Source organism: Magnolia sinica, chromosome 12 (genome assembly GCF_029962835.1).
Source record: "Magnolia sinica isolate HGM2019 chromosome 12, MsV1, whole genome shotgun sequence".
Taxonomy (NCBI): domain Eukaryota; kingdom Viridiplantae; phylum Streptophyta; class Magnoliopsida; order Magnoliales; family Magnoliaceae; genus Magnolia; species Magnolia sinica.
In genome coordinates, this window is record NC_080584.1 from 22347667 (window position 1) to 22419755 (window position 72089).

A 72089-nucleotide genomic window follows, 5' to 3' on the forward strand; every position below is an offset into this window, starting at 1 on the left:
CTACAAGTCTTCTTGGTGTCCTATTTGTGCTTCCTGATTCCTATGTTGATGCTGAGAAGGACTATGGAGGTAAGCATTTCAACATCATGAGAGATTCTGTTAGACAGGCCACATGCCTTGTATAGCTAATTTCCATAGATAGATGATTCTGTCTTTATCATTTACCTTGTATAAATGGTTGTAGATCTTTATATATTCAATCCCTTTGGGTTATCTCAAATACAAGAAAACCAAAGGAGAATCGTTTCTCTTTGCTTACATGGTATCAGAGCTTTACCGATCTCAGCTGATCTGATCCGGCACCACCATCTTCAGCTGTATATCCTGATCCAGCACCTCCTTCAACACCTGCACCACCTCTTAATAGATCCGCCTTTCCTGCGCTACCAAACCTCTGCGGCACCACCTCTAGAAAGATCCAGCACCCTGCTGCATCACCCAGCCTCGTCCGACCACCCTTATTGCATCACCCAGGCCCATCCGACCACCCCTACTACGTCACCCACTCCATCCGACCACCCCTGCTACGTCACCCATCCCATCCGACCAACCCCAGCCCGTCCGCACATCCGGCCGACCACCCCTAGCCCATCAGCACACCCGTCCGACCAACCCCAGCCCATCCGACCACCCCCAGCCCGTCCGATCACCCCATCTCCGTCCGCACACAAAATCTCAAAGTCCCTTTCTCCCTTGCTATTGTCGTTGCTGTTGCTGCAAGGTACCTCATTCCTTTGTGTGATTTACATCCATTCAGATTTATGGGCAAATACACTCGTACAGAGGCCCCACAATGTAGTTTCGATGGTACCAACTATAATTTACGGGCCATCCACTTTCAGAATTTCCTCAAGGGCTGTGGTTTGTGGGTCATTTCCACAGATGCCGACAAAATGGCTAAATGGGAAATAAAAAATGGATGTATTATTACATGAATTCTCAATTCGATTGATCGGTCAATTGCTGTTGGTCCCACGCCATATTGCACTGCTAAGGCAATGTGGGAGCATATCTAGACAATTTATAAACAGAGTAATGCGGCTCGGTTATACCGCCTGGATTAAGATCTGGTTCACCTTACTCAGGGTGACAAAAGTATTCAAACATTTTATTCTACCATTGTTATAATTTAGACAAAATGGCTATGATAGATCCAGCATTTCCTCATGACTTTAAGATCTTCCAAACAATACACGATAGTGTGCAAGTTCGACAGTTTCTTATGAAGCTACATTCGGAATTTGAGTATTGTAAGGCTGCTCTCCTGAACCGTAGCTCAACTCCTTCATTAAATTCGGTTATTAATGATTTATTGGCTGAGGAACAACAACTGAAAGTTCTCTCTCCCACGTCCCAACTCAAGGATCATCTAATCTGGTACTCGCTGCATCCACTTCCGCACCAAACCGTAGTTCCACTCATTTAACTTGTCGTGGTTGCAACAAAGTAGGACATGTCGTCACTCAGTGTAAAGATTGGTGCGCTTATTGTCGACGGACTGGTCATGGTATTCAGGACTTCTATTCACGTGCCTATGTATCCTCTTTCGGCCGTGGACGTGGTGGTCGAGGTCGTGGCTGTGGTCGTACTCTTTCTACTACTTATGCGATTATTTCTGCTACTTCTGTTAGCGATATTGCATCTATTATTTCTGCTGAAGGACTTTCCTCATCTTTGACTCTTGCGATGCTCCAACAATTCGTGCAGGCCCTTTCTGTAACGCCCCGATTTCTAAAACCCGAGTATGAGACTCGTTTTCAAAAATCCGGGAGTTCTTAAATTAGAGAACCAGCGGAATGTAAACTCAAAGTGCGATAGCAAAAGGAGCATATATAATCACGTGAACCCAAATATTTGACCCGCCTAGCTGGGGGTCGTAGTTACAAAAATTCCATAAGTCCAAAATACCAATCCACCGAAATTAAAGTATCAAACTACTGATTAATTCCAAAATATGCCGCTACTTCTTGATGTGGCTCATTCTCGTAGTACTCCTCCTCAGGCTCCACGACGGCATCATCAAGGCCGGCATTGACACCCTCTACATTTGTCCCTACATGTTCTGTACGGTTAGATAGTTGATGGATGAGTGGCCAGCTCAGTGTGAGTTCCCTTCAAGATTACACATCGCTGCCTTAGCAAACATAGTTAAAAGGAAAACAAGCAATAATCCAAAATAGGCAATATGCAGTCTTATTAGATGTATGGATGCATGAATGCACATCGGCCTGGGGATGCACATCCAGCCGGACTTGGGCTCGTCACCCATGCAATCATCGACCTGAGAATGATCATCCAGTCGGACAGGGGTCGATAGTCGATGGTCTGGGAGCTAGCGAAACGACACCCTAACAACTCTAGGGCACGTGCAATGGCATCTAAAATAGCCATCCATCATCGCCAATATGCTATGAATACATGATTAGCTAGCCGTTATTAATCCAGTTATAATCAGCCAATTTAAGTAACTCAATGGTCACTAGGGGGGCTCGTCACACAGCGTAGGACGACAGCTCGAGCATAGCGTCTCATTACCACTATCCCCGGCTCATGAGGTCCTCCACCTTGGGATATTTTAATAGGATACCTTAATCAAAATGACACCAGTCAAGGTCCCTATTTCCCACACATTTGTCTAATTACATCCCAAGCGTGGCTTGCATACAATCATGGAATCTTCCACGTGTAGCATTATAAGATTATGTACAGAGGCAATCAAAATAACATGTGATAACATATAACTTTGAATAAAAACATGAAAGGAGGCATCAGAATTTTAAATAATGATTTTCGACAATGTATCAATAAGACAGGCGAATAGTAATCATTTTTCGTGGGTTAGCTAACATGTGAGCCTATCGTGTGGAGGAAACAAGAATCACAACAGTGGTAATCTAGTCTAAACTATGTTTAACTAATTTAGAAATGGAAAGCCCAAGGGGAAAGTCATCACCTGTATGGTAGTGTTCACGAACTTAGTTTGAGTCTCCTTGTGGCCCGGGGTCACTCAAAGAATATCTTAAAAATTACGGTTTACGCTTGTCAGGTATTTCTACGGCTTTGAACAAAAGTTCAAAGGAATGTAACAACAAGGCCCTATAGGCTCTGGGTTAGGCCCATCTTATTCACCCAAGTAGGGTAGCTCACTAGGCTCATCACTATAGGCCGAACTGGGCCCAATTTGGCCCTAGGTGTTGGGTCCAAATTTGACCTAAGTGGGACTGGCCTATGCATCATGTCAGGTGGACAGTGTACATATTCTATAAGCCAGTGGGTTCACCCTGACATCTATTGCATTTCGTCTTTAGAGGCTGTCTGGAGCATTCTTCAAGGGGACAGATCAAGTTGAAGGACCACCTGGACAGTATTACAAATAACAGTGGCAGTAATGCTCTCTACTGTTGAACCCCACAGGGCCCATCATGATGTTTTATTTTCCATCCAAGCTGCTCATAGGTTCACAAGGATCTGAACCATGGAAAATAATTAATTATCATATTGAACCCAAAACTTCTGTGACCTGAAAGGTTTTAATGCTGGACATTTAATCTCTACTATTTCCTGCACTGTGGTCCCCCTGATGAATCTGTCTTATTTTTTGTCTCAAACCTTAGGGTAAGCTCACCAAATGGATGGATGGTTCGGATGAAACACATACATCAGGTTGGGGCCCACAGAGTGCCGAGGTGTAGCCAATCTCTTTCTCTGTTAGCCACCCCTACTAGGGATCGGTACCAAGACCTCCAGCGTTGAAATGAGGTATCTCCACTCAGTCTGTCAGTTGAGGTATGGATGGTGCTTACATCGTCCACTGATGGATGGTTTTGGAGATGTCCATTAATGGACGGCCACGGATCCACGGTCCTCGGGGTGGTCTGGATTCATCATACGTATCAGATGGGTCCCACATGGGTCCCACCTCATATGTATAGCACTTTACATGTGCATTGCCTCAAAACGTCACCTGCCAATATTATATTTTTATTTAACATTTCTTCTTTTTTTTTTTTTGGTTAACGTGTACAGTGACCCGTCCAGCACTGGACGTCCCTTCATGAACGACCCACCGTGGCCTGATGGTGCGGCCCACCAGAAGTACATGTGCATATATATATATATATATATATGAATAAAATACCATTATATTATGTAAGGTGCACGTCCGGGGAGCCTGCTGTCCGTTTGGGACGGCCCAAAACGTGCAGCCCACATGGTGTTTGAGTGAGGCCCACCTTCGTTTTTCAGGGCCACGTTGGCAGGGAGTCGCCCACTTAGATTTATATAGGAGATGGCCCACCTGGTCAGAGAGAGGGAACCAGATGCAGCTCCTGGGCTGTTGCAGGGTGCGGCCCACCTGCAATTTGGTGAGGCCCATGTTGCCATGTACAAGTCCACCTCTTTTGTTGTTTGAGGCTGTTTTCTCTCAGCCACATCTCAGGTCAGGGAGACGTTCCTTGGCATGGCCTGCCTGAGAGGCTGATTTCAGCCCCAAACAGCGCTTGACGGGAGCGTTCCCTGCCCCACTTTCCTTCCCAGAAACGGCCAGGTTTTTGGGCTGTTTTTCTGATCCACTTTCAGGAACGTGAACGGCCATGACTGAGACTGTTTCCTGGCCTACTCTGGCTGATTTCTTTAGTAGCTAACTGTGGCTGTTTGTAGGCTCGTTCGGCCTCAAAACGAGGTACGTCCATAGGCCATGTTCGGCCTGTTTTAGAGTCCAAACGGAGTTCCGTTTTTTGGCCCTTTGCGAGTCCCGCTGGTGGGGCGTTTTCAGCCACAAACAGAGCTCTGTTTAGCGGGCTGTTTGTGGTGTGGGTAGGGTGTGATAGATCTTAGTTTTTGAGCTTATTTAGAGTCTCAACAGAGTGGAGGGAAGGGTCTCTACCTGCTACAGTCGAATCCGACCCGAGCTTGGGCTGCCACGCACCCACACACGCACCACCTTTTTCTTCTTCTTTCCTTTTCTTTCTCTCTCTCTCTCTCTCTCTCTCTCTCTCTCTCTCTCTCTCTCTCTCTCTCTTTTTTTCTCTCAATGGTTTTGCTGTGGTCCCACACTGACTCGGCTCGGTTCGGTTTTCTCAGACTGAGTTGGGGCAGTGTGCTCCAAGCTCACCAAAACGGCCCTCTCTCTCTCTCTCTCTCTCTCTCTCTCTCTCTGTGTGTTTTCTCTCTTTCTTCTCTCTCCGATTCTTTCCTTCCTCAACTCTCTTCTGTGTGGAGTTCGTGAGAGCTGGGCTCCCCATTTATAGGCAGGGAGGGGGAAGATCCAGTGGCTTAGATTTGCTCTGCAAATCTCCAGGCAATGGCCGTCGATGGCCGCCTCTGCTTCTTTCTCAAAACGGCAAAACGCGGCTGTAATTCCTCTCGGTCTATGTCGTTTTTGGTTAGAGGGAGAGAGCTGGCGTCTGCACGTCGGCAATCCTCTGGGTAAACTGACGCCGCTCACCCCAAAACACCAGCGATCCGATTGCCTCTTGTTTAACCATGATAAAACGGACGGTCAGGGATCGATTCCCTTCGTTTGTTTTTGGGAGGCCATATCCTTATAAGATTTTGTTGGGGTGGACCCCAACGACAAAATGGAGGGTTCGGATCACCCGGAAAGTGGCCAGAGTGGCTCACTTAAGGGTTTAAAACCCACCAGTTTCAAATGTTGAAAGCGGCGGGAGCGCATCTTCCTCTTATTTGCGAAAATGGTCGGTCAACGCCTATTTGACCGCACCACCTTGTTCAGTGCACATCGTGCGCAAGTGTCTGGGGTGCACGTGCACCAAGTTTTGGAGGTCCATTATGATTCTGGTGTTTGATCTATTCCACTCGATTGTCTTTGGGACTAGACATAAGAGTCCTAGTCCGGTTTGGGGCGGAGGCGAGCCCCAGGTGGGTTGTATCGTGCCTTTCAAGGCAGAATTTGGCTCAAATGACGTGATCTGATGGTCAGAAGAGTTTGATACTAGTTTTCAACGGTTAAATACGTGTCTACAATGCGTATATACCCTGTTGTTTATCTACTAACTTTCGTGGATTGAGTTTTTGGAATAGTGCCAACATAAGTTGTTTTAGAAATTGATCTAGCTTAAGTCATTCAATCATGTTTACCTCTTTGATTGGTATGTAATGTAAGCCGAGTCCTCAAAGTCGTGGCAGATTTTCTTAATGCTACTTGAAAAATTCTGTCCTGGGTGTATCAAGTTAAGTCATCAGATTAACGGGTCTCAAGTTTTAATACTCGTGGGTTTAAAAGGTAACACCTGAGTATCCAAGATACGAGGTGTTACACTTTCTATGGCCGGTATGTCAGGTATATCCTCATCTTCTACATGGTTCTTCGATTCGGATGCTTCCAAATCATATGACTGGTGCCATATCCCATCTTCGTGACATTCGTCCCTACATCGGAATTCAGGCTATTTCTACTACAGATGACACTAGACTATCCATTCAGTCCATTGGATCATTGACTTTCTTTCCTTCTGCCCATCGCCAGTTCACCCTTCGTGATATGTTTCTTGTCCCTAACCTCTCCTCAAATTTAATTTCTGTTGGTCAAGTTACATCCAATAACTGCTTAGTTATATTTCTTCTAAATTATTGTTTTGTGTAGGATCTGGCAACGAGGAAGGTACTTGGGAAAGGTAGGAGGCATGGTTGTCTGTATGTGCTGGACTTTGACCCATCTGTCACTCCAACTCGTTGTTTCTTTTCTTCATCTTCATCAGATATTTGTTCGGCAAATAAATTGTGGAAACTCTGGTACTTTCGTCTGGGTTATCCAAATTCAGATTGGTTAATTCAGTTATTTTCTTCTGGCATGTTAGGGAATATTTCTCTTAATAAAAGTGATTTGGATTATTCTTGTTCTTCCTATTATCTTTCAAAAAGTAAGTGTATTCCCTTTCCTCTAAGTACTACAAAATCTTCATGTATGTTTGAACTAGTGCATGCAAATGTCTGGGGTCCTTCACCAATTATGTATCTCTCTGGGTTACGATACTATGTTATATTCATTGATGATTTCACACGTTATACCTGGATTTACTTTCTACACTCTAAGTCATAGGTTTTTGAAAAATTCTAGTTATTTCACTCTATGGTGAATACTCAATTTCGGGTAAAAGTTCAAACTCTCTGCTCTGACTCAAGGGGAGAATATCTCTCAATAAATTTTCGTACATATCATCAGGGTCATGAGATTATTCATCAGACCACCTATTTTGATACTCCACAATATAACGGGATGGCTGAACGAAAAAATCGCCATATTATTGAAACTGCCAACACCCTGATGACAACTATGAGTGTTCCTTGTTCTTTCTGGGCGGAAGCAATGTTACATTCAGTCTATTTGATTAACCAGATGCTAACTAAAGTTCTGAACAGTAAATCTCCCTATTTTGTTCTCACCGGCTTACCTCCTACATATTTCACATTTCATGTTTTTGGTTGTGTAAATGCTATATTTTAGATCTAGCACTCAGAGTAGTCAAATTTTGTTGTGCCAAATCATTTAGAATCTGTATCATGTTTTGATGAGATGAATTGATCAACTTTGTGCACTTTAAAGTTGTCCAAATCTTCATCAAACTTCTCTATGTATTCAAGTTGAAAAAGCATTGTTGAAGTTCAAGATTTCAAGCTCAAGTACAAGTATAAGTTCAAGGCTCAAGTTCGAGTATATTCTTCAAGATCAGTACATTAAAATATCTCAAGAACTCAAGTCTTTACTCAAGCTCAAGTTCAAGATTCGAAGACATGCTTCAAGTATTTCAAGTGTATGAGTCAGTAGAGCAAACGATGTTTCAATTTTTCAAACTCGCAAACAAGGTATGGATGACCCTAAATTGACCATAGGTTAGGTCATGTTCATTGCATATGCTATATGGGTCATATCATAAGTTTTAGGTCATTTCCTCGACTAGTCCTAGTCTTTGTTTGACTAGTCCAAGCTCTAGCTCGACTAGTCCAAGGTTTGTTATGAATTTTCAGAATTTTCTGTTGGATCCTCGATCAGTACTCGTGGAGACTGTTCGACGAGTCGAGTGAACAGTGCTCGACCAGTTGTGCCTGCTTGACTCAAAGTCCAGCAAGGTTTTATAGTCTCACTTGACCAGTCGAGTGCATTGCTCGACCAGTTCAGCAAGCCACTCGATAACGACCTTATCTTATCGCACCAGAAATTTTGAAATTTGGTTGGTCCTTCGACCAATCGAATAGACCCTTAGACCAGTCGAGTGAACAATATTTTCACCTATAAATAGAAGACGAATCTCAGAGTTTTTCATTCATTCTAAGCTATATTAAGTCATCGCTCTAAGAGATAAGTTTCTGCACTTCTTAAGCTATATTGTGTTCATTTTAAATTCTCTTAAATAGCTTTTTGCATTTGATTTTGTGATCTCCATTCAACTCAATTTCATTAAAGAAGGGAATTGTAATTTTACACTTTTTGAGATCAAAATCAAATCAAGCTAGCCCAGGCTGAATTAATCTAAAAATCATTTAGACCTAAAACCTTTCATTTGTGAGACTGGACATTGAACATCTTCGTATACATCGGATTGGTTCTACTAGGCTTCATCAGAAGGAGAATTTTCAGATAAGTATCATTTAATCTTTGTGTATCTTTTGTGGTTTGTGAGGTTGTGCCAAGAAAATCTCATTTTTTATTTTGTTTGAGGTGATCCAGAAAATCTAAGAGTATGCGGTTTTTGTAATTGTGTAAGCCCATTTAAAGACACAATTGTGAAGGTTTTAAGGTGAACCTTGGAAAATCTTTTTCATAGTGAAAATCAATATCTTGTGGGTGTGGATATTGGGAGTGGAGTAGTTGTGTGGCTGTTTTTTAAACAGTTGGTGTACACACCTAGGAACCACTATAATTCTTGGACTTGTGGTGGATGATTGAATTTTCTTATTGCGTGAATATTGTAATTTACTTTATACACTTATGGTGAATGGTGTAATTTATTTTATGCACTTGTGGTGAATGTTGTAATAACTTAGTTTATTTTCTTAGCTTATTGGTTTGGGTTTTTAATACTTAAAAACGCTTTAATAAGGTTGTCCTACCATAAGCCTTTGGTTTTTTGTATTAGGTTGTCCTTAGAACTAAGTTTGTATCGACCTCTCAAGACTAACACATTTGAGGTTGCTATTTACTTGTGTTGTTTTATTATTTGATTGTGCTATCTATCTTTGTATTCCGCATTTAATTTTTATTTTGCCCCCCCTCCTCTAAGACTTTAAGCTCGGCCTTTTCAAGTGGTATCAGAGCCTAATAGCTCCATTTTATTATTTGGATTCATTTCTTGAGCTAACCGATCTGAGCTTATAAGATGTCAAATTTTGATAGCCTCTCAATTACTAAGCCTCCACTTTTTGATGGCTCCAATTACGCCTATTGAAAAGCCAAAATGAGAATTTTTTTAAGGTCTATAGATAAGAGCGTATGGCAAGCCATAGTGATTAGATGGAACCCACCCACAACTGAAGTTTTAGGCACTGATGGAACTAAATCTGTTAAAGTTACACCTTATTTTTCATGGACCACACTTTAGAAAAATGAGAGTAGCGCCAATGTAAAGGCTTTAAATGCAATCACTTGCGCACTATCACCAGATGAATTCAAAATAATTATATCTTGTGATACTGCAAAGCAAGCCAGGTACATTCTAGAAATGACATACGAGGGTACGACTATAGTCAAGAAATCTAAACTTCCAATCCTCACCACTCGGTTTGAGGAGATACGTATGGAAGAAAGTGAAACTTTCATTGACTTTTATACTAAGTTAAATGACATAGTCAACTCTATGAGGAGTCTTGGTGACAGCATCCCAAAAACTAACGTTTATACAAAGATATTTCGCTCATTGCCTGATAGGTTCAATTCTATGGTCACTGCCACTCAGGAACATCATGATACGGATAATATGAGGGTTGAAGAGCTTGTTGGTTCTCTATAAACCTACAAGTTAAATTTTAAGGCTCCTAAAGGTAAGTCCATAGCCCTTAATTCTTCTAAAATTATTTCTCAAAATAATACTAGTAATTCTGATTGTGAAAATTCTGAAGATGATATGACACTATTAGCCAAGAAGTTTTATAAAATTTTCAAAAGTAAAAAGATGGTAGATTTTCAAAAGTCTTCTGAAAAGAAAATGACTAGATCTAAAAATTGAAAATCTATTAAAGACAGTTAATGCTTTAACTGCCATGAATATAGGCATCTGGCAAACAAATGTCCAAAGAGGGACAAACTTAAGAAGAAAGGTATGTTAGCCACATGGGATGAGTCATCTTCCTCTGAAGCTTCTTCTGAATCAGATGATTCTGAACCCAAGTCTACTAATAAGGTCAAGGCCTTAATGACTCTAGCTAGAGTCACTTCTTCAGACAGTTGTAATTCAACTTATAATAAAAATCTGAGAAGCGACCTTGAAAATGATGATGATTTACAAGATGCCTATAATGCCCTATACAAGGAAAGTTATAAGATAGCTGTAAAACTAAAACTTCAAAAAGAAAAGTTTTTAAAGTTAAAACAAGATTTTAATAACTTAGTTTTAGAAAAATCACATTTTTCCGATTGTTTTGAAAAATCTAAGTGTGATTTAGATTTCAAAATAACTCAAGTTGAAAACATTAAATCAGAAAATGAAAAACCAAAACTAGAAGTCTCTTCTCTCTTGAGTTTGAAGGATACTTGGAGGTATGCCTAGGGTGATCCTAAACTAGAAAGATTGTTGATCGGATCAAGGAAATGTGGCGATAATCTGGTCTGGGCTATGACAAGAATACACCTCCTAAAAGTAAGTACACTCCACCTAAGTTTATTAAAGGAGAGTCCTCTAACTCAAAAGGGAAAAGTCTGAATCAAAATAGTTTCAAAAATCCTAAAACTTTTCAGGCTATGAAACTTAAAAGCAACCATATCAATTATAGAAATCAGAATCATAACCCCTTAGCAGAGAAAATTGTAGATTTACTTAAGGAGCTTCTAAAATCTAACTCAAATGGTAGATTGTATAACAATTATAAGCATAGAAAAACCAACTATGCTCCAAAACCCAAAACAGTAATGAAATGGGTCCCTAAAGTTACTTGTCTGGTTGCCCACACTGCTTTCAAGGCTTCGAGTCAATCAAAGTGATACCTAGACAGTGGTTGTTCTAGACACATGACAGGTGACAAAGATTTGTTCACCAATCTCAAAGATATGACTGATGGTTCAGTCACATTCGGTGATGGTAGCAACTGCAGAATTGTTGGCCAAGGTACGATTCAACTCTTTGATCTTCCTCCATTTGAGAATTTTTTGTTCGTAGAGGGCCTTAGGCATAATCTCTTAAGCATTTCTCAAATTTGTGATAATAAACATAGCGTCAAATTTACCAACCAAGGGTGTGAGATTTCTAATGAGAATGGTTCTGTGATATTAACTGGTAGCAGAACATCTGAAAACTGTTATATAGTCAGTGATTCAAGCTCGTCTAAGTTATCGTGTTACATGGTCTAAACCAATGAGACCGATCTATGGCATAAACGCCTAGGACATGTACACTACCGTAATCTTTATAGACTGAGAAAATGTGAAGTAATAAGAGGTCTACCCAAGTTAAGAAAATTTGATAAAATTTGTGATGAATGTCAGATTGGAAAACAAACTAGGAGTGCTCACAAGAACGTGAACTCCAGTGCCACATCCAAACCCCTTGAACTCCTTCACGTGGATCTCGTTGGACTTACTAGAATGGAGAGTCGAGGCAGTAAGAAATATATTCTGGTAATAATAGATGATTTTACTAGGTATACATAGGTAGTTTTCATGAGAGAGAAATATGAAACTCTCGATGAAGTGAAAAGGGTACTCAAGCGTATCCAAACTGAGAAGGAATCACATGTCTCTAAAATCCGTAGTGATCATGGTTCTGAATTTGACAATAACAGTTTTGAGAAGTTCTGTAGCGATCATGGTATATCGCATGAATTTTCTACTCTTAAGACACCTCAACAAAATGGGGTTGTTGAAAGAAAAAATCGTGTGCTTCAAGAAATGACTAATGTAATGTTAAACAGCATGAAACTTCCTAAAAATCTTTAGACTGAAGCTGTGAACACGGCTTGTTATATTATCAACCGTGTTTATAGTAGAAAGTCAAATAATAAGACTTCATATGAACTATGGTTCAATAAGAAGCTAACAGTCAAATATTTTCGAGTTTTTGGAGCAAATGTTATATTCTACGTGATCGAGAAAATCTGGGAAAATTCGACACTAAAAGTGACGAGAGTATTTTCCTAGGATATGTGCTAAATAGTCAAGCCTATCATGTTCTCAATAAGAGGACCGGTGTAATTCAATGTGGTTATAGATGATCACCTGAATACACCTATCTCAAGTTCAGAAGATGATGAAGTCTCTTTGCTTGATAAACCAGACTCTTCATCCAGTCAAAATGACACTGAACTGTGGTCCGTTAAAGACCATCCAACTGATCAAATTCTTGGAAACCCTCTCACTGGTGTGCGCACTCGTAGACAATTAAAAAACATTTGTAATTATGTGTGCTTCACATCTCATATTGAATTGGCCAATGTAAAAGAAGCACTTGTTAATGAAAACTGGATAGTGATTATGCAAGATGAACTTAATCAATTCGTAAGGAATGATGTATGGTACTTAGTTCCTAGACCTAATAAAAATATATTATTGGAACTAAATGAATTTTTAAAAATAGGCATTCGGTTCTGGGTCTAGATTCTTCAGCCTAGTTGGAGACAGTGAAGAAGCAGTATAAAAGAAAATCTCTTATGGTCCACCCCGACAAGAACAAGTCCGAAGCGGCAGATGGGGCCTTCAAGCTCATTTCGGAGGCATGGAAGGTGTTATCAGATGTGGCACCAACAAGAATGGATTCTACCCGTCGATCATCATCGTCAGGTCCAAGTTTCTCAAGTTCGTGCATGAAGGCATGCCCCAGGTGCAATAAAGCATGCGGCTATGATACGGTTAAGCGATCCTCAATCACATGTGTAGATTGTGGATGTAGATTCGTCTTCATCAAGCGTCACTGCCACTGATATTTGCTTCATCGGTTTTTTGTTTGATTTGTTTATGGTCATTTGTTTTTTGTTGATCAAAACTCTATGTAATTGTATATGACATTCTTATTTCATCAATACAATCACAAGTTTCAAAGTTCCTAATCCTATGTACTGTGGTGGATGCTCTATAAATTACAGGAATTCAAAGTTCCTAATGCTTTCACTTTGGACTTTTCTTTGGAGACTGATTTAATGCATGCTTCTTGATCATATAATTTAGACCACATATTGTTGGTCATTTTTGGTTTTTAGACATGAGCAATCATTTCTTATTTTTAAACAAACAAACTTCTTAAACTTTAATCAGCTTCTTACATGTAATGGACAGTCTAATGTGAGATCCAAACTGTCCATCAGATGATCCTATAAAAATTAGGCCATTTCACACATGAAGTGGGGCACAACATATTGAAACAAATGATTTTTCAGGCTTTTCTGTGATTTGCTTATAGTCTTTTTTATTGATCACAAGACAATTTGTGATCCATCAAAAGGCTATAAAAATTGTTGTTTGGCATTGGGGAGGAAGAAAGTGCTAATGAACAATTGACAACCTGAGAAACAGGGCTATGGTATTGCCAAACAGGGCTACTTGTGTGTATGCAGGATGAGGAGACTGTGGGTCACCTCTTCGATCATTGCTCCTTCTTAGGCCAGTTTGGGCTAATGTGATGGCATGCTTTCAAATATGCTTTATCATAATTATTGAAAACCAATTTCAAACAAGATATACCATTCAACACATTGTTTATGGACATGCAAGGCATTGGAACGGATTGCTTAAACTGCTTGATATGACTCAATTATTGTCCTGTTGGAATAATGCAACATCGGTACAGAAGCTTGGAAGACGAAACAGAGAATGAACAGTGAGATTGAGCCACATATCGTATGTAGATCAAATGTCATGTGATTTTTTTTCAGTCAGTAAATAAACAAATGCAAGTTATAAACACATTGTACACAACAACCATGTCATTAATAATCACTTCTGTCACCTATTATGTGTTTCCATGTTAAGAGGCAATGAATCACTACATTTGTATGACTTGAGTTTTATTCTTCTTTTTTGCCCCTCTGTTTTGCATTTTGATAACTCAAAAAAATAAAAATGGCAAGCACTGGATTGGGTCATTGCAGAAGTGCGGGGATATGGCATCAGGTTAATTTTTAGCATAGTCAACAACCTGCAACCATTTGGTGGGAAGACTTGGTATGTCATGTGGGCATTGGATGATGGCATTGGTTTGAGTTATTCTAACGACTCGTTCTCCTTCGATCTGTCCATTCGCTAGTATTTCAAAACTTACCTGAAGTTAGAGTTCTACTTCCAATCTGCATTCAATTTGTTCTAAATAGAAAGTTTCTTAGCAGTCGTATACTCATTATTGGGAGTAGTTTCATTATGAAAATATAGGACATTTTAATTATATTCCTTAGGCTACATTTGGATGCACTATTTGATCATATCTAAATCTCATGTTGAGAGTAAACAACTTCTTTTCCTTTGTTTCACCTCTTACCAAACATGCTCCAAGTGTGAATGGGGTCAAAATTCCAAAGGGTTTGGTTAGAATCTTCCAAATATGGACCCATTGTTTGATGACTTAGATAGAGGTACATGTATGCCAGTGCACAGAGTATGTTCATGTGAATTATCTGCTTTATCTCCTTGATTCTGCCTTCTTGACTCTGCTATGGATCATGTAAACTCTTTTCTTTCAGCATGAATAGAAAAGTGAAGACAGAAAAAGAAAAAGTGCAACAATCCATCAAAGTTCTAAAAGCATTATGATCTTCCAATGTGGAAGGTTCCTTGGCTTGACTCTGGTGCCCACCAGATCAACGGCATGGATCACTGAATGATGGGCCTTGTACATAATTCAGGACCTAAGGCTTCCTCTTCATATTTTTGAATAATGAAATTGATTGTATATTTTCTTTTGTGTTTAATTATACTTGAGTAAGCCATATGAAGACTTGATTGAGTCTTCGAGCTAACCCAACTCAGCTGAACTGTCGTGTTGAGTTGCATTGTCGAGTTTCAGAACTATGCATAAACCTGAAAGCCTGAAAATCATTCTTGTTCCCTGCCCTTGAATCTGAATTTACTTCATAGTTGACAATAGTCTGGTAACTAATAGAAGGCCCCAAACATGAAAGAATTTACTTCATTAGAGGATTATGCCTGGATCCTTGTCTAGTAGTTGCAGTTGTGAAAAAACTTGAACTATCAATAAATAAAAATTCAGATCATACAAGCTTTCTAAAGTCAATGACCTTTGATGTGCATTAGATCTGCCATCACTATACATATTGTGTTAAGCTGTCAATTGTGCCCTTTCTTTTTCATCTTTCTATTCTATGTTATTCAATTCACTGATTCAATTGTGCCCTTTCTTTTATTCCACCTGGTTCAAATAGTCGAGCCCACCTGAGTTCTAAACTTGCTTGATTTTTGGTCCTTGTCCAAACACAGGGTACTGCACCTAATAGATCTTAAAATTCAGTCCAATCCAACACTTAGGATGGCATGTCAGATGGCTGGATTGGATGGTATATGCACCGCACAAGAGACCCCACACACAATTTGGATGATTGTGTGTGTGCGTAAAGATTACTTAGGAAAGGTGGGTTTGGTTGGTATTTGGTGTTGGTTACCTGCTTTAGTTTTGGAATGGACTGATCATTTGGGTTTCCTATGGTGGATTCCATCTTATGAATGGACTGGATGGTATATATATATAAAAAAATGAGGTGGGCCCCAGATACGATATAGAAGGTTTTAATGGTGGATGTCACATCTCAACTATTTCCCGTGGGGTGACCCACCTATGTTTTGGATCAAGATAATTTTGAGGATATGTGGATATTGAAGCAGCTGTGTTTTGGATCAAGATCATTTTGGGGATATGATTGAAGTAGCTTGGCATTTGTATATATACCCATCAACTTTGAGGGTGACAATTCCTCTTCTTCAATTGCCAAGCTGAGCATTTTTCTATAGTGTTACTGTGTATGGACATTATGCATTTATAATTGTTCAACTTTTCTGTTATTTTTTCAGGGCAGGAAGGGAATCTGTATCTATTACTACTGAGATTGTGAAGCAAGGTACTTTTGAGTTGATCCAACATACATAGAATTGCTTGTGTAGGCTTTGGATAATTTGTCATTGAAACGCAATTGAAATGAAATTTAGTTTTTAAAGATGTAAAAATATTTGTCCTATCACTGATAGATTTAAGTCTTGTTCTTGGGCAATTACCTTGGGAAAATCTATTCTTCTTTCAGCTTATCATCTTACTCTTACTCCCAGCAGTAATCTTATAATCTAGGATGACACAAACTTTAGGTAACATGTATCAGGCACTTTCATGATGCTTGTTTTGCTTGAGTGTTCCTTTGTGCTTGTCATATCACTAAGAGAATGAGATCCCTTTTTTGATCCATTACCTTGGAAAGTCACTAATTCATGCCCTTGGTAAGGCCACGTTATTTTTCTTGAGCATTCATCTAAGATTTGGTTTCCTAAAACTACTGGTTTTTCAAGTTTCTTTAGTTGCAAGGGACATAACAGAAGATTTCCATGGAGCATCCAAATGCTAGACCTCTCAAGTTCCGTGCTTTTAAGAAGAGAGTTCCATGCACCCAAACAACTCCTTGCAAAGCAACAAATCATATTTTTCTCCACCTATTCACATTATGGTTATTTGTTGTTTCAAATTTATCTGTATCCAAATTTCAGTCTCTCCAAAAGTAACTCATCTTAAGATAATTGGAGACCTGAGGGAAGGGAATAAGGTCATTGTAGATGCTACGGTCACTGGGGGAACTGAAGGATCTAGCCGAGTTTAGTGGTTTAAAACAAGTTCTTCATAATTGGAAGCTGAGAATGATCTTGAAGCTGTAAGCACATCCAAATTTGTGAAGGTGAGAAAAATATGACATCATCTTTATCATTGTTTTTAATAGGTGATCCTATTCTATGGATTCAGTTCTTGCAATTTTTTCTGTTGTCTATTTTCTCTTTGATAGATGCAAATAGCTACACTCACACTATCAATTCAGATTTTGTTATAGCTCATTTTTAAGACTGTTGGACATTCATTTTCTGTCATATCCTTTATTTATGGAAGAGATCTTGATGTCAACAGGGATCTTACAAATCAAGGCTTGAAAGGTTATATAAGCGATCAGATAAGTCTTCTAACGAACTTGGTATGGCTGTAAGTATCTACTTACTTTATGTCATACACCTTTTTGTGGTTACCGTTTATTTTCTCTACTTTAGGATTTTATTACAATAATGTTTTTGTCAAAGGTATTCTGTTTTGCCATTTATATCTAAATGTGAATTCTTTTCTTGCTTTCTTTGTCATTTTGTCATTTTTTTCAGTTATGGCGGATCTAATGGTATATAGCTTAGAACATCTAATGGTATACTCAGATCATGTCACATTTTGACACATCATGCTGTATACGGCTCGAGGCCATGTGATGAATTAGCAAACCTTGGCAGATATGACTTTCTTGTAATCACTAGGCCCTGTGGGCCGAAGGTATGTGATGCCCACCATGATATTTATTGTCATGTCATCCATCAGCAAGTCCAGGTCATTTTATTAGCACAAAATCCCGTAAATGAGACAAATCCAAAACTAAAATGGGGCCATGCCAGCAGCAACAGTTGGAATTGAACACCTACCCACCGTTGAAACCTTCGGTGGGGTTCACAGAAGTTTAGCATAGGCCAATATTAATACTTTCGCGTTAATAATCATATAAATGGTTTGGATAGCATATAAACATTACAAGGAGCTCAAGAAAGTTTTAATGGCTGACGTTTACATCCCTGATGTTGAAATTCATGTATGGAGTAAATGTCACACCGGTACATGGTGGGCCCCACAAATCTTCTTGCACGCAGGGGTTATTAGAGGAAAGTCGGGTCCACAAACAAGGAAAATTTTGATGGGATGAATCGGTTAGATATATAACGAAAGTTCAACCCACGTGGTAGTAGATACGCACCCAGTGTATCTATCAACATGGCCTCTGCTGGAAACCGATTGGCTGCTAACCCTTCCACTATCCAATGGCTAGTGGTCGGTGCTTTGTGGGCCCAACCATGATGTATGTGTTTCATCCATGCCGTCCACCTATTCTTCCAGATCATTTTATGGTATTAGCACAAAAATTAGGTTGATCCAAATCTCAAGTGGGCCACACAATGTTGATTGAACGCCCACCATTAAAACTGCTGGGGGCCACAAAATTTTTGGATCAAGCTCACATATATATATATATTTTTTACCTTCATCCAAGTCTGTATGACCTAATCAACAGGTTAGATGTCAAATAACCACTACAGTGGGGCTTAGGAATTTTTAATGGTGGAAATTCAATCGCTACTGTTTTCCTATGGTGTGGTACACCTAAGATTTAGATGTACCTCATTTTTCGGGCCATAACCTAAAATTATTTTTAAAAATGGATGGACGGAATGGATAAAACATATACATCATGGTGGGGTCCACATAGTACTGACCACTAGCCACCTGGCTGATGGCAGCGTCACTACCCAAACCGCGTCGGACGCGGATTTCCTGCTAAACCCTTTGCAGGAAGTTCCTGCACAAGGATGCTAGGTGGGTCCCAAATAGATATTTATAAAAAATCCATTCCGTCCATCCGTTTTAAGAACTCATTTTAGGATATTTAACCAAAATTCAGTTGTATCCAACACTTAAATGGACCACACAAGATGAAACAGTAGTAATTCAGTGAGAACCGTTGAAGTATTCTCATGGCCATAAAAGTTTTTTTCAACTATATTTTTGGTTTTTTGACTTCATCCTATTGGGAATGACATTATAAACGGATTGGATAGCATACAAACATCAAGGTGGAGCATATGAAGGTTTCAACGGTAAGAATTTCTTTCCCCAATTTTCCCTCTCGTGTGACCCACTTAGAGTTTTTTATCCACCTAATTTTTGTTCTAACGTCATAAAATGAGATCTAAAAACGAATGGACAGAATGGATTTCTCACATACATTGAAGTGGGCCCACCCAGCACCCTTGCAACACGAACTTCCTGCGAAAGGCTGTCGCAGGAGATCCGCGTCCAACCGGGAAACGGATTGGCTACTCCCTGCCACCAGCCAATGGCTGGTGATCGGTACTATGTGGGCCCCACCATGATGTATGGATGGCATCTAAACATTACTGCTGAACCCCAACGGTAGGAATTTCCCTGACCACATTTTCCTTTAGTACGGCTCACTTGAGCTTTCGATAAGGTTTCTTTTTGGCAACGTGGCCTAAAATGAACTCAAAAAAGGAATGGACGGGGAGGATTTTTCACAAACATCACAGTGGCCCCACCTGGGTTCCCAGACGCGGATTTCCTGCGGGAGCCTTTGGCAGGAATTCCTGCGAAAGGATGCTGGGTAGTACTAGTACCCCGCCCCTGCTCGTCCCGAAGCTTCATACGTGCATTCCCATCAACGACTTCGCATATTCCCTTATACTATCTTTCTTTCCATATATTGCTTCTCCTCGTACTTTCTAAATACGTTCTCTTTCTTTCCATCAATCGCTTTCTTTTCGTCAATTGCTTGTTTTCACATTGGAAATGGAGAACGACAATGGCAGCAGCAAGAAGAGATGTTCTGCTGTTTGGGCTAAGGAGACCGCGGAGAAGAAGTTCAAGTCCAATGACTTGAACGGTGCAATCGAGTGTGCCAACGTCGCTAAAGCTCTCTTTCCAGGCCTCGACGGCATTGATAAAATCTTAGCCGCCTATGAAATTCACGTGGCTGCAACCACGAAGAAAATCAACGGCCAGATTGATTGGCATTCGGTTCTAGGTCTAGATTCTTCAGCCCAGTTGGAGACAGTGAAGAAGCAATATAAGAGAAAATCTCTTATGGTCCACCCCGACAAGAACAAGTCTGTAGCAGCAGATGGAGCCTTTAAGCTCATTTCGGAGGCATGGAAGGTGTTATCAGATGTGGCACCAACAAGGACCCGTCGATCATCATCATCGGGTCCAAGTTTTTCAAGTTCGTGCATGAAGGCATGCCCCAGGTGCAATAAAGCATGCAGCTATGATACGGTTAAGCGATCCTCAATCACATGTGTAGATTGTGGACGTAGATTCGTCTTCATCAAGCGTCGCTGCCACTGATATTTGCTTCATCAGTTTTTGGTTTGATTTGTTTATGGTCATTTGATGATCAAAACTCTATGTAATTGTATATGACATTCTTATTTCATCAATACAATCACAAGTTTCAAAGTTCCTATACCTATGTACTGTGGTGGATGCTGTGTAATCATGTATGACATTATTTTTAATTTCATCAATACAATCTGCATTTCAGTTCATCCTGCAAGGATGACCCTCTGAATGGTCTGGATGGCATATAACATCATGATTAAAAGGTTTCAATGGTAGGTTTTCATGGTCCATAGCTGACGTGGTGGGGTCCACCTGAAATTGGATCTGCTCCATTTTGGTATCCTACTCTATTGTGGCCTGTCAAAATAGATGGACAGTGTGGTTTTTGATGAAAAAAGTGACTAACCTGAACAGATAAAACAGAAGGTTTCTCATTATGGAGCAAGCTTGACAACTTCTCTTTTGAGATTTTTTAACTATGAAAATAGCTTTACCATGTGAGATCCTTAATACAGTGAAAATATTGCATCTACCCATTTTATGGTATCCATTACAGAAGCACAATCATTGAGGGAGAGCTGAATGGATGCTAGCTTCACCAACTCATTTCCAATGATGATGTGGTTGGCATTGTATAATTTTTCTAGGATCTATGAACTCAACAAAAAATATAAAAATATAAAAATATAAAAAATAAAAAATAAAAAATGAAAATTAACTCAGAGTTTCTTCAACAGATTTACAGAGCACCAAGGAGTTCAAGAGAACTACCAAAATAAGGGAAACTAAGAAATGAGCAAAGTTCAAGGAAAACAACTCTATTTGCCTTTGGAATTGAGTGTTTCCATACATACAATTCATTGGAAAACATAATTATCTATACAGTAACCGGCACAGGTACTGAAATGCTTGAGGTCCTTGTTTTGTTTCAGTCATTTTATCTTATTTTTAAAACAGAAATTTATAGGTTTTTTATTTTTATTTTATTCCCAATCATTTTGGTAAGCATTTCTATTTCACTCAGTGGCCAATTAGGGATTCCCAATTCTCTATTAAGATCGATCCTCACCATTTCACTTTTACTGATCAAATGCCTCTCCCCAAAGCAGTAAAAAATGCAGGTAAAGCACTTTGTACTATTTACAAAACACACATAGCCAATTGTTGCACAGTCGCTTTATTCAAGTAGTCCTAAACATGAGTTTAAGCAACAATAAAGAATCATGCACCAGTTGTAAATTCAGAGTACCACTATAAAAACTACAGATTTTCTTTTCAACACTAAATAGCATCCCAAACTTCTGCTCTTGCTGCTAGAGCTGGGATAAAATATATGAATGCAATCCCCATCAAAATCTGCACCAAGGGGAGCACAAATAATGAGGAGGTTGATCTTAACGATATGGTCATCATACACAGACAAAAAATGCTTGTAAATTGTAATGAATGTTTATGAGTATTCGTTGGCCTATTAATGAAAGCAGTGTCTAAGCCAATTGTGCATTCAAATATGCTTTATCATAATTATTGAAAACCAATTTCAAACAAGATACCATTCAACACATTGCTTGTGGACATGCAAGGCATTGAAGTGGATTGCTTAATCTGCTTGATATGACTCAATTATTGTCCTGTTGGAATAATGCAACATCGGTACAGAAGCCTGGAAGACCAAACAGAGATTGAACAGTGAGATTGAGTCAAATATCGTATATAGATCAAATGTCATGTAATTTTTTTTTAGGTTAGTAAATAAACAAATGCAAGTTATGAACACATTGTACACAACAAGCATGTTATTAATAATCACTTCTAAATAACCTCATTTGCAAAAGATTCAGTTTAATACAGATTCATAATCAAAGACGCCAATGCACATTTTGTGGAATTATCAAGATATGAATCCACTAGTGTGAGGACCAATACACATTTTTATGGTGTGGCCCACCTAATGGTTGGATTGGCCTGATTTTCAGTTTGCATGATCACATAATGACTTCCTGTTAACAGTAATTATATATTAGAGTTCAAAATCTCTAATACATTATTAGTGTTAATAAAATGAGATCAAATCATTTTTAGGTGTCTGCCAAACATGATATGAAGAGTTCTTTGCTATTTCTATTCCAGTCCAAATGAATTTCACCGAGAACAATTTCATCCTCCACATGGATCAAGACATTTCAGGGAATCAAAGATTAATTTGCAAGTATTACATAGAGACCAGTCAAGATTAGTATTTCAAACTAATCTAGTTTACAAGCGAAGGTGGAGATGCAGATTCCAAAAGATCTTAAGTCACTAACAAAGGAAAATACATGGGAGAAAAGAAAGGAAAGCATTCCTCATGTCCTCCACTCATCTTGGACCATAATATCTTCAAGCCTAACATCTTATAATTATTTGGCATACAAACTGTAATGGACAGTCCAATGTGAGATCCAAACTGTCCATCAGACGATCGTATAAAATTTAGGCCATTTCACACATCAAGTGGGGCACAACATATTGAAACAAATGAATGGATAGGAAAAATCTTTAAAAGTCAAATTACTTTGTGGCCCAACCAAAAGAGAGATGAAGGCAGACATACCAACCTTATAGAAAGGTAAGGTCCAATACACGTATTTTATACGTGCATGTGCGCTCGAGAATGGATGTTGTAATTAGCAAACTTCTGTTTTTGAAGCTTGTGATGAAAGTATGGGATGTCTTGCTTTTTCAGGCTTTCTGTGATCTGTTTAGAGTCTTTTGATTGATCACAAGACAGTTTGTGATCAATCAAAAGACTATAAAAATTGCAGTTTGGCATTGCAATGTTCCTCTAAAAATTGCGGCTTTTGGGTGGTTGGTGGGGAGGAAGATATTGCTAACAATTGACAACCTGAGAAACAGGGCTACGGTATTGCCAAATATTTGCCTTACATGTATGCATGATAAGGAGACTGGGTCACCTCTTCGCACATTGCTCTGTTCTTAGGCCAGTTTGGGCTGATGCGATGGCCCACTTTCAAGTGATGTGGGTTGACCCAAACTCTGTGGATCACATTTTCTCATCATGGAGCAGGTTGGGTTTAGGGAAACTTAATACCAGGCTTGGGAGAATGGCTTTTTTATCTATTTGGTGGGCAATTTGTGAAGAAAGGAATGCAAGGTGTTTCAACAATATGAGTAAGCCAGTAAGAAGCATATCTTATAGAGTCAGAAATTTGCTCATTGAATGGGCTTCTTCTTCCCCTATTTTTAAAGATTGTAATTTAAACTTTCTTGGCTAGAGTAAGGTTGGGGCCTCGGTGTCCGTCTTTGCATTATTTCTTTTTTCTTTTGTGCTTTAATAAATTTTAATCATCTTTCAAAAATAGAAGTTCCTTTCATAACATTTGGGCAACCCAAAGTTGCATGCTTGGACAAAGATGATTGTGGCATAAGAATTGAATTTTTTATTGATCATCATCATCATTGGTGATATCATATCTTATTCTCATTAGTCTATCTGACATTCATTTTCTAACTGCATGGCCTAAGAATGGACTGCTGCTTTTTTCCTACTTTTGATTCCCACTCCAGTACATGGTTATGGCATATCTCGAGAGGCATCAGTGAGGATGAAGTTGAGGTTCGTCTTCTTCCCAAGTGCCATGGTTATGGGAAGACATTTCCAAGCCCAAAAGAATAGAAAACAATTGCTTCTGTGAGAATTTTTTATTTTTTTTTCTAAAAACCTACATTATTAATATTTCAAGGAGCTCTTAACCATCACATGACTTATGCCACCGCATGTCTAGAGCACTTATTAGTGACAAAGAATCATCATCAAATCATTGAATTTTACATTTCATCTCAAAACATAAGCCTTGGGCAGTACTGACTGGGCATTTGTTTTTACAGGTTACAACTGGCTTGAGAGAAGTAGGGCTAGAATCATCAAACCTTATACTAGGAATAGATTTCACTAAAAGCAATGAGTGGACAGGTTTGTGAAAATTCTCACATTTCTTGTTTAACAGGAGTTGGGATCTTGCTGTCAATTTAGTTAGCTTAATTTGAAACCCTTGCATTATTTTCCTCGTTGAAGGCAAACGTTCATTCAGAAACCAGAGCCTTCACGCAATCAGTGCTGCACCCAATCCATATGAAGAACACATAACTATTATTGGAAAGGCATTGGGTCCCTTTGATGATGACAATTTAATTCCTTGTTTTGGGTTTGGTGATGGTTAGTCGTCTTCTCTCATTCTTTGGAAGAATTCTGAGAAAGTTCACATACCATGTTGCTTTCATTTGTTTCTTCTCCTTTCTCTTTCTTAATCAATGATCAAACTGTATTAAAGAGGAGAAGGATTACAAGAAAGCAGGAGATTTATGCTTTGTAGCTTGTTATTAGGTGGATAGCTTCTTCTTAATTCTTTTGTACATATCAGCAACCACGCATGATCAAGCGGTGTTCAGCTTCCACAGTGATCATACAGCTTGCCATGGCTTTGAAGAAGTTTTGGCCTGCTATTGGCAGATTGTTTGGAACTCATGATTGTCAAGTTGGTTTTTTCTTCTTTTACTCCATTGTTTTTTCCCCCCTCTTCAAAATCATTTCTAAAGCAGAAAAGGTAGTTTCTACTTTTATTGAGTTAAAACCTTGCATTTGGATATGGTTTTTCTGCTAAATAGAGTTGCCATTGTATCATCGCAGAATGTCGTAAGTCCTAAAGAATTCCTAGACTATTATTGCCACTTCGCAGTGGAAGTGTTACACTTGGTAATTCTAGACCATCCATCTGATAGGCCCTACCACTTATGACCCATGAAACCTGGACGGGATAGGAAATCCCGTCTGTTGATTTGTTGGGCTTTAGATGGAAAACGAAGGTGTAATGGTCTGTATTAGAAAGGGGGAAGTTTTTTAACTACTTGCTATTATTTTTTCAGTTAGATTGGCTTTTATACCATGGGCCATCCATACTAATGCCAACCATTTGGACAGTCAGGATTCACTGACTGTATAGCAACATTTACTGTTGAGTTGGCAATGGACCATGAGTTTTGTTCATTGCCCAACCGGAAAGCTCCTATGGATATACACGTTGAATGATGAAATACTTCCCTCTTATGAAACTTAATGCTATTTTATTAGGTATGGATTTGCATGTGAGATGATGTTCTTGGACAGAGTTTTCAACTAAATTCTTAATATGCTGACCCCTTTTTTTTTTCCCTTTCGTTTGGCTTTAATAAATTATCAGCATTCGATAATATATGAAATTAATTCATTTGTTTGGGATTTATTTTTTCACATTTCAACCAAGTCAGCACCTACAACTGTCCATATCTTCCAATAGACATGTATATATAGTTTTCCCCTGATGAAGGGAATTGCTTGAAATTTTCTAATTAATGTAATACAAATTGGATGATGTTGATTGTTTCCTCTACACATGATTCTATCCTTAAAATAATTGTCACCCAATCTCTTATACTTCTGGAAACTTCTGGAAGGATTCACTTATTTTGGACCAATAATTGAGGCTGCAATCGACATGGTTGAGAAACAAGGTGGGAAATATCATGTGTTGGTTATTATTGCAGATAGGCAGGTCATTGTCAAAAGACTAATCTCTATTTCTATTTCCTCTTATCATTTTACAGCAATTTGATGCATACTTTTTGAATTATAAAGGTCACCAAAAGCATTGATACAGAGGATAGAGAACTCAGCCCACAGGAGAAGAGCATGATTGATGCGATAGTTGCTGCAAGGTATATCCCTATACTTGTTGGACACTTCCAATACTCTCTATCTTTCTAATGGATTGTATCAGACAGAAGAAGAAGAAGGAGAAGCAGAGAAAGAAGAAGATAATATTCTCATTAAGTAGAAAAAGTCACTTATCTACTGCAGTAAGTAGAAAAAATAGCTTATTTGGTGGTATCCAAATGGGCCCTTATTGACACCTGAGAACAAATGGGGATTGCATCAAGTGGTTACTGAGTTAACAGAACTTGAAGAAGAAGAAGATGACCTTAGAAAGCTTTGCCAGAACAACTCTTGAGATGTCAAAACAAATATCAAGTCTATTGGCATCTTTTTATATGTTTTCTCTTTGGAATTCTTGTATCACAATCTCTTCTATCGTAAGAGATTACAATTTGATTAGGTGGGTTGTGTTGTATACCAAAAATCAAGATGGTCCAATCAGAGGGATCAAACCTATATGATGTAGTGGATGATTCATGAAATCACACTCTTCTATGTGTGCCTTTGAGATTCAGTCTGTTCGTCAGGTGGGTGCATTGTTTATGTATTTTGGACCAAATCAGACTGGTTAAATGGTCAGGTTTACTGAATGCATATGGCAAATGTTGATAGTTTGTAAAAAATTTAGCCTTTCATTTCTTTCATAGACATGATCCTCATATCTGGGCCACAACTCTAGATGGTATGGTCCATCAGTGGAATGAATGGGGTGGATAGGAAATGAAATCCTACCCTTGCAAGTAGTCAACATGAATGGGAATGTCATGCACGGTGAGATAGGAATACAACAAATGGGTTTGCATGCACGCCTTACTAGCCAACCACTGCATAAGATGTCAGGCAATGCCTCAAAAGCTGGTTGTACTCTCATTTTCTTGAATCAAATCAGATATAAGGTACTTTCCATTTTTATTTTTTTCTCTTTCTTTTTTCCTGCTATGATTCGTTTTCTTTTGAAAACCAGTAATTTGTTACTCCATTGGATTGGGTAAGATTGGTGTATATTATGGGAATCCTAATAGACATGCTTGAATGATTGGATGGATTGGATATCAAACATATGAGTTTCCTTCTTTCTTTCTTCTTCTTTTAAAAATAAAAAATAAAATTTATTGATTGTTAATCAGGTTAAGATGGGTTGAATATCAGACAATCTTATTCAAACCTTCTACAATTGTATGAATTATCAATTCTTGTCATCGAGATTCATGGGTAGTGTCATGGCCTGTGTTTTGCTTGTAAGTAAATATTTGTGAAATATTGTATGGCAAGACAAAATGTGCCATGGTAAGAACATTTATTGCTAACACTACACCAAAACTTCGGATCAGGAATGGCTACAGTTTTTGTTTAGAAACGGCCTAGGACCGTACCTAATTAAAAAGGTTTGAAACCGCTCCTAAATGGTACTAAAACTCGCTGCAAGCCCTATTCTCTCTCTCATTTCGTCATTGCCAATTTCTTCTCTCTCTCTCTCTCTCTCTCTCTCTCTCTCTCTCTCTCTCTCTCTCTCTCTCTCTCTCTCTCTCTCGTCTTTCTTCCCATTTGGTCATGGCCGATTTCCTCTCTCTCGTTTTTCTTCTCACTTATTCCAGTTGATTTCTTCTCCTCCGTTGGTCACCATCTCTAATAGATCTCATTTCTTCCGGTCGCTTGCCCAATCACATGATTTGTCTCACCATAACCCGCGTCTAACTCTACTGGAGATTTCCCTCTCTTCATCTCTAATCGCCAGACTCTCTCTCTCTCTATTTCTTTTCTCTTTCTCATTCCCTTCTCTTTCAATGTCTTTGGTAGTCGACGAATCTGCTCTTGTATGCTAGGGTTTCCAGAGAAGCTTCAGAGCGAGAGAGGGAGGAGGGATTTCTTGGAGGAGATTTCTAGGGTTGAGAAGTTCTTTAAGGATCCATCGTCGGTTAGGGCTGGAGGGAGGAGCACCATGCAGGTCGATGTACTTAGGATCATGGTTCCTGCGGTGGGGCCAGTTGGAGTGGATGGATTTGGAGCTGGAGATGGTGTGGATGGGGATGAGATTCTCTCAGCGCAGACGAAACGGGCTGCGATGCAGAGGAGGGCGGTCGCGGAGTCACTGGCGGCCGAGGATTATGCACGGAGGTTCGAGAATGGTAGTTTGGTGGTAAGTCTTTTGCTTCTTTTTATTTATTTATTTATTTTTTAAAAAAAATTGGTGGAATTTGGGTTTGTAGGATGCTGATTGTGCGGATGAGATGAATGGTTGGAGTTTTGTCTGGCTCTGTTGAATTATGCTTTTGATTCTTTTTTTCAAGCTGGATGATCCCGAATGAGCATGTTGGGTACCCAATTGATTTTTTCCAGGGTAGCTGGTGGGATTCTTTTTATCTCTATTAGCTGGATGATCTCTTGTTATCCTCTTTTTTCTTTTCTTTTAATGAAATTTCTCATTACCCTCTCCCCAAAAAAAAAAAAAGTGATCATCAACATTGAAGACGATAACTGAAGGAGCTTCAAACCCTTTTGGTTTTGCAAATTGGTGCTGATTAATCCTCATACCCAAAGAAGAGGTGACGCATGGCCTTGCTCCCAGGCAATCAAGGGTCAGGATCTTCCAAATGGGAGATTCTTGCTGCAACCACCATCCATGGTGGGGCCCATCAGATCAACAATCTGGATTATTGAACAAAGGGCCCCCAGTTGTAACGACTTCGCATAATGGACACCATTTGTGTTTGTCATTGGGAAGATGATTCCTCCTATTGTGGCATTGCCTGTAAATACTGCATACTCTTCAAATGTTTCTGAAAAAAAGATGCTCTCTGTTTCCTTATGGTTTAAAGATTTCTTTGTTGCTTTTTGTATAAGAAAGTAAGGATTCAAGATTTCTTAGTAGTTATTACTGCCTCTTTGCTCTCTCCCCTTTTCATGCATTTTTAGATTGTTTGATAATTTGTAGTGATCATTCCTTTGTGTCATTTAAGCAAAATTCATTCCATCAAACCCCACTTCATTTTTATTTTTTCTGGGGATGACTGTTCAACACAAATGACAATATTGCCTGTTTGGATGACTTAACAGTTAGGACATGTTCGGATGTGCAGTACAGGACTGAATTGCTACTATTGCCGAATGAGAAATGCTATTATGCAGCTTGTGCCATTGATGTCCTATGTGGTTCCCTCATGGTACATGTGACAATCATGCATGGTGATCAAGGCTGTTAATCTGGTGGGCCAATGCATGGATGGTTAGCATAGGCTTCAAAGGTGCTTGGACAACTTTGCCCATCTACTTGTGACATTTAATAGTTGAATGTGGCATTTGTGGATTGTTGCCTTTTAACCAACTGATCGGATGGCTACCAGTCTCACCCCCTTGATTTTTGGCACATGGCCTATCCATGTGGTGGCCCATCAGATTAATAAACTGATCGCCACTGCATGTTTACCATGCACTATTTTTTTTGGACTGAGTTGTTGGAATGATATCTTGATGGAGTGTCATTTTCTAACATATTTACAGAATGGTTATGACCTACTAAATAAAGGTTTCTGTTGATGGCCCTTGATAGCAAAATTCAAAAACTTTAACTTGACTGCTACGGTTTGTATTTGATCAATTGTGGATGACTGATGCATTTAATGGGCTGCATATCAGTCATCAATTATGCAGATTAAGATATTCAAAAGTTGGAAATATTTTAACACACTTTCTTCAAACAAGACCCATTTGAATTAGTAATGTTCCAGTTTCTGTTCTGCATTGAAATGCCCATGTTTGTTGCAGGAGAAACAAGAAGTTGTCATCGAAAAGGTTGTTCGAAATAAATGCAAATGTGTCACAATTGTGAAAGGCCTTGAACTCTTTGGTGAGCAATGTCCGTTGTCCACTGCAATTCTTTTTTCATTTTTAGTTCAAAAGTTCGATGGAATCCCTTTGCTTGCTAGAAGTTTCATTTGGTTCTTATAAAGGGATATTAGATGATGGCTTTGCAGAAGCTAAGTCTGATTTTTCTCGCTGCCTTTTAATTTCAGGTGCCGGAAAGTGCAATTGTTGTTCTGTCCTGTGTTCTCTCTCTTTATCGGTGTTTTGTGTTTTTATTTTTTCTCTCTGAGTTTCTTTCCTTTTATTTGTGGACAAGAAAGAAATCAGGGCTGATGTAGCCGTTAATGAATACATTATAAGCAACAGCACACTTAAAATACCTCATGTGGATGAACTTTTTTTCTTTTTTCTAATTTGACAAACATATGAAACTAACATCATGTGCAGTCTTTCCTCTTTTTACTCAGAGGTGTGTTCCTCATGAGAAACAGTTGTGCTTTGGTTGTAACGAACTGCATGATTCTGGAAAGTCTGTGCCACAGCAAGTCCCAGAACCAAGGAAAAGAAGGGAAAATAAATGCACCAAGGTATCTGAGATGGGCCCCATTATACTTCGTTCTCATAGGGTGTTATTGACAACTAATCCTGGTGACAAGACTTCAACCAAGGGAAAAGATCACCCCATTAAGGCAGATGCGCCTGTTGAAATGAAGCCAAATTATGTTAAGAAGGATTTATCTTCAAGTATGAATTCTAGCTCAGTATGCAAGGTTGAACAGATTGAAGGGAATACAGGTTCTCGAGGAGTAGACATGGATGGTGCAAAGATATCAATATCTGGAGGTGTGGATTCATCTATTCAAAGAAAATGCAGTTCTGTATGCCTAGACACCATTGTCTTGAAGATGCATCCTTCAGGAAACAATGATTCAACTGTGGAATCGAAGTCTACTTTATTGTCCAGTGATGTGCTTCGCAAAAGATTCAGTACCCATTGATTACTTTCAGTCAAAGAACCAAAAAGAAAGAGCAAGTGGATGAGGCAGATATTCCAAAGAAGTCAGTTGAGGGGATGAAATTTTCACTGGTCAAATGGAACAACTGCACATTAGGTGTAAGTGGCTCACCGGAAGGATCCCCTCAAAGATGTAACTCAGTAGATCAGTCGACTGCTCCCGTTATATTTAGAGAGGATCCAAACATGAGCCCTTTGCTTTTTCAGAGACAAGATGAGGTATATCTTTTTACCTTTTTAAGTAGGCTTTTTGGTAGGGCTGTCAATGAGCTCAGCCTTGGCCCAGGCCAAGCAAACTCAAAATCTTTAATTGGCCTAACTAGACAGGCCCAGCCTGACCAGTTTAAAAACCATGCATAAATAAACCCAAGACCAGCTCATTGACCCTTTGAGGCATTGTAGTCAATAGGCATCACACGAGTGTTCTTTCCCCGTTTTGATTTTTTAAGGGATTGTGTGAAGTTCCTTTTTTTTTTTTTTTTTTGAAAGATGAGAAATTTATTGAAAGAATGATGAGAGCTAGGATTGTGTGAAGGGTGAATTATTACCGTTTGCTGTATTATGTCCATCCTAGATTTGGATCTTAAAATCTGTTTTCAATATACATGGATGGCATGGATGTAGTCACATACGTCAAGGTGGGCCCCATAGTCAGTTGTCCCACGCACCCCTCCCAATGATACTACGGTACGTCCACAGTACACATTGCATGCACCTAGGCCAATCTAAGACGCTCAGGTTGTGGGTCCCACTGCAGATGGAGCATATATAGCTCGCACATCAGAGTCGAATTTCAGGAGAAACGTCATCTAACTTGGTGACCAACAAATGGGAAATTAGAAACTGTCGAGGCCCAGATCCGACAATTTTATTTTATTTTTTTTGAATTTTTTAAATTAATTAATTTTTTTTTAACACACGCACACACACCTCCACACACTCACGCTAGTGGAATTTCACCACCTATGGATACTCGAACCCTTGACCAGGTGTTGAAACTCCTGAAGGTCTACCACCCGTGCAAGAGTAAGGATCTGACAATTAAAGACCATCTGATATGTGCAATCCCCATTCAGCCTGCTTTGTGGGCCCACCTTGGTGTGTTGTATATCCCACCACCCATCCATGTGGAGTCCTTAGGGGATTGATCATCCTCTCCTTTTTTATTCAATTGGGGCCCATTGGGTGGATTTTTGGGTCAGACACCCCGGGCCCATAGGGCTGCCTACACATGGGACATCTCTGCGTTAGGCTACTGTTGGGCCTGCATTCCAACGGCTTGGCCCATTTGATATATGTGTTGCATATCCTCTCTCATCTAGTGGGTCCCACAGTGATGTGTGTGGGCCATCAGGAATTAATTATACTAAGAAATACTTCTATTGTTGAACTCCAAACAACCCAGAAATTTGGGTGGGCTGGAATTTGGCATTGAGCCCAATAATTGTTGCCTATAGATTTTCTTTGGGGCAATATGGCCCACTAGAATTGAGGAGGATTTAAGTCAGTATCTTACCATCTTAATTTCATATTTTTTTGGGCTTAATTAGTGCATGATTAGAGGCCCATTCCAATTGGATTCTTCTTGGGCTAGTCTTCCAGTTAATTAATGGGCCTTATAGCCCTGGTTGGGCTGAAACTTTTGATAGGCCCATTGAACCCTTGGGTTCTATGTTTACCATGTCATTGTGATGAGCCTTATGGGCCAAATACTCAAGTAGTCGGGCTGTTGTTTGCCTACTATAATAAATCCATACTTGGGCCGAGATGTGAGGCCCAACTCACTTGTGTTAAAAATATAAGGATTTTCCATATGTTGGGATAATGGGCTGCCCATTATGCCCACCACAATGAGTGAACCCATGACCCTTATGGTTGGGCCCTAACCTTGCTTAAGGGCCCACCAGGCTGCATTTGTTTTGGGCTTAGTGTATGGCCCACTAGGCCATAGATTGATTGTGCCTTAACCCTTTTTTTTATATACGTAGCAGGCTACCTTTTGGGACCCAGTTGAGGTTAGATGTCCTCCTTGGTGGCCCTAAGGTAGGCCCGTAGAGGCCCTTATAGGTGGTTGAAGGCATACCTTGGGCATGGCTAGGACCGTTCCTCCTTAGGATTTTGACTCTCTTAGTTTGTGGGTCATCCCAAAATACTGGGCTCCCACTAGAGGACTTCTCTTCTTCTTAGAATACCTGTCTATGTGTCTAGATCTTAACCCTCCTTAGGATAGGATTCCATATTCCACAAGTAGCACACTTACATTGTTGCGACCCATATGCATCATTTGTGTGAATTGATTGCATTGTATGGTGGTCATTGAGGAATAAAGTTTCTCCCCTTATGCACATTGAGTGCCTGAAAATTATACATGATCTGTGTGTGCGACTCATGCATTGGTATCGCATTTCATGATGATACTGCCCTTGCTTCATCAAGGCCTTGCCTCCTCAGGGACATTTGTGGATGGCCGTATGTGTGGACACCGAAAATATTACTTGAGTATACCGGGTGCTTAGGATGCCCTTGGGTGAAATTCTCAAAACTTTTATGGTACCAAGAATTTGCTCCAACGCCGTGACCGAGTGAAAACTATGAGCACACGAGGGCCTTATACCGTTAGGTCGCGACTCCCACTATCGTGTAGTTGGTTGGATAGGGGTGTGGCCTTACCTGCCTGGTGTGAGGAGGCATTGCTAGGCTGAGTTTGACCAGCTCGTAAATGGGTCCGCTACCTTCAGGCTTTGTTGGTGATTGACTGTCCACGGGCGAGTAGTGAGGTCTCTTACGCTCATTTGATTATGCGGGGTCAGTAGAGCGGTAGTCATTCGGCAGTGTAATGGACCCCGGTGATTTCCTTTTGATTGGAAATGTACTTGACATATGGTTTGGATATGAGCACTGACATTACTTGCATCACACTGTGTAAGCCCCTTCATGCATTGCCTTGGTATGACGTCCAGTACTCATTGCATCACATTCATGATAAGCCTTGGTAAGGCTGGTGATATTCTCATTGAGCATGTTTCCCTTCTTGCATCTCCTATTCTTCTGTGCACCATTGACACACACTTACACTACCTTCTAAGCTTCTATAAGCTTATACACGATTGATGCGTGCAGGAGACTTTAGGCAGACGTCTTAGCAGCAAAGCGTGGAGTAGAATTAAGCAGTGAGGACTCTAGTGTTGCTGATTTCTTTTTCTTTCCTTATTACTTTATGTATGTTCTATTAGACCTTATGTAAACTTGTAAAAGTTCAAATTCTTAGTAGATTTTGTGATGTGTGCCATTTGTTATTCTCAGATGTACTTGTTGTGATCTTGGGTATGCTCGTATTGAAATGATTATACTGTTATAGAAATCCTCCTTGTAGGATTTCAGGATCGAAACCTGTCTCAAGAGCCGAGAATGGGGTACTGCAGAGGTTGTTGCGGTCAGAACCGGCCAACGGGTTTTTTGTGAGTCTAGTTGCCAAGTCTAGGGCGTGACAGTCCATGACCGTCCTTTTTTCGTTAATAAGAATGACGGTTTTCAACCGTCCTTTAAGTAATACGACACATCAAAATATGATGGCCCATGCGACGGTCCATGACCGTCCTTTTTGATCATTTGTGACGGTTTTAGACCATCCTTTTTTTGCTGTTTTGGTGTAGTGAGCTACATATTTGAATATTGAAGACATGGTAAAGATTATTGTAGAAAGATGTCTTAAATCTGGATATTGTTGTTCGATGACAACGAAGCCGGTCGATGTCATCGAGTATTTTCGGGATTTTTCACCCCTGGTCGCTGGACAATTTTAGTTGTTCTTCGATGTCACGTAGATTCGTTTGTGAAAACGCAGATTTTGTGATTTTTGTTTCCCATTCCGATTCTATTTCTTTTTAAACCTATATAAAGGGGTGTATGTGGGATTGGGAGGTATTCCAAGGTATTCAAAGGGGTTCTAAGTATTTCTAAAAGGGTTCTAAGGTTTCAAGGGGTGGAGAAAAGGAGAGGTTTGAGGATTGCTCAAGCCAGGTAAGTCCTCTATCTTTGTAATTTGTGCTTTCATAGTGGAATTTCCTATCGCTTTGTGCCGTGGTTTTTTCCCGCCAAGGGTTTTCTAAGTTAAATCTCTATGTTCTTTTATAATTGCTTGGTGCTCTAGGATTGCTATCCTAAATCTAGATCTATGTGATTCCGTAGCACAAATCCCAACATTCTGCTGCTCTCACTAGAATTATGTTGGGATTTAGGTAACCTCTTTTTCCAGCATTGGTAGTTCTTTATCATATCACGGCCAAATGACTAAAAACCTAGCTAAATCTGACAGAGTTTAAGTAATGTACTTTTATTTGAGAATGTGATTAACTTGCAATTGGAGTAAATCTAAAATCAGCTCAAAATACTTCTCCCCAATTCATTTTCTACTCAACTGCAGTTCTTCTTCTTCTTCTTCTTCTTCTTCTTCTTTTATTATTATTTTTTAATTTTTTAATTTTTTTTCATATACCCACATATGACAGCACAGTTCCTTGTTCACCAATGTTTCAAGGTTGGTTTTGTTAAGAACAATGCTTCTGGGCTTTTTGTTACCTTTCTAGAGTAGGCAGTCCATCCATTATGTAGTTGCATGGTCAGGAAGTTTATCCGCCCTGTCTCAGACATCTCGCTTGTACTTGGAAGGTGCTGGTGAAAAATTCCCCAACATCCATTAACACCCACCAGTACCAAGTCCTTTAACATCATTCCAGTGTACTTGTGTCCATGTGTAATAGTGATCTGGACCATCCATCTGCCAGCCCCAACCATGGATGGGCAAGACCCAAAAATTTCACTGATGGGTTGATCTTGACTATCTGATTGCTGGGCTGTAAATGGAAGGCCTCAACATAGATGGACTAAAATGGCCTCATAGAATGCACTGCTACTCGTACATATGCAGGCTCATTAAAGAATTATTAACGTATTGTAGTTGCTATTCGCCTTTGCATTACATCTATCTTCTCTTCAACAATGGTATTTATAATGGCTAAAATTGTAGAAATTAGTTCTTTGTTCCAAAACAACTTCACAATCATAACAATGCCGTTTCAGCAAGCATACAATCAATCAATCAAGAAAAGCTATTGACAGAAGTACCGCACACCCTTTCATTGCACATGTACTGATTACATGGCAAAAAAAAAAAAAAAAAGACTAGAAAGAAAAAAAAAAAAAATTAAAAAAGAGAGACGATAAACAGCTATTTGTTTTGATTAATGGAGCAAAATTCCATGGGCCACTGATAAATTCTGTATGAACCTGATAAATTGTGTAATGATACTCTGTAACAATATTAGGTCTTGTTGCCAAGGAAATCTGATGGAAAAAGTTGCATTTATCAAGTGGCAGCAATGTCATGGGCTGGGCGTGTCCATGCCCAACTTATGGACTCGTCCATTTTTGGCTTTCCTTGTACAGTGGCTATGCACGGTGTAGAGAATTTTAGAGAGGATTAGAGTTGTCTAGAGATGTCTAGAACATTCTAGATTTCCTTGGAGTCTTCATGTAGCTGACTAGTGTACAATATAGTTAGAAGATTTCTGAAGTATTTCTAGTTGTTGGATGGCTCCTCTTCCAAGTAGCTTGGCTGCAATTGGGTGACTGGCTGACTTGTCCATAAGGAGGTTGTAGCTGAGTGCCTCATGGGCTTAGAGAAGCACTTAGGGCATCAAAACAAGATGATATGGCTGGAGTTGGGCCAGTTCCAAATTATTCATACTTTCTTATTTGTCTATTTCAGGATTACTCAACGCAACCTCCAACTCAAGAGCTTGTTGTTCGAGACTTGCATGATAACTAGTGGACGTTTCGACACATATACCGTGGTGGGGATATTTTGTCGTATATATTTCAGAAAAGTTCTTATTTGCAAGAATTTATGATATTAAATTACTCATATACTTGTTTAGTGATTAAAGTGCCCCACGTTGCTTTATTCTCTTAGTGTCGCCTTCAAAAATTTTTGCTTTATTCTGTCATGGTGATCTAGCTGGAGGAATTATTTGTCCCTAATACAGCATGCTCAGGGTTTGCGTTTCTACAATTGGAACCCATTGTTTAGCGATCCAAATTTCTGACGCAACGTACTGTGGATCAGCTAGGCTTAAAAAGTATCAGATATTTTGAAGATTCTTAGCTCCTATTTATCTTCTTAACTATTGCATCCACAGATTGATTAGTCTTCTCCTATTGAGGAGATATTTGGGGCAGGGTCTCCATCCTTGGTAGGACTTACTGTTGTTCTATAAACCATTTTAGATATATGTCCAATTTACAATAAGACCCACAATTTAGATGATCTTGTTCAGGTGTGCCCAGTTTACTCATCCAGGGCTCATTGTGCATTGATGCAAACTGTTTAGATTGTGTGACCCATTGCGAATGTGATGTTGGACTAGAATTGGGTTGGAAGTGATCCATTTCCATTCCTAATGTTAATGTCACTGGTTTTGATTCATGTATGGAGTCAAGGAGAAAGGTCCTTGAAACTGGATGGTTGCAAACTCCATGACTTCAAAAAGCAATGAATGTGGCGAGGATCCACAATTGAAATCAATCAACTACTTTTTGAAACAGATTGAGAGTGCTAAAAGTTGCCTTTGTACAACCATGAAATCAGGTGGACCTTCCCCATTTGCTAGGAACGCCATCCTCTAAGCTATACACCGACTAGTTGGGTTGGCTACACAAATGAATCAGCTTGAATCGTGTTATGACATTCCACTCTATCAAGGGCCACATCCTTCATTGTCTTTTGCCTTCCCCTTCCACTATGGTAAAGAGGAGAAAAAAAATAAAATAAAAATCAAGAGAATTTATATGGTGATTGGTATCATTCACTACTGGCCATCATGTGGGTGGGGCATAGATTGAATAAGAGTCGCTAGAGGGTCAGAGTCATTTCACGGGATTAGTTTTAGTAAAATTCTATTTTTTTAAATGCTTATGGTTTTTGGTGGTCTTGTTTTGTAGAAACTTCTCATGCACTTGATCAAGAAATACTGTTGTGTGAATAGCTTCTGATGTTTGATTCATCTCTTTGATAATAGTTTGGCCCTGAATTCATTTAACCTATATTCTCCAAGTTTCAATAGGGGTGACCGTCTAAATTGAATTGGGATGGAAATTGAAAATTGAAATTTTTTTGCGATGCCCTATTTCAAGAAAGGAAGAGCCATAATTAAAAAATTTGGAACGGTTTTAAACCGTTCCTAATGTTTTGTGACGCCCTATTTAGCCATAGTTGGAAACCGTTCCTAAAGAAGGATTTTGGGGCAAATTGTTTTTAGTTTTTCAGTTGTTATTTAGGCAAGGGATGTTGAATGCCTTGGAAATGATAATAATTTTCATGTAATTCAATTTTCATCTGTTTGTAAAGAAATGCATGGAATGTGTTTTCCTTCAAAATTTTTTGAGAAATTACAGAAATTGTCATTGTCCAGGACTTCTGTGGGATCTCGAAAATGAGAGAGATTTTAATGGTTTTATCATCTTTTTTCCAGTCTTCTAAATCCATCCAAGCTGTTTCCTCCTATCATTTAGTTGTTAGAAAGAGCCTTCTAGCAGTTCTTATTTATTCCTTTGATTTTCACTGTTTTTGACAAGTTTTCCAAATCTAAAAGTAATTTATTTTTAAATGGGGGAGGTGAAAATGAAACCCAATTTCCATGTAAAATTGCACTCCAAATTGGCAAATATAATAATTAGTTGGAATCCATAGTTTCCTATTTCCAAGTAGATTCCATCTTTGTTTTCCTATGTGCAGCTATGTTTTCCCTCGTCCATTTAGAGCCATTCAATACCACAATGCAGTTTTGAGCTGAACCTCAAACGCAAATATTGTTTGATCCCCATTCTCAAAATAGGCACCAAGAAAGTTCACTTGCTAGAAATCAATTAGATTGGTTTCTAGAAATTCGACCGGAAAATGTCAATGTGGACTTATTGCAAATTTAAAAGAACAAAAAAAATCTGTTGCAAAATCTGTATCCAATCATGCCCTTGGGATTGTGAAATTGTCAATACCAGTTTTGCTATTGAGATGGGGTAACTATCAATATACAATTTTCAATAGAGGCTACAGAAAATATACATGTTTGGAAAATAAAAAGTTGCAGATTCCAATAACAAATCTGTCATTTCATTTGGATTGTAGTTTTTTCATGAAAATATTAAAAAGGTCAAAATGTAGAGAGATGCCTCTTAAGACTCGTTTGGATACCATCAAATAAGTTACTTTCTCTACTTACAGCAGTAGATAACTGACTTATTTCAAATAGGAAGCTTGGTTTATGATTAATTATAATTAATTTTTTTACTTAAAAGTACATGATCACTTCAGTTAATATTTTTTAGCTTTTCTACTTTTCATTAGTTGCTGAAGAGAGGCATTAGGAGAGAAGAAATAGAGGAAAAGCTATATTGTTTGCCAAACATACTTATCTTCTTAGTAAGTAGAAACTAAAATGAGCTGCTTGTGAAATAAGTAGCTTATCTTAAGCAACTTACTATCCAAATGGGCCTAAAAGCCTTTAAAATCTACTATCAAAATTAATTTTTGAAAGATGTTGATATTGTAGATATGTATATTTTATTTTAATAAAACCTTAGAAATGTATATTATACTATAGGGAAAAAGAACTTAGTCTGGGGCCAATCAATGGCAAAGCCCACTTGATGCACGGTTCAGATCATCATGTACCTTTCCCCATGAAGAAGTCGGGTTGTAGAAATGATATGATCTTTGCGTGAGGTTACACATGGTACCTAAAGTTTTAAAGTTCATCCAGATCGTCGATAAAATGGGCCTTAACATGGATGGACCATCCCAAAACATCTACCACAATGGAGGATCTTAGCCATCTTATTTCTAGCTCTTTTCCACAAATGTGGATCATCGTTATATTGTTGGATTGAAGGGTTGGCATTTTCTACAATGGAAACATTTTGGAGCATGTTCCATCCATGATAATCATTAAGGCCTCACCTGGAAACAGTGTGTATACTCAATCTCCACCATAGAACACTGTAGCCTAGAAATCTCTCTCACCTAGCTATTAAAATCGGTGGATCAAGGCCTAATTGAAGCTCAAGAAAAGCTGATCACCGTTGAAAGTTTAAGACCTTCAATCAGACGGTTAGAATCACCTGATAATCCTGAATTTTAGACTCTTCCATCTCTACTTCTGCACTCATAGATCGAACCAAATTTTCACCAATTGGACAATCCTAACTGTCCAAGTAGTGCCCAGATGATCAACCCAACAGGTCAACGGTTGCGATTAGAGTAAACAAGCCATGTGTGCTGAAGACATTAGGCCAGTTACCCAATTCAGCTGCTATAGCAAGCAACCGTTCTTTCCAGAAAATTCGATAGTACATCAAAGCACTTGAATTTTAAGTTCACAAGCGCAACACTTTACAAGGAGGGCCCACCTTCCATGATCTAAGCCACTTGTACCATAGGATTCACCTTGGATGGCCCATGGTGCAAAAATACAACTGATTGGACATTGCATTGGGTCTCACTGCAGAATGACTAAAACTAAAAATGCCAAGGGTTCACATTTTGACGCAGGAAGGACGTGTTGAGGTGGAGCACGTCTTCCTCGGAGGGATAACTATGAATACTGTGAGCTTCTCCGGACTCCTCACAAAGATACGTTGAATGCACGAGAAAAAAGAAGAAAATAGAAAATAATTTCTAAAAATTCCAAATAAATTGATTGATAATTATCTGATATGCATGTATCCTTGTTACACCATTAATAAAGAAAAAAAAACCCAAAATTCATAATTACCAAAAATAGCAAAATTCTCACTAAAATAAAAATCTTAATTCTAGTAAAACTCTTTTAAAGCTTAGTTTCTAAAAATAAAAATTCCAAATAAACTTTTGCTAGAAGAGTCCTATCATGATAAAAACTTTTTTTTTTTTTTAAAAGAAGAAAATCTAAAACTCTAAAAATAAAAAAATATTTAAAAATATAAAATTACTAAAAATAGTAATTTTTCCTTAAAATTTTATTTTTTAGCTGAAAGCGTGCGTTTTTTGACGAAACGTACAGATGCGACCCACTTTGTGGGTCATTTCACCTCGGTTGGCCCGTTTCGATAAAGATTGATAAGTAGTGCACCTCGTAACAATACTCATACCCAAAGTTACGGCCAATTTACGGTTCACCTTCTTTTCATCCAACCATGCTAGGAATGTTTCTATGTCACGTCCTACATCAGATCCCTCCACTTGGAAAAAACTCGTTGTCGAGTTACTCAAGAGACTTCGCTTATGGTACGCAAATAATTTTTGGTGCCAATGTTTTTCAACATTTTCATTGTATTTTGCATTAAGCTCTTGAGCTGACACAATACATGTACTCGTGCTCACATTGACTTGACTAGTATGAATCTGTTTCTTTACTTGTGCCTGTAAAATCTCATATCCTTTCTGATAGTGTGGACAATTAAGCAGACTTTCTCCTAAGACAAGATCATTATGGTTTTGTGTATCTTGTATGGGAGACAATTCCTTAGGGAGTTCATCAAGCACAATCACCTTGAACTCTTGCAACATTGGTTTCAAATCCTTTGAGATGTTCACAGGCTCTATATATTTTTCCTTTTCAACTAATGTATCTACATCTCCTGTCTCCTCAGATTGTTTAACAAAATCATGTTCGGTTGTGAGAAATTGTTCCTCAAATTTCGAAGTCTTGGGTTGGTTCTCTGTTCCCATAGGGACGATGATAAACTTTCTACCATATTTAATAAATATAAATGCATTATTTCAGCCTTTATGCGTAGCATTGCCATGGTTGACTAAGTAACATCTGACAAGCTTCCATATCGACCATGTCACAAAATACTTGATCCTTATATTTTTACTAATTGAAAACGAGACGGTGCATTGTTCGGTCACCTCTGTTTTCTTACCCTCCTTGATCCATCCAATCGTGTACGGAGATGAGTGTTTTCTCGGTGGAAAGCTTCTATTCTTTTCGAAAGATAATGAATCCACAGATCACCATTCACAAGATTTTGGCCTATACCTTCATTATTTGTCATCGGTCTAAGAGTAGGGCTGTACACGAGTCGAGCTAGCTTGACAAACTCGCTCGACTCGGCTTGAGTCAGCTCAAATTGACTCAGCTTGAATGACCGATTCGGGTCGAGTCAAGCTATTTTTGTGAAGCTCGAGTTGAGTTCAAGCCGAGTTCGAGCATGGGGCATTTCAACTCGACTCAACTCAAACTAGAGCTCGACTTAACTCGATTAATAAATATAAAATTTTAAATATTATATATTATATTTATATTAAATATATTTTATATATTTAATATATATACTTAAGTTTAAGTTTTTTTTTTTAAAAAAAAACCTATCTATACCCTACCGGCCCTACCCCTTTTGCTTTCCCTTTCTTCTCTTTCTCTCTACTACCCTACCCCACCGAGCCACTGCCCGCGCACTCACCCGACCAGCACTCCACCGGACCTCCAAGCTTCCAGCACACTGCCCGCATGCTCACATGGCTAGCACTCCACCAGACCTCTCTTTATCTCACTCTCACGGTCTCTCCGAGCGAACCCGCACCCAATCTCTACTCGGCCCGATCTCTCTCTCTCCCAATCTCTTCGAGGTAGGTGTTTATCTTATTTTTTATTTATTTAACTTGTAGATTTATTTTAGATTTATATAAATATAGATTTATTGTAGATTAGGGGCTGGGTTGGGTCGAGTTAGGGTTTGGGACGGGTTAGGAGGGTTGGGTTGGGTTAGGTTGGGTGCTAGGACGAGTTGGGAGGGCCGCGTTGGGTCAGGTTGGGTTGGCAGGGCTGAGTTAGGTCAGGTTGGGATTTGGGATGGGCTGGGTTGGCAGGGCTGAGTTAGGTCAGGTTGGGATTTGGGATGGGCTGGGTTGGGTCAGGTTGGGTGCTGGGTCAAGTTGGGTTGGCTAGGTTGGGTCGAGTTGGGAAGGGTTGGGTCGTGTGGATGGTCCAATCAATTTATCTGAACTGTCCTTTATGTAATTATGTCCAGCTCACACTTCATCAATCATGATGAAAAAACTGACAAAGGTTGGCCATTCTAGTCAACCAATCAATTGTCTTTGAGATGGCTTATAAAGAATTAAAGATTAATTATGGAATAAAGATTCACGCAACAATTTGAACCATCCTTTTGTTGGGGCCACATCATGGGTAACTTGCGGTTATGGATGGATGGAATCATCATGTTCATGTATTTTGTTAAGGTGGCCCGTGTGGTGTGTTGTAGAGAAATGGATAGTCCACATTTTGGTTGATTGCACTATCCATTTATGTTTAAGAAACTAGGGACTAGGGAGCACTCTAACTTATAGTGCTCTGGGAACTCTAGCCATTTCCTTAACTAAAAGAAGCCTTAGAGAATTGGAAGCTAAATATATTTTGTTTCTAAATGGTGTGTAACAATGTCTTTAGATGATCCATCCATCAATATTTGGGATTATGGATCCCAAGTGTACTCCCCAACTTTTGGAAGAATGAAAATCTAATGTAAATTGTGTGGGGCCATGTAACGCCCTGAAAATCGGGGGTCGAGCAGAAGCTCAGCTCCCGAGTTCCAACGCATCACTTATGCAACATAGATAATGATGATTGAATGTTGTTCATATTAGTGCATTAAACATGAGTGAGATTATACCAAAACAACATACATACTCCAAAGACAGTTAAATTTCGCAAGCGGAAGACTGTGATAGATATATAAAATATATAAACTGTGCAAGTCTCCAGAGTGTAAACATATTACCAGGTTAAATATATACATGTATACTTTAAAAATGGACAAAATGAATATACATGGTGTTCCAAAAGTGCAAAATAACAAGTGTAATGACATCTAATCAGCATCCTTGTAACCCCATTGATCAGAACATGGTCTACATAGACCCGTCTGATAGCTGCATATAAGAGAAACCCTCATCATCATAAAAGTTCGGCTTCACCTTATACGCATCGCCATCATCTGAAACTAAAACAGGGTCTGGTGGGTGTTTAAAACATCGTCCCGTAATGTGGGAGTGAGTGATTAACTCAGTGGAACAATAAAGAAAATGTTAACATGTTCTCATTTAGTCAAGCGGTAATGATAAAATAATATAATCAAACATTCCTAAGTACTCTGATTAATGCAAGAATGGTATGAATAAATGATGCATGCCCTCGCCTGCACTCCCTCTGCGATCTTCATCTAACGGTCGCGCATGTCAGTCACTTCCTCAGTGCTCTGCCCAACGCCAAACGGCACATGCAGTGCGGTGCATGAACGTGATTACCAAGTTCTTATTAGTCCTTTTCATACAGCAGGATTGGGAAGCTAAGGTACCTCCCTTATATCAATTCCCAAACGATGATCCAATCTAGGGTCGTCAATCCTAGTAAATCTCATACGATGTTACGGTTCTAGGTCGCTGCAAAGGGCTCGTCACCTTATCAGTGCAGGCCTAGTGTACTCCTGTTGCTACGTAAGGGCTCGTCGCCTCTATGCAGTCTTAGCGTACGCTCGAAGTCACTACAAAGGGCTTGTCACCGTAGGCCGACAGCTCGAATATAGTGTCTCATACCACCGTATTCGGCTCACTAGTCTGGGTTGCTCACTGGTCACTATGAGGAGGCTCGTCACCCCAGCGTAGGCCGACAGCTCGATCACGGTGTCTCATACCACCATGCACGGCTCATGAGTCTTAGCGGATCGAGGTACCAAGGTTTAAAAGGGTTTTTACTAGTGAGTTTGGTACCTTAGATTTAAGTAGTAACATCCATACATGGTGAACATACATCGGGTCAATCAGGTTACTTGACGAGCTCGACTGGTACGAGCGCACCTCGAATTGATTGACATGAAGTGCACGAGCACTCCGTGTGGCCTAACCACTGTCGACAACCGAAGTATGGCTCAGGTTCATTGAACACGTCCTATGGGCGAAAACAACCTCAGCCACCAAATCAGAACCTGTTACCGATTGTCTGGACTATTTCATAGTCCCAACCACACTCAGTACCAATAAGAGTTCATGTGAGATAATCAAGCAGTAAGTAATTCAAATCCTACAACCATTTAAGCATTTTATGAAATACAATATAAACATGAATTCACATATATGTATTTCATAAGTAATCAGACAATATAATATAAGGTACATAGAGGGATTTATACACATAGTTAAGGTAGTTGAGAACCTTATCTCAATGCCTATATACAATACAATTCACCAATTACTTACTCATACAGACAATTTATCAAACACTTACACTACACCTATCAACATACATGACATATGTTGATTTTTAACATATACCTGGACAAATCCTTCCGACAAGGAGTTGTCACATACACCATCACCATGCACTTACATCCCATAGCCACAGTAGGCACAAATCATGATTTCATATTCATTCAGTCATTTCAACAAACACTTAAACTACACCCTTCAACATACATGACATACATCGGTCATAACATGTATTTGGGCGGATCCTTTCGCCAAGGAGTTGTTATAAATGCAACTATCCCCTATCTATGATAGATAATCATGGCAAACACGAATCCCAATTCTACACGCATTCAATCATTTCAACAAATACCTAAAATACACTATAGTCAATATAATTCATATATATCTGAAACACGAAACAAACGATGCATTTGACATGTGAAATAGCACCCACGTCAGTCATAAATCATTAACCGACATTGAAAGGCTTGAAAACCATAACCTATATGTTTATAGTCCGCACCTTTCACCAGTAAACTCGTACCGAGCTCAGTTTGAACACTACTCTTTGTCTACGACACAACGGCTACCTGAATCACGAAATAGATTAACTATTTCATCGATATCTTTATTTAAATTTCTAAAACGAGATTAGGGTTAGGATTTCTTACCCAAATTGAAACCGAAACAAGTTGAGTAGTGTAGTAGAGAAGCGAAACAGCGTGTGGAGTTGTGGGAAAAGATCCCAACAATAATCCCCAAGAATCTCTCCTCCTTCCTCTTTTCTCTCATTTTCTTTCTCTCTCACCTAGGGTTTCTAAGAAATTCGTATGGATTGGGAGTGAGAGGGTTTAAGGGCTATTTATAAGTCCTGAACTGATGGAAATGGCCCTAGGGCCAAGGTATACTTAGGTTATATTCAAAGGGCGTCTGTTTCAACCCAATGGAGCACTTCTAGTGGCCCTTTTTCTGCGTGCGGTCGGACTTAAGCTCACTGACATTGGATCTAAGTCAGGCTGAGTTTTCATCCCGATCGGGTTTGCAGATCGGCCGTGGCGGACCAGTTTCAGTTTAACGGTCACGATCACTCGATCAGAGTTACAAGTACACCGACATGTGTGGGACATTTCTCCTGATCTGAGGGTGTATTTAGGTCAGATTCTGATGGTTTGAATCCTTATATTTGGCGCGCAAGCGACACGACTCAGATTACTTAAATTTGAATTTTATTTTTAAATATTTTCACATTTCTCACACACTTCGCTCCAGGCTCAAGTTGTGCATTTCTAGACACAATTAAGACTTGATTTCCGAGGGGATTGTCAAGTCTAGTAATGCGGTCATAACTGTATAGTTTCGTGGTCATCGAACACTCGACGTGCGGTATAGGTCCGATATGAAGTTTCAAGGTGCTCCCGAGAGCAACTGGGTTTAGAGATTGATCCTAAGTTTTATGGTATTGTAGCGGTATCGATTCTACTCGTTTTGGATCTTGTAGTTTGTATTTAAAGTGATTAGGGCCTATTGCATAGAGAATCTAGTTTAGCGCTAAATTAATTCTCGTTAGGTTTTAAAGGATTTGGTGCTATTTGATTTCTGCCTGAGGTGGTACTTGGGCCTTTATAGTTTGTATAGAAAGTGATCCAAGCTATTAATACTTAACTAAATTACGCCCTAATTACAATAAAATAAGGTCCTAGGGTAGTTCTACGTCCACGAATGTCCATTGCCAAGTTGAAAAAAATCTGGGATGTTACAGGCCAGATTTGTTAACAAAAAAAATCGGCTTAGACTGCATTATCAGGTCAAGGGGGAGATATAAAACCATGTCCCAAAGCATCAGAGGAGATACGATTTTTATACTAGGCTCTTGTAGACTCCAACAAGAAGCCTTCTACTCCTCCTTCACACCGAATACAACTAACCGTAGGATATACAATAACAGACCCATTCTAATCAACGAAGATTCTAAAATAGAGAAGGTGAAGAGAATGAGTAGGGAAGAGGAATATGAGAATGAAGCTAAATTAAGAAGACTGGAAGAAGAGCAATTACAATTAGCCTTGAAGTTAAGCAAGGAAGATGTAGATGCGTCAAGATATCAACGATGTACTCCTCAACAACATGACGCGGAAGTAGGACCGAGCTTGACAAGCAAGAAGCCATTAAAGTTTATTTCCAAACTCGCCTCATTCTACAAGAACTTGGGTATTCCGTATAGATCAACTTATAAAAATAATTTGAAAAAATAAGCTGAATCTATACAAGAGCATGGTGAAACAGTCTCCCCAACTTCTGATTCAGGGGAGGTTAATGATCATATTGGAGAGGATACTACCACCAGCTTGAGCTTGGATGATGAAAATTATGGATCTAATCTAGAGTAGGATAAGTTAGATAGGCCACATGCCTTGTGTAACTGATTTCCATAGATAGATGATGTATAGCTAATTTCCATAGATAGATAATTCTGTTTTTAACATTTGTCTAGTATAGATGACTGTACATCTCTATATATTCAACCCTTTAGGGTTGTCTCAAATACACAGACAACCAAAGGAGAATCGTTTTCTCTTTGCTTTCATGGTATCAGAGTTATACCAATCCTGATCCGGCACCTCCATCACCGACACCACATCCTGATAGGTCCGGCCCCTCATATGTCAGAAAACCCTGTTCCAGACCACCCCTACGCCCCTTCTGTGCTTCTGTTGCATCAACAGCCTCATCCGACCATCCCCAACCCCCATCTGATCATCCCCAGCTCTATCCGACCATCCCCAGGACCGTCCGATCATTCTCAGGACCGTCCAATCATCTCCAGGAACCCCAAGACCCTGTCCGCATGTGCTGTACACCCCCATGCGCACGTCCCTGCCCCCCACGTGCTACGTACCCCCCTACTACCTCCGTCCACAACTGCTGCGCTACCTCCGTCCGCACCCTATTGTTGGTGTTGTTACTGTTCTGTTGCTTGTCACTGCAACCGACTCTCTTGCTGTAAGGTACCTTCTTCCTTGGCGTGGTTTATATCCCTTCCTAACTATGGACAATGACACCCGTACAGAGGCCCCATGATGTTGTTTCGATGTTACCAACTACAATCTATGGGCCATCCACTTTCAAAGTTTTCTCAAGGGTCGTGGTTTGTGGGGACTAATTGATGGATCTGTTATTGTCCCCACTTCCACAGATGCTGACAAAGTGGCTGAGTGGGACATGAAAAATGGATGGATTATTACTTGGATTCTCGATTCGGTCGATCGATCAATTGTTATTGGCCTCACGCCACATCGTACTGCTAAGGTAATGTGGGAGCATCTCCAGACTATTTATTAACAAAGTAATGCAGCTCGGTTATACCGTCTGGAACAAGATCTGGTTCACCTTACTCAAGGTGATAAAAATATTCAAACATTCTACTCTACAATGGTTACAATTTTGATAGAGATGGCTATGATGGATCCAAAATTCCCTAATGACTTTAAGATATTCCAAACAATGCGCGATAGCGCGTGAGTTAGACAGTTTCTTATGAAGCTATTGTTGAGACTCAAATATTGCATAATTTTCCCCATTTACATCACGATTTTATGAACATGAATAAGCTTAATGTTCTAATTTACTCATGTATGTGTTACCAGGTGAATTTAAGAGTTTGGATTGACAAAGGGTGTTAAAAAGCATGAATTTGATGTTCAAGAATTACTAAGGCAAGGGATGGATCTTAGGCGACCAAGATTGAAGAATTCACATACAAAAGATCTAAGAAAACCAAGTGAGAAATGAAGAGAATCGAAGATTTGAAGTGAAGAATCCTGAAATCGTCCTGAAAAAGTGTATTCTGAAGCTGTGAAGGTTATTTTGGAAAATTGTGCAGTAGGAAGTCTGTTTTAAATGAATTATGCAGCGAGAAGTCTATTTTGAGAAAATATGTATATTTGAGACAGTTTCTAGGGTTTTTCAACTTTGTATGAAAATTGGAGTTCCCTACTTATAAATAGGGCTTCCTAAAGCATTCTAAGAGATTATTCAAGGCATCCCAAAGTAAAATTTAGAGTTTTTAAAGAGTTTTTAGTTTTATTAAAGCTTTATAAGTTATTTTTTTTAAATTTTAGATCTTTTCTATTTGCATTTTTTTTTCTTTTTTTCTTGTTGCTTTTTATTTCTGCAATTTAATTATGTTTTTCTAAGTTCCTTCTAACCCAAGCTAGAAGGGAAGCACATGGGTTTAATAATTTTTTAAGATTATGATGATTTTGTTTTAATGATGAGAAGAATGGTGTATGCATGTTATCTATTATTTAGGTTTTATTTTTTATCCTCTTGTAAGTTCCATATGTTTCCATCATATGAGATCCACATTGATGGATAGGCTTATCCTAGATCAATCAGATTTCTTAGATAGTTGAAGTTCTCAACCTGTTATATTTCTTTGATATTCATTATCCTATAGATATTGAATACTTAAAATCACTGGTGCTTGATAATATATGTCAATGATGCAAATCCATTATTTTTTAATCATTTATATCATTTATTAAAATATTTAAACTATTTTATTTTCTAATTAGGCTGACCATGCTAAGATCCTAGTTGTGTTATCCAAGTCATCATGATTTTGGAACATTAACCTATGTGTGGAACTTTGAAGCTTGGGTGTTATTTTATTCAGTTAAATTACATCCATTTAAAAATTTCAAAATCAAATCATCAGATTAATTTTTATTACTTAGTTTGTTTTGCATTTGATTTTTTTCTCATAATTCATCTCTCTATGGGATCGACCCTGTATTCATGGGATACTACTTACGAACCTCTGCACTTGGAGGCAAACAATTAAGTTTTTGGTGCCATTGCCGGGGAGAGACTGAGATAGATCAGATCTGTACAAGATACCTAAGGTAAGTTTTTTTCTAAGATAAGTTCTCTTCTAAACCCTCCAAATTTTCTGTAATTTTTTTTTTCTTTTTCTTTGAAAATAAATTCAGTTGGGTCTTTCAAGCACTAACTATGACATAAGATTGCCCTACTTGGGATTTTATCACCCAAGTGTTATGGTTGTCCTACAGTTGCTGTTTGATCACAAAGATCATTCGCTGAATCTATTTTTCAGATTAGCATAGTTTAATTTCTGCATTAGTTTTACTTTTATTTATTTATTTATTTATTTTTCTGTAGATTGAACCCTCATGGTCAACCCTGCTGCCTGGGTTGTTGATTTATTTTTGCTTTGTGGACTGAACCCTTATGGTCGGGCCTGCCACCTGGGTTGTTGATTTATTTTACTTTGTGGATTAAACCCTCATGGTCGGCCCTGCCACCTGGGTTGTTGATTAAGTTTTTGTTTTTATTTTAAGTATCATACTTGCTATTTGAAGTAGTGGTATTTGTTGTGTGATGTGGATGGTTTATGTCCCGTTGGAGTAGAGATCAAAACAATCAACTCTCCTCTAAAGGCAGACTAGTTCCAGGCCTTGATCATTCACTAAGAAGAGGCACTCAACATCAATTGGATTCCATGGCAGACCCAGTTGATAATCTAAATCCAAATCTGCTAGATCCAACTATAAATCAAAACAGAGAAAACCAACCCAATCCTCCTCTTGAGGATGAAAATGAAGTTCATAGGAATGTGTTAAACCAACCACGGACTTTACGTGAACATCTATACCCTGACAAATCAACTTTACCATCTTGCATAGTGTTCCCTGCTCACACAAGGAATATTGATTTTAAACCAGGTGTGATTCAATTGATTCCTAAATTTCATGGCTTAGATTCTGAAAGCCTCTACTTGCACCTCAAGGACTTTGAGGAAGTAATTGCAATATTACAAGTAAATAATGGCAATCACTACGCCAAAACAGTGAAAAAAGGACGGTCCAAAATTATCTCAAATGATAAAAAAGGACGGTTATGGACCGTCGCATGGTCCGTTAAATTTTAACGTGTCGTATTACTTAAAGGACGGTTGAAAACCATCATTCTTATTGAAGAAAAAAGGACGGTCATGGACCGTCTCTTATAAGCCTTCTAAGGACGGCCATGGACCGTCCTTAAAAAGGACTGCTATGAACCGTCTCTTATGAGCCTTCAAAGGATGGTTATAGACTGTCCTTTAAAAGGACGATCATGGACCGTCCTTAAAAAGGACTGCTATGAACCGTCTCATATGAGCCTTCAAAGAACGGTCATGGACAATCCTTAAAAAGGACTACTATGAACCGTCTCTTATGAGCCTTCAAAGGACATTTTCAAATGTAAGATGGTCAATATACACCTATTACAATATATTTCATCGTATTCTTCCTAATATACACCTGTTATATAATATATTTCATCATATTCACATTCACATCCATCTAAACCCAAACTACGTAAATCCATCTAAACATAAACTACATTCATCCAAACATAAACTACATCCATCCAAACATAAACAATCTTATCCACATTACATTCATCGACGCATAAATACATATAAGTTTAACATCATAAATAAAAAAAAGGAAAAAAATCAGCAACAATAAAAAAATATTCAACCAACAAAACATTATAATTCAGAATCATGAAGAATTGCAGAAACTTCTTTCAAAAAAGTGGGCACTTTTTTAAAATAAAACCGATCATTGAAATAAAACTAATGTAAAAAAGTGTTTCAATTCAAGTTAATAGAAACAACAACAAAAATTAAAGCTTTGTAAAAAAGGGCATGTGTTAAAAGGGATACATTCTTGTTTGTTGCGATGTGATTGGGCTACATTATTACAACAATCGGGTTCGGGATCGGGATCAGGTTTAGGTTTTAGGTTTTCAAGTTTAGGTTTAGGTTTAGGTTAAGGAGTTGAGATTAGGATTAGATGTAGGTCGAGGTTTAGGGATTTGAGATACATTTAGGTTTTAGGTTTAGGTTTAGGTTTAGGTTTATGTTTTCGGTTTAGGTTAAGGTTAGGTTATAAGTAATAAGTTTAGGTTATAGGTTATAGGTTAAGGTTTAGGTTATAGGTTTTGGTTTAGGTTTATGTTAAGGTTTAGGTTTAGGTTATAGGTTTAGGTTAAGGTTTAGGTTTAGGTTATAGGTTATAGTATATAGGTTATAGCTTTAGGGAATTGAGAATAGGTTAAGGTTTAGGTTTACGAAATCGGGTTTGGGTTCGGGATCGGGATCGGGTTTAGGTTTGGGTTTTCAAGTTTAGGTTTAAATTTAGGTTAGGGAGTTGAGATTAGGATTAGGTGTAGGTTTATGTTTAAGGATTTGAGAATACATTTCGGTTTTAGGTTTAAGTTTAGGTTTTAGGCTTAGGTTTAGGTTATAGGTTTAGGTTTAGGTTAGGTTATAAGTTAAGGGTTAGGGAATTGAGAATAGGTTAAGGTTTAGGTTTAGGAAATTGGGTTTGGGTTCGGGTTCGGGATCGGGTTTAGGTTTGGGTTTTCAAGTTTAGTTTTAGGTTTAGGTTAGGGAGTTGAGATTAGGATTAGGTGTAGGTTTAGGTTTAGGGATTTGAGAATACATTTAAGTTTCAGGTATATGTTTAGGTTTTAGGTTATAGGTTAAGGTTTAGGTTTTAGGTTTAGGTTAAGGTTAGGTTATAGGTTATAAGTTTAGGTTATAGGTTATAGGTTAAGGTTTTAGGTCATAGGTTTTGGTCTAGGTTAAGGTTATAGGTTTAGGTTAAGGTTTAGGTTAAGGTTTAGGTTTAGGTTTAGGTTATAAGCTATAGGTTTAGGGAATTGAGAATAGGTTAAGGTTTAGGTTTAGGAAATCGGGTTCGGGTTCGGGATCGGGTTTAGGTTTGAATTTTCAAGTTTAGGTTTAGGTTTAGGTTAGGGAGTTGAGATTAGGATTAAGTGTAGGTTTAGGTTTAGGGATTTGAGAATCATTTAGGTTATAGGTTTAGGTTTAGGTTTAGGTTAAGGTTTAGGTTTAGGTTTAGGTTTAGGTTATAAGCTATAGGTTTAGGGAATTGAGAATAGGTTAAGGTTTAGGTTTAGGTTATAAGCTATAGGTTTAGGGAATTGAGAATAGGTTAAGGTTTAGGTTTAGGAAATCGGGTTCGGGATCGGGTTTAGGTTTGGGTTTTTAAGTTTAGGTTTAGGTTTAGGTTAGGGAGTTGAGATTAGGATTAGGTGTAGGTTTAGGTTTAGGGATTTGAGAATACATTTAGGTTTTAGGTTTAGGTTTAGGTTTTAGGTTATAGGTTAAGGTTTAGGTTTTAGGTTTAGGTTAAGGTTAGGTTATAGGTTATAAGTTTAGGTTTATAGGTTATAGGTTAAGGTTTTAGGTCATAGGTTTTGGTTTAGGTTAAGGTTATAGTTTAGGTTTAGGGTAAGGTTAAGGTTTAGGTTTAGGTTTAGGTTTAGGTTTTGGTTATAAGCTATATGTTTAGGGAATTGAGAATAGGTTAAGGTTTAGGTTTAGAAAATTGGGTTCTGGTTCGGGATTGGGTTTAGGTTTGGGTTTTCAAGTTTAGGTTTAGGTTTAGGTTAGGGAATTGAGATTAGGATTATGTGTTGGTTTAGGTTTAGGGATTTGAGAATACATTTAGGTTTTAGGTTTAGGTTTAGGTTATAAGCTATAGGTTTAGGGAATTGAGAATAGGTTAAGGTTTAGGTTTAGGAAATCGGGTTCGGGTTCTGGATCGGGTTTAGGTTTGGGTTTTCAAGTTTAGGTTTAGGTTTAGGTTAGGGAGTTGAGATTAAGATTAGGTGTAGGTTTAGGTTTAGGGATTTGAGAATATATTTAGGTTTTAGGTTAAGGTTATAGGTTAAGGTTTAGGTTTTAGGTTTAGGTTAAGGTTACGTGATAGGTTATAAGTTTAGGTTTATAGGTTATAGGTTAAGGTTTTAGGTCATAGGTTTTGGTTTAGGTTAAGGTTATAGGTTTAGGTTTAGGTTAAGGTTTAGGTTTAGGTTATAAGCTATAGGTTTAGGGAATTGAGAATAGGTTAAGGTTTAGGTTTAGGAAATCGGGTTCGGGTTCGGGATCGGGTTTAGGTTTGGGTTTTCAAGTTTAGGTTTAGGTTTAGGTTAGGGAGTTGAGATTAGGATTAGGTGTAGGTTTAGGTTTAGGGATTTGAGAATACATTTAGGTTTTAGGTTTAGGTTTAGGTTTAGGTTTAGGTTATAGGTTTAGGTTTAGGTTATAGGTTATAGCTTTAGGGAATTGAGAATAGGTTAAGGTTTAGGTTTAGGAAATCGGGATCGGGTTTAGGTTTGGGTTTTCAAGTTTAGGTTTAGGTTAAGGAGTTGAGATTAAGATTAGGTGTAGATTTAGGTTTAAGGATTTGAGAATACATTTAGGTTATAGGTTTAGGTTTTAGGTTATAGGTTTAGGTTATAGGTTTAGGTTTAGGTTATAAGTGTAGGTTATAGGTTTAGGTTTAGGTTAGGTTATAGGTTAAGGTTTAGGGAATTGAGTTTAGGTTATAGGTTTAGGTTTAGGTTTAGGTTAAGGTTTAGGTTTAGGTTATAGGTTTTGGGATTTGAGAATATGTTTTACGTTAAGGTTATAAGTTTAGGTTTAGGAAATCAGGTTCGAGTTCGGGTTTTGGTTTATGTTTGGGTTTTCAAGTTTAGGTTTAGGTTTAGGTTAGGGAGTTGACATTAGGATTAGGTGTTGGTTTAGGTTTAGGGATTTGAGAATACGTTAAGGTTTAGATTTAGGAAATCGGGTTCGGGTTCGAGATCGGGTTTATATTTAGGTTTTAGGTTATAGGTTTAGGTTATAGGTTTTGGGTTTAGGTTTAGGTTTTAGGTTTAGATTATAGGTTTTGGGATTTGAGAAAAGGTTTAGGTTAAGGTTAGAAGTTTAGGTTAAGGTTATAAGTATAGGTTTAGGTTATAGGATATAGGTTAAGGTTACAGGTTAAGGTTATAAGTTTAGGTTAAGGTTTAGGTTTAGGTTATAAGTATAGGTTTTGGGATTTGAGAATAGGTTTAAGTTAAGGTTAGAAGTTTAGGTTAAGGTTATAAGTATAGGTTTAGGTTATAAGTTTAGGTTATAGGTTAAGGTTATAAGTTTAGGTTTAGGTTAATGTTATAGGTTATAGGTTTAGGTTACAAGTTTATGTTAATGTTGTAGGTTATAGGTTTAGGTTACAAGTTTATATTAGTATTGTAGGTTATAGGTTTAGGTTTAGGGATTTGAGAATACATTTAGGTTTTAGGTTTAGGTTATAGGTTTAGGTTAAGGTTATAGGTTTAGGTTATAGGTTTAGGTTTAAGTTATAGGTTATAGCTTTAGGGAATTGAGAATAGTTTAAGGTTTAGGTTTAGAAAATCGGGTTCGGGTTCGGGATCTGGTTTAGGTTTGGGTTTAGGTTTTAGGTTTTAGGTTTTAGGTTTGGGTTATCGTTTAAGGTTAAGGTTTAGGTTTAGGTTAAGGTTATAGGTTTAGGTTTGGGTTTAGGTTATAGGTTAAAGGTTTAGGTTTAGGTTATATGTTTAGGTTTAGGTTTAGGTTTAGGTTTAGGGATTTGAGAATAGGTTTAGGTTATAAGTTTAGGTTTAGGTTATGGGTTTAGGTTAAGGTTATAGGTTTAGGTTTAGGTTAAGGTTATAGGTTTAGGTTTAAGTTAGGTTATAGGTTTTTGGTTAAGGTTTAGGTTATAGTTATAGGTTTTGGGATTTGAGAATAGGTTTAGGTTATAAGTATAGGTTTAGGCTAGGTTATAGGTTAAGGTTTAGGGAATTGAGTTTAGGTTATAGGTTCAGGTTATAGGTTATAAGTTATAGGTTTAGGTTAAGGTTTAGGTTATAGGTTTTGGGATTTGAGAATATGTTTAGGTTATAAGTATAGGTTTAGGTTAGGTTGTAGGTTAAAGTTTAGGAAATTGAGTTTAGGTTATAGGTTATAGGTTTAGGTTTTGGGATTTGAGAATAGGTTTAGGTTATAGGTTAAGGGTGTGGTCCCTCCAAATACAGATATAAATACGGCCTGCTCCAAATGGCCAGTCCCTTCTAATGCTGTCCATAGGAAATAGACAGATTCATCATGGTCATAACAGCGGTTCCCACCTTTCAGGGACCCCCGCTCAACGTCCAGATAACTCCGACGCACATCCGGTCTGCTCCATCAATTTCAAGCAAATACAGATATAAACACGGCCTATCCAAAAAGCCAGGCCCCTCCAATGATATCCATAAGAAATGGACAGCTTCATCATGGTCATAACAGAGGTTCCCACCTTCCAGGGACCCCCGCTCAACATCTGAATAGCTCTGACACACATTCGGGTTTTCTCATTTAAATAAAATGGATTATCGAGATCATTTAAATAAAATCAGGTCCAATCAACAATCTGACCTGGAGGATTCTGTTAGTATTGTTGATGGCACCTCGAACCTTGTTTAAATCAAGGTTGCAATCTATGGCCACTGATGCTATTTTTCTTTCTGTGAATTTGTCATCCACTAGTTTCTGTAAATGAAAATAAGAGGAGTGATCTTAACAATATGATCGTCATGCACATAGACAGAAAATGCTTGTAATGAATGTTTATGAGTACTAGGTGTCCTATTAATGAAAACAATGTCTACGTCCATAATACGCCTGTTTATGAGTATTAGGTGGCCTATTAATAAAAGAGCATTGCCTTTGAAATTCACAACTAACCTTGAATTGCCACCTGAAAACATTAAAATTGTTCATCCCAAACATCTCTTTTCAGCATGTCATGAAGGAAGCTAATAGAGTAGCGGATGGGTTGGCCCGCTTGGGTAACGAAAACCAGCTGGATAAGGATTTTGTCCGTCTCTAGGACCTCCTGATGAAGATCAGAGGTGAAGTATTTCTACACAAAGCATGCCTTGGTACTGTTAGAGAACCTTAATAAGGTTAACTAATTTCTTTCTTATGATAGGCCCACCTAATGAGTGGATGGGCTGATTTTTGTACAAGGCTATTTTCAAGGTCGAGCCAACCTATTGGAAGGATTGGATGTTACATGAACATGATAGGTTGAAAGTAGCTTAGTGGACAATAAATTATGGTCCAATTGATTGGACTTGAAACCTTCTTAGAGAAAATAAATGAATAAATAAATAAATAAAACTATAACATATTGATCACCACCAAACTTCATGACAAATTTGAAATTCCAAACACTTTAAATGGCATTCTTAAGAAGAATAATTAAATAGAATAAAGAAAGAAAAACAAAACTTATAGTAGTCGCAGACTCGCCAACTTCCCCAGCTCAAGTGGGAGTGAATTATTGAAGTTATTGTAGCTTATATTCCTGAAAATAAATGACTAATTATATTTAGTTATTTATCAATAGCTCACCATTGTTATTATGGTCTGTCCTACCTAATAAGTGTATGGACTGATTTTTGTACAGATCTATCCTCATGATGGAGCCAACCTATTAGAACGTTGGGTCATGCAAATATATAGGTTGCAAGTATTTCATTGGGTGGATAGTAACGTATGGTACAAGTGGCTGAACTTAAAACTTTCTCAAAAAGGAAAATATAAAATATAAAACCAGCACATATTAATTACTGCCAAATTCAGTGGCAAATTTGAAATTCCAGAAACAACCTATGGCATTTTTTTTAAAAGTTAAGTTATTAAAATCAATAAATAATAAAGCCTATGGCATTTTTGAAGAAGAATAACTAATTAAATTTGAAAAAAAAAAACTTACAGTTGTTGTAGACTTTCTAAATTCCCCAGTTGAGGTGGGAACGAACCAATGAAATTATTAAAGCTCATATCCCTGAAAAGAAATAAATAATTATACTTTGATATTCATCAATAGTCAAACATTGTTGTAAAGGTATAGCCCACCTAATAAGAGGTTGGGGCTGATTCTTGTACAAGGGTATCCTCATGGCGAAGCCAACCAATTAGAAGGGTTGGTATCATCACAAACATGATAGGTTGGCAATAATTCAAGGGATGGATAATAACTTATGGTCCAACAAGTTTTGAACTTAAAACCTTCTAAAATAGATAAATAAATAAAACTATCCCATGTTAACCACTAACAAATTGGGTGGCAAATTCATAATTCCAAACACATCATATGGTATTTTTGAAGAAGAATACTTTAATAAATTTTTAAAAAATAAAAATAAACAGAACTTACAGCTGTTGCAATTGACAAATTCCCCACCTATGGTGGGAGCCAATTAACAAAGTTATTGTGGCTTATATCCCTGAAAATAAATAAATAATTATATTTTGTTATTTATTAATGAATAAATATTGTTGCTAGTCTAACCCACCTAATGAGTAGATGGGACTGATTTTTATGCAAGACTATCCTCATGGTGGACCCAACCTATTGGAAGGTTGGATGTCGCACAAACATGCTCAGTTGGAAGTAACTCACTAGGTGGAAAAAGACTAATGATTCAACTAGTTGGACTAGAAACATTGTTGAAAATAATAATTTTAATAAAAATACCACATATTAATCACTGCCAAATACGGTGGCAAATTCGAAATTCCAAATACATCACAATTGGGTCAGCTATTTAGACGATTTGGATTGTCATAAAACTATGACATGTGTACAGCGGAAGAGTCAAGTAGAGCCTAAGGTTCTATCATTATTTTTCCTACATAAATATATATTAAAGAAAAAAACCCACATAAAAAATCTCACAATAAAAAACCAAAATTAGAATAAAAATCCAAATAAAAATATTTAGAAAAGAAAATATCAAATAAAAAAGATTAAAAAAAAAGGTTAGAAGAGAAAATTAAAGAGAACCCATTTCAGATAAGGAAATAAATGAAAAATCCATCATCTAAATTTAACTAAATAATAGAAATCAAGACAGCCCATCAATGAAAACAAGAGGTTTGTACTGAAAGCATTGTTGATATTGAAAATAGTCAGTTGTAGTTAGGGTTCAAATTATCATTTGAACACCATACAATTTTTTTTGCAACACATTACCAATACCAGCACAATTCAATTCTATCCATTGTAAATCTCATGTTCTTGATAGCCAACACTTGAAGTTTGAGTAGTAACAGTAACAGTAGCAATAACAACTCCACTAGAGATTTTCGAGTAATGCCCTTCTCTACATGTGCTATACCATAGGAATATAAATGAGAGGAATATAAATCTTAGGTGGACCATACCATAAAAAAACAATAGTGATTTGATATCCACCAGGCCGGGTGTACAAAATCCCCAATTTCAAAACCCCTAAATTTAAAATGTGATTAGGGTACCATAATCCCCAAATTCGAAGTGGGATTTAGGTACCCAAATCCCCAATTTCAAAACCACCAAATTTGATTTGGGATTAGGGCACCAAAATTCCCAAATTCAAAATGGGATTAGGGACCGCCTTCAAAATGGGTTAGGGTCTTTACCTTTCGAGCTTTGAGGAAGAGAACGAGTTCCTGTTTGAGTTGGAGCCCCGATCACGAGTTGAGCTAGGATACGGGTCTTACCGAAGGGGAGAGAGAGAGAGAGAGAGAGAGAGAGAGAGAGAGAGAGAGAGAGAGAGAGAGAGAGAGAGAGAGAGAGAGAGAGAGAGAGAGAGAGAGAGAGAGACAGAGAGGCTAAGCCCGTGAGGGAGATCAAGAGAGGGCGAGGGAGATGGAGAGGTTGAGTGTGAGAGAGAGATGGAGAGAGAGATTGAGAGATGGGTTTTCACAGGGAGGTTTGCTACGAGCGGAAGAAAAGGGCGCACGGGTTTCTAATGGAAGGGTGGCCCATTGAATGAGTGTCGAAATTTCAACCGATTTGTGGAAAAATCTGATTTGCATCAGCTGTGGGGCCCCTGGTCAATGCTGGCTTGGAAATCCAGTCCGTCCATTGAATGCGTGTCGAAATTTCAACCGAATATGGATGGTTTTGGTTTTGTGTGGACGCTGCCCATTGAGTTTTTTAGACTGCCGTCCAAATTGCATTTGAAGGGCTGAAAACCAATCTTCGCGATCTTGTGCAATTCTGCCACCTAGGCATGGGTTGTTGCCACCCATGGGACACATTGGACAGTCCAGATCATGAAAAGTGATGATGGGTGGGGCCCACTGTCAAAACCCAGTAGTAAGCACGTCCATCACTGGACGTTTTTTACCAGAAGGGCACTGTTTGGATACTTTCTTCAAAAAATAGGTGAGGCCCATTTCTGATGATATTCTCGGGGATCTACTCCATTCATCATTTTCTCAGTAACGTGTAAGCTCATGGGTCAAAGTATGAAGTAGATCCGAACTCTATATGGGCCATACTATCCACCTGTGATGAGGCACTATCCACCGTTGAAGCAACCCTCTATTATCCTTTATGTGCATGCATATGAAATTTTATTTATTTATAAATTTGTCACTCTCCCTTTAAGAATAGTCTGTCGTTCGTTCCTCCCTACTGCACCGTCCAAAAGAAGAGAAATTTCGCAAATATCCACCGTTTTTTGTGCTCTTTCCATCGATTCAGTTTGGGTCCCGATCGCCCAAGGATGTCCAAGATGCTTTCTTACTAGTTATTGTCTGATCTTGCCTATCGGGTCACTTATACACTGATCCAAGGGATGAATTTTGACGTGTACGGTTAATTTATTGTCCTTAGGGCATATATACGGTTTTGAGCCAAACGGATGGTGGGAACCTTATGATCTTATGTACTGGATGACTTTTAGGACTCTTTAACGTGAATGGCTTGATTTCCTAGGAAATCTGACGTTAAATCCTTCGATCTTGGTCTCCTAGGGTCTGTTCCTTGCCTTTGGTGTCATCAGAGTGTTAAATACATGCTTTAAACATCCTTTTCAGTCCTACGATTAAATAGGGCATTAAACAGTCTCATGTTCGTAAAAACAAGTAATAACTGGGGTCTAATATTCAATATTCAACCCTCAATAGGGGGGCCATATAAAGTTTTGGATCAATCTGATATTTTTTACCATCATCTGGGCCTATATGACCTAATCAACAGATTGGATGTCAAATAAAAAGTACAGTGGGCCTTAGGAGGGTTTTAATGGTGGATATCCAATCACTATTGTTTTCATGTGGTGTGGTCCACCTGAGATTTATATCCCTCTCATTTTTGGCATCAAGCCCTAATATGATTTGTAAAAATGGATGGACGGCATGGATGAAACACATACATCATGGTGGGACCCATAAAGCACCGACCAACATCCACCAAGTTTTGTGGGCCCCACTTTGATGTATTTGTTATATCCACACCATCCATCCATTTTGAGATATCATTTTACATCATGAGCTAAAGAATGAGGCAAATAAAAAATCTGTAGTGGACCCCACCACAGAAATCTTAGGTGCACCACACCACATGAAATCAATAGTAATTGGATATCCATCATTAAAATCCTCCTAAGGCTTACTGTACTGTTTATTTGACATTCAATATGTTGATTAGGTCATACAGGGCCAGATGAAGGGAAAAAAAAAAAATCAGCTTAATCCAAAACTTTTATGGCCCCAAAATGGTATGACATCCAATATTGTATTGTTTATATTTTTTTAGATGTCTTCACATAGTTTTAGATGGTAATCAACACCTGAGTTTCGTATACAGATGAGTTTTTGAGATATCTCATAAGCTAAAAGGGGAACATCAAATGCATGGTGTTGATGTTCAACACACATCATGATGGGCCCATTTTACATGTTTGGTCCATTCACTCTATTTTACTGAATCATTACCCTCAATTTGACTAGTTACTCGCCTCGATCATACTATATATGAGAAAGATATTGGGAAAACAAGATTGATCAACAATTTGAGTGAATTTTGATTTAAACAACTGAAGTTATTTACTCTTCATGTCCGGACTGATCAGATTGTCCAAAAACAGTTAAAGGTTGTTCATAATATCAAATATATATAAATGAATGGAAAACACAAACATCAGCTTGATCTAAAACTTCTATGGCCTCCAAGAAATTTTAAATGGTAGAGGTTCAATCACATTATTTCCTGTGGTGTGGTCCACTTGAGCTTTGGATATGCTTCCTTTTTGTTCTTTAGACCTCAAATTATCTGTTAACATGGATGAATGGAGTGGATAAAATAAATAAATAACGGTGAACCCCACAGAGTTTACTCTTGTAAAGGTAACGAGTAACTCACTTAAATGTAGTGGAGAAAAGTTTCCTTAAAACATTCATAATCATATATTGGGACTGTCTAAATGTGATTCGCATATCCAACCCTTTGATTATGTGTGTCCCACTTGGATGAGGGGTCAGACCAAGTTTCAACTGCATCCAAAACTCATGTGGGCCCCACCAAGTGCTTTTATATTTTTTAGGATGTCTTCACATAGTTTTAAATGGTATGGCCCACTTGAGTTTCGTTTACCAATGATTTTTGAGATATCTCATAACCTAAAGGGGACACATCAAATCCACGGTGTTGATGTTCAACACACATCATGATGGGGCCCACAAAACTTACTAACATCAATTCTTAGGTTCTCACGAGGTCAGTAAGTTGGGTCACAATTTTAACCAGAATATTTGGCCCATTTTACATGTCTGGTCCATTCACTCTATTTTACTGATCAATACTCTCAATTTGACTACTTACTCGCCTCAATCAGACTACATATGAGAAAGATATTGGGCATACAAGATTGATTAACAATTTCATTGAAATTTGATTTAAACATCTGAAGTTATTTACTCTTCAATTTAAATTGATTAGATTGTCCAAAAACTATTAAAGGTTCAATTAGTGAATGCGCCTAATAATTTAGTAATTTTATTTTTCACAAATAAATTTAACATTTTTTTTCAAAATGTATATTTTTTTTACTCTTTTAACTAAATATCATTTTTATTATAAATAAATTTAACTTTTTTTTTTTTTTACAAAATCTAGCTTTTAAAATATATATATATATATATATATATATATATATTTTACAATTTGTCAATTTTTTCACAATTTTGTTTAATTTCTTAAATTTTCATTTTCAAAATATCATTTTTTAATCTCACTTTTGTTATATAACTTATCAATTTTTCTTGTCAAAATACAAAATCTAGTTTTCTTTTTTAAAAAATATATTTTTTTCAATTTGTCAAAATTTTCACAATTTTTTACAAATTTTAAATTTTCTTTTTCAAAATATCATTTTTTTTATCGAAATCTTTTTTTTCTTCAAAATTTAAAATTTTCTTAAACATTGTTGTTAATTATTTTTCTAAGCTTCTCAACTATTTTTTTTATTTTGAAATTCATAATTTTTTTGAGCTTCTTAATTTTTGACAATGTTTAAGAAAAATGATATTTTGAAAAAGAAAATTTTAAGTCTAATAGAGATGGTCTTTGATAGTCTCTAATAAAGACAGTCTTTGACAGGGCTATATGACGGCTAAGGACCGTCTCTAATAGAGACGATCTTTGACAATCTCTAATAGAGACGGTCCTTGACAGTCTCTAATGAAGACGGTCTTTGACAGGTTTATAAGACGGCTACAAACCGTCTCTAATAGAGACGGTCTTTGACAGTCTCAGATTACAAGTAAAAGACGGCCAATGACCGTCTCTAATGCGGATGGTCTTTGACCGTCTCAGATGACTGATGATTTGTGGACGTTTAACATTTTAAGACAATATTAGGGATGGTCCAGAGCCGTCTAAAATTTTAAAGACGGCTTACGGCCATCTCTAAACCGTCTTTAAGCCAAGGATTTTTAGAGACGGTCCTGGACCGTCTCAAAATCCATCCTTTTTTTCCACTTTTCATGTAGTGAATAGGGATATACTTAAGCTTAGGTTATTCTCATTTTCTCTAAAGGATCGGGCCAAAGCATGGCTCAACTCTCTAAGACCTAATACTATTACTTCATGGCAAGCCTTAAGTAGAGAGTTTTTGAAAAAGTTTTTTCCCGAGCAAAAAACAAATGCACTAAAATAAGAAATCATGTCATTCTCCTAAAAGGGGAATGAACTATTTTTTCAAGCTTGGGAGCGCTTCAAAGATATTCTAATTACTTGTCCACATCATGGTTATGAACCATGGCACGTGATTGATGCTTTCCGAATGGGGCTCACCATAGATACCCGTCAGTTCATAGAGATGATGTGTGGTGGAACCTGTTTTCACAAAGATTATAATGAGGCTTGGGATTTTCTAGATATGTTAGCAGAGAATACGCAGACATTTGATGTCTCTGCTAAATCAGACCAAACTAGACCCATTCCTAGAGAGAAAGCGGGAATGTATGTCGTAAGAGAGGAAGACGACCTTAATGCAAAATTCTTTGCATTGGCTAGAAAGGTCGAAGCCTTGGAAATTAGGAAGGTTGATATGGTTAAAGCAAATACTTCCTTAGGTAATTTTTGTAGAATTTGTGGTAGTACAGACCTTAACACAAATGATTATCTAATAATCTCAGTTGCACAAAATATCATGCATGAGCATGATCAAGCAAATGCTATAAATAATTACTAAGATCAGCTATGCAACCAATGGGAAACACGTATAATCCAAATTAGTGTAACCATCCTAATCTTAGTTAGAGTAATGGACCACAAACTAATGTGCCCAATGCACCTCAAATGCCTCCACAAAACTTCTTTGGGGCACCTAACAATGTACCATATGTGCCCCCGCCAAAGTGATCATCTGTGGAGGATGCATTGACCACATTCATGAACTCTCAAGCTTAAATGAATCAGCCTCTAATCCAATCAAATCAGGAATTAAAGATAGTTGTGGCTAGGATTGAGACTCAACTAAATGCTAGGGAAAAAGGCACATTTTCTTCTCAACCTGTACCAAACCCTCAAAACACATATTTCATTGGAGACTCAAATCCAAGTGAGCTACATAATGAACAAGCTAAGGCCATCATTACCTTGAGAAGTGGAAAAAAGTTCGATAACAAGATAATGCAACCAGTAGAAATACCGGAGGATGAGCCACTGTCTCAAGAAAATGATGAACCGGATATGGTTCAAGAGCCGCAACAGCAAAAGGATAAAGAGACTAAGTCATATGAGCCTTTAGTTTTGTTCTTATCTAGACTTAGGAATCCAACTGTCCCCATGAAATATCAATATTCCTCTGCTTGATGCCATTAGACAAATTCCATCATATGCTAAATATCTCAAGGACTTGTGCACTGTAAAGAGGAAATTAAATGTGCACAAAAAGGCCTTCCTTATTAAGAAAGTGAGCATTATCATTTAACAAAGGATTATACCCAAATACAGAGACCCGGGAAGTCCCGCTATTCCTTGTATTATTGGGAATTTCCAAAATGAGCATGCTTTACTAGATTTGAGTGCAAGTGTCAACTTAGTACCTTATTCAGTTTACAAACAAATGGGGTTAGGTGAGCTTAAACCAACCACGATTACACTCCAACTCGCTAATCATTCTATTAAGGTACCAAGAGAAATTTTAGAGGACGTATTAGTCCAAGTAGAGAAATTCTACTTCCCCATGGATTTTATTGTACTAAACACTAAACCATGTGTAAATGCCAGTTCTCAAGTTCCTATCATTTTAGGCCGCCCATTCCTAGCAACTTCAAATGCAATCATAAATTACAGGAATGGAATGATGAACTTGTCTTTTGGTAACATGACTCTAGAGCTAAATATTTTCAATCTATGTAAGCACCCGATTGATAATAATGAAATCCGAGCTAAATTTCATGGACTACTTGATAGAAGAAGAGGAATTGGAACCTAGTCTGACTGAGGAATTGATTCAAGTCATTGGAGACTTGAAAAATTCTGATTTAGAAAAAGTGTTTATTGAAATTTGTGATGATAATGAGAGCACTACCACCTACGATATTGGTATGTACCAATGGAGACTACGCACTCAAATCCTATCTATCGAGGACTCGCGACCTCTGCCATCACCAACCAATGTTCAAAGGCTTGATTTAAAACCACTACCAAATGAGCTTAAGTATGTATACTTATGTGAAAATAAAACTTATCCTGTGGTGATCTCTTCATTTTTAGAGAAGGATCAAGAGATTAAATTGTTGAAAGTTCTAAGGGACCATAAAGGAGCCTTAGGCTGAACCATTTCTCACATAAAGGGTATAAGCTCTTCCATATGCACCCATCGGATCCACCTCGATGATGACACTAAACCAATTAGACAACCTCAAAGGCGTCTCAATCCAAACATGATGTAAGTTGTAAAAAATGAGGTAATTAAATCATTGGATGTGGGAATCATCTACCCAATATCCGATAGTGTTTGGGTGAGTCCAACTCAAATAGTTCTAAAGAAATCTAGAATAACTATTATCCAGAATTCTAATAATGAACTCATACCAACACGTGTCACCACTGGTTGGCGTGTTTGCGTTGACTATAGAAAATTGAACCAGGTCACAAAGAAGGACTATTTCCCTCTACCATTCATTGATCAAGTTTTAGAGAGGGTAGCAGGTCACTCATTCTATAGTTTTCTTGATGGATATTCCGGATATAACCAAATAGAGATAGCCCTGGAAGACCAAGAGAAAACCACGTTCACTTGTCCATTTGGTACGTTTGCTCTCAAACGGATGTCATTTGGATTGTGTAACGCTCCAGCAACTTTCCAACGGTGTATGTTAAGTATTTTTTTCAAATATGGTTGGAAAGTTTCTTGAGGTTTTCATGGACGACTTCTCTGTATTTGGGAGTAGTTTTGAGAAATGCCTCAACAATTTATCTCGTCTTGTTTAGGTGTGAAGAGAAACACCTTGTCTTAAATTAGGAGAAATGTTCTTTCATGGTTCAAATGGGAATTGTTTTGGGCCATGTTATCTCCAAAAATGGAATCGAGGTAGATCGCTCAAAACTCGACATTATAGCTAATCTACCTATCCCCCGAACTGTTAGAGATATTAGATCACTTATAGGGCATGATAGTTTTTATAGAAGATTCATCAAGGACTTTAGTGTCATTACTAGACCCTTGACTAATCTTCTTCAAAAGGATGTTCCATTTAAGTGGATAAATGAGAGTGTAAGTGCCTTTAATAAAATTAAATCATCTCTTACCACTGCACCTATCATGCGTCCACTAGATTGGACACTTCCTTTTGAACTAATGTGCGATGCAAGTGATTATGCCATAGGGGCTGTTTTGGGCCAAAGGAAAGATAAACAGCCCTAAGTTATTCACTATGCGAGTACAACTCTAAACTCGGCCCAAGTGAACTACTCGACAACTAAAAAAGACTTACTTGCAGTAATTTTTGCTTTGGATAAGTTTAGGTCCTACTTGCTGGGATCTAAAGTGGTCATTTTTACGGACCATACGGCTTTGAAATATTTACTATCTAAGAAGGATGCAAAGCCGAGACTTTTGAGATGGATCCTCCTACTCCAAAATTTGACTTAGAGATAAAAGATAAGAAAGGAGTAGAAAACGTAGTGGCCGATCACCTTTCTAGATTGGAGTTAGATGATTCCACTAAGGAGATGCATATCCAAGATACTTTCCCTAATGAATAATTATTTGCGATCTCTAAATTGCCTTGGTATGTGGATATAATGAACTATCTTTTAACGGAAAAAATGTCATATCATTGGAAGTAACAAGATAGGAAGCTTTTTGAAACCGAGGTTAGGAACTTCTTCTGGGATGACCCATATTTATATAAATATAGGACAGATCAGATTTTTAGATGTTGTGTCCCAGATGATGAAGTTTAGAGTGTTATTTCCTTTTGTCACATGGAAGCATGTAGTGGCCATTTTTCTGTTAAGAAAACTACTGCAAAAATCCTACAGTGTGGTTTTTACTGGCCCACCATGTTTAAAGACACCTATGCTTTTTGTGTTACTTGTGATAGATGTCAAAGGTTGGGAAGAGTGTCCTGGCGCAACATGATGCCTTTATCTCCAATTTTACCATTGGAGATTTTTAATTGTTGGGGTATTGATTTTATGGGCCCATTTCCATCTTCTTTTGGATTTCTTTATATATTGGTTGGTGTGGACTATGTCTCAAAGTTGATTGAGGCAGTTCCATGTAGGACCAATGACAACAAAGTGGTCATACGATTCCTCAAGGAAAATATTTTTTCTAGATTTGGAACTCTAAAGGCCATCAGTAGTGATGACGGGTCTCACTTTTGCAATAGGATATTTGAGGCTTTGATGAAGAAATATGACATCAAGCATAAAGTGAGTACCCCATACCACCTACAAACGAGTGGGCAAGCCGAGATTTCTAATTAGGAAATCAAACACATTTTAGAGAAAACTATAAGGCCAAATAGGAAGGATTGGTCTCTCAGACTATCCGACGCTTTATGGGCTTATAGAACTGCTTATAAAACCCTGATTGGTATGTCTCCATATAGATTGGTGTATGGGAAGGCTTGCCACTTACCAGTGGAATTGGAACATAGAGCCTACTGGGCAATAAAGAAATTAAACTTTGATATGGATCAAGCAAATGGACAAAGGAAATTAGAGCTGAATGAATTAAAGGAGCTGAGGAGAGATTCCTATGAAAATTCTAAAATCTACAAAGAGAGGACCAAAGTTTTTCATGACAAAAATATCCCGAGGAAAAATTTTGAACCTCAGCAAAAGGTCCTATTATACAATTCTCGTCTCCAGTTCTTTTCAGGAAAGTTAAGATTAAGATAGACAGGCCCCTTCATTGTGAAGAATGTTTATACTCACAGGGCTGCTGAAATTGAGAATCCACATAATGGCAATGTGTATAAGGTTAATGGTCAGAGATTAAACCTTATGTGAAAAACTTTCATTTGGGAGAGGAGTCATTCCCTCTTCATGAGCCAGAATATTCAGATTGATGCTCCTAGTCTGATGGAGCATTTGTGTAGGATTTATATCATATTCAATTTTTTTAGTGTCACATAGCAAGTGAGTTTTTCATGATAGGTACTATCCACCCTTTCTTTTATTTTTATATCTCTACATTACATTATCATTACATTGAGGACAATGTAGATTTTAGGTTGGGGGCTGTGGATAGTCATCCATGTGAAGATTTATTTTTTTTGGGTTTTAGTTTATTTTATTATTATTTTTATTATTTTTAGGTATCAGTTAGGTTTAAGTTTATTTTTTTTAGGTTTATGGGGAAAAAAATTTCATCATTTTCAAAATAATATTTTTATATACAAGAATGTGAACATGATATTTTGTGAATTCCAAAGGCAAAGTTTATACTTACTCTATGTTGATAGTAATTAGAAATCTGATAACTGAAAATTATAGACTTGAGTTCAATTATCTAATCATTAGTTTAAAGTGAGTTGTAATTTGATATACTGAATTCACAATACACCCTAGCTAACTAAGTGAGAAATATGATATGTGAACTAGAATAACAACTTTTGATTCAAACAATGTTGAATGAACTAGTACCATTGATATATGTTTAAAAGAGAGAATATTGAAGGAAAAAAAGAGTGATGGAAATTTTTTTTTATTATAGAGCATGAATGCAATGACCATAATAATCGTGTCAGTAATCTGGAGTAAGGATACCTAAGTATCCATTACTGTTACCATTACAAGTACAATCACTTAGGTTATGAAATAAACCCGGTGGGAATCTTCATTTAAGGGTGGCCTATAATAATGAGGATATAATGATAAAAGAAGAAATGTCATAAAAAAATGAGATAACTAGAGATTTCATATTCTTGGGATGATTGAAAGGAGTTAGGATAGAGAACATGCATATTTCTCAAAGTTAGACTAGTGTCACGGAACACCTAAATATATTGGATCATAACTATTCTAAATTTTGATTAGGTTTCTGAACTCAAGGATGTAATAGATTAGGAAATTGAGATTTTAACTAACTTCAGACTTAGAGTAAGTATTGTTTTGTTTTGGAATTCATATGATGAATGGACGCATAATTGTATAAATTTCTGAGTATTGAACTATTTTTCATATTTTCAATGTTTGTGGGTAACATTTCTGTAAACCCTCACGAGACTATAACTCGTCCACTAGAGGAAACCTAGGGGTTTAAAGGCTTGTTGCATATGCTAAATGCAATCGAGATTACCGGTGAAAGTGGTGCAGTTAGAATTTTGTTTTCATTTTAATTTTGTTTCTAGAATTAATTTTTATTCTTATTTTTATTTTTCTTCCCTTATTTTGTTCGGGACTAGCAAAATGCCGGTTGGGGGGTGTGTTAAGACTCAAATATTGCATAATTTTCCCCATTTATATCTTGGTTTTATGAACATGAATCAGCTTAATGTTCTAATTTACTCATGTATGTGTTGCAAGGTAAATTTAAGAGCTTGGATTGAAAAAGGGTGTTAAAAAGCATGGATTTGATGTTCAAGAATTACCAAGGCAAGGGATGGATCTTAAGAGACCAAGATTGAAGAATTCATATGCCAAAGATCCAAGAAAACCAAGTGAGGAATGAAGAGAATCAAAGATTTGAAGTGAAAAATCCTGAAATCGTCCTGAAAAAGTGTATTCTAAAGCGGTGAAGTTTATTTTGGAAAACTGCGCAGCAGGAAGTCTGTTTTAAACGAATTATGCAGTGGGAAGTCTATTTTGAAAAAATATGTATATTTGAGGCGGTTTATAAGGTTTTTCAACTTTGTATGAAAATTGGAGTTTCTACTTATAAATAGGGCTTCCTAGGGTATTCCAAGAGATTATTCAAGGCATCCCAAAGCAAAATTTAGAGCTTTTAAAGAGTTTTTAGTTTTATTAAAGCTTTATAAGTTGTTTTTTAAAATTTTAGATCTTTTCTATTTGTATTTTTTTATTTCTTTCTTGTTGTTTTTTATTTCTGTAATTTAATTATGTTTTTCTAAATTCTTTCTAACCCAAGCTAGAAGGGAAGCACATGGGTTTAATAATTTTTTAAGATTATGATGATTGATTGTTTTAATGATGAGAAGAATGGTGTATACATGTTATCTATTATTTAGGTTTTGTTTTTTATCCTCTTGTAAGATGCATCTGTTTCCACCATATGAGATCTACATTAATGAATAGGCTTACCCTAGATCAATCAGATTTCCTAGATAGTTGAAGTTCTCAACCTGTTATATTTCTTTGATATTCATTATCCTATAGATATTGAATACTTAAAATCACTAGCACTTGAGAATATATGTCAATGGTGCAAATTCATTATTTTTTAATCTTTTATATCATTTATTAAAATATTTAAACTATTTTATTTTCCGATTAGGCTGACCATAGTGCTCAGATCCTAGTTGTATTATCCAAGTCATCATGATTTTGAAACATTAACCTATGTGTGGAACTTTGAAGCTTGGGTGTTATTTTATGCAGTTGAATTACATCCATTCAAAAATCCCAAAATTAAATCATCAGATTAATTTTTATTACTTAGTTTGTTTTGCATTTGATTTTTTTTCTTCTCACAATTCATCTCCCTATGGGATCGACCCTGTATTCACGGGATACTACTTATGAACCTCTACACTTAGAGGCAAGCAATTAGTTACATCCAGAATTTGAGCATTGTAGGGTTGCTTTCCTGAACCATAACCTAACTCCTTTAATGAATTCGGTTATTAGTGATTTATTAGCTGAGGAACAACGACTGCAAGTTTTCTCTAGGGACCATCTGATCTGGTACTCGCTGTATCCACCTCTGCACAAAATCGTGGTTCCACTCCTTTAACTTGTTGCGACTGTAATAAAGTGGGACATGTTGTTGCTCAGTGCAAAGATTGGTACACTTATTGTTGACGGACTAGTCATGGTATTCAGGACTGTCGTTCACGTGCCTATGCATCCTCATTAGGTTGTGGACGCGGTGGTCAAGGTCATGGCTGTGTTCATGCTCTTTCTACTACTTCTGCAACTAGTTCTTTCGAGCCTTCTGTTAGTGATACTACATTTACTGTCTCTGCTGAAGGTCTGTCCTCACCTTTGACTCCTGCGATGCTCTAGCAGATCATGTAGGCCCTTTCTATGGCCGGTATGTCAGGTATATCCTCATCTTCTATATAGTTCTTTGATTCGAGGG

The 72089-nt window shown here is 37.9% G+C and overlaps 1 protein-coding gene, 1 long non-coding RNA gene and 1 other non-coding gene across 3 annotated transcripts; 2 read left to right on the top strand and 1 right to left on the bottom strand.

Annotated features, from left to right (window-relative positions):
• The first annotated feature begins 14051 nt into the window (after positions 1 to 14051).
• LOC131220403 (uncharacterized) lies at positions 14052 to 17379 on the top strand. The gene is made up of 3 exons (XR_009158561.1): positions 14052 to 16428; positions 16463 to 17040; positions 17265 to 17379. It is a non-coding gene; the product is annotated as an uncharacterized LOC131220403 (long non-coding RNA).
• A 12423-nt stretch (positions 17380 to 29802) lies between these two features.
• Positions 29803 to 31146, top strand: LOC131220405 (uncharacterized). The gene is made up of 2 exons (XM_058215329.1): positions 29803 to 29890; positions 30057 to 31146. The coding sequence occupies exon 2, from the start codon at positions 30273 to 30275 to the stop codon at positions 30843 to 30845; it is 573 nt and encodes a 190-aa protein (XP_058071312.1). The 5' UTR covers positions 29803 to 29890; positions 30057 to 30272; the 3' UTR covers positions 30846 to 31146.
• Positions 31147 to 64007: 32861 nt separating this feature from the next.
• On the bottom strand, positions 64008 to 64114 carry LOC131222107 (small nucleolar RNA R71). Its single transcript, XR_009159815.1, has one exon. It is a non-coding gene; the product is annotated as a small nucleolar RNA R71 (small nucleolar RNA).
• Between the last annotated feature and the right edge of the window lie 7975 nt (positions 64115 to 72089).

Excerpts from the sequence above, each read along its gene's own strand:
- LOC131220405 (XM_058215329.1), top strand. The coding sequence starts at position 30,273 with ATGAAACTAACATCATGTGCAGTCTTTCCTCTTTTTACTCAGAGGTGT.